Here is a 72,089-nt window from a genome sequence, read left to right on the forward strand (position 1 = left end):
ATCAGACCCATACATGTTAAGCACACGCTCATAAGATACACCATTTTGCACATGATATAAAAAAAATACACAATGTTGACCGCATGTGATGGAGAAGTCGTTCTGCACTTGTTTTCCTGAATATAAAACAGTGGAACAGTTTTTTAGAAGAAACATCTTTATTGCTGGGGGAAAACTGTCTAACGAGTGACCAAAACTATCAAAAAAATAACCGCGTCTGTCTCTCGAAATATAAACAGCAAGCCAATGTTCCCCGGGCATCGTAGAAGGGTGGGTGTTTACAATACTCATAGCAGGGAGTCTTTGAAGCCGTTCAGTGGTTAGCTGATCATAGGCTAACACGCCTAGGAAATGTGTGTTTTTATTGATAATGCTGCCGATCACGGCTGATAGTTCTATAGTGTTCATGACCGTTTTTGTCTCAATAGTAGTCCAAGAGCACCTGTCTCATGTTAGATATTTCAATGACTGAATCAAATACCGAATAACACAAGAGGTTCACTGTACGGGGTAGTGGATTTCTGAAACGGGTTTCCAATCTCACGTTCCCAGTTTTAATTAACGACACATTCCCTGAATGTCCTTCGTCAGCTTCCAGATTGAAACAGAATAAAGTGTAGCCGTTACCAAAGTCCGCACGCGTAATAGCTAAGGATCTGTCCTTTAAATGTCTTCCTGTGGTTTGTATCAGCTGGTAAAATTCTCTGGTATAGTGTTTTCTCTGGAAATTGGGCTGGAATGGTTTAGCAGGATAAGCCTGACTATCAGCATATAAAGACATAAATTCTATATCGCAGTTTTCAAAATGAAATGGATTACGCTGGTAGGAGCCAGTGTATGCTTCATTGTCTATAAATGCAATGATCACAAATTTAGGTATCCTACCCATAAATAAATTGTCATTTGTTGATATTCTAGCCCCTGCAGGTATGGAGAAGGTCTTTAAAGACACTCTGTCTACCGTGTATTTTGCGTTTGCATGGTGCAATGCCTTGCTGTGTGCAAGTCTGACGGTCGGTGATACACTAACTTTCTTGACAAAGAGACTGGCTGAGACAATTTTAACTCTGTATGCATTGGCATCCGCTGTCATGAGAGCAAATTCGTCTTTAGAGCGCACAAATTTCAGTGACAGGTCGATTCCATTAAGTAACAGTTTTTCTTGAAAAAACAGGTCTGCATGTACAGGTGCTATCAATTCAACAATACTGCTATTTGCTGTGTAGCCACCTCTGGTCACCAGGCCCTGGTTCTCTCCTTCTATAGATGTGTCATTCATGTGTGATGATGTATCCTTACAGAATAACCCGGTGCTGAACTGTGTGTCTAAAGTGTCCTTATTATAATTGATAAGACATTCTATCACACCTCTGTATGGATATGTGTTGGATGATTGACTAATGAGCCGGTCTCCCAAATTAACATCAACTTGACTAAATATGCTGCATCCAGGATAATTAATAAATCCTACATTAGCGTCCCTAGCCATGTTTGAGCCATCAGCGTTTGTGATTCTCACACGTGTGTAGATATATGAGTCATTTAGATCCAGGTAATCTTCACCGGACGATGAGATGTAAAACTCGATCGGCCCTCCATCAGTGATTGCAGATACAGGTGGGATTTCGATAAATGTACTTTTCTCAATGCTAGTCTGTGTGTAGGGAACAGTAAACAGGTCCAGCTCTGTTTTTACACATTCTCCAGAATGACTGTGTAACAGTGCCATTTAGAATATGTCAAACTCTGCAGTTTTAGAACGACTGGTTCTGGGTCTTTTCACTCTGCGTGGCGGTGTCCGTTTGCTAGCTCTCCTGCTAGGTTTTGTGGTTTTACGCTTTTTAGACAACGGTTGCCCTGGGGGTGGGGTCTTAGATGGTCTGGGCGTATACACATACAATCCGCTACCGTCCTGCTTAGTGGTTGAGGGTCTGGTTATGTTGGTTATGACATCAGACACTATGCCCGATGCGGCTGTTTTTAGGTGTGGTTTGACTATGCTAACTCCTTTTTTAAACAGTGGTACAGCAAATCTAAACAAGCTGCGGAACAACCCACCCAGCCCTGACCCATATTGCGTACTGGTCCCAACATACCCTCCGAGCTCTCCACCAGCCTGTGATAAGTAGTATTTTACATATTTTGAGTCATCAGTGTTGTAGACGGCCATCCTTTTTTTTTTTCAAAAATGCTGGGTTATCGGTCGGAAGTGTAACTTGACAAACACCTTGCCGTATAAAAAGGGTATGTGTTGATTTCGATCGTCTTTCAAATCAATTTCTATGTCGTCGATCAATGTCTTTGACACAGGTGTGTAGTGTGGGCTGTCAAATTGTAGAATAGGCAAGCGGCGGTCATCGTCCGTGATATTTATAGCTCTTAATAGCCTCGCGTGGGCGTCACCCACAAGCTGGTAATCAACGATATCTGCATAAATAAAGATGTTATATTTTCCCCCGTATATGTCTGCGGGGTGCGGGGCATATGTGTTTTTATAATGAAGTACAAACGGCTCTCCTGTTTCGAATCCTAGGATTTCCGCCAGTCTCCCTCTAAATGTGAGAATAGTGCCCCTAGGTCCCATAACACAGGCATGGTTAGTAACTGTGTTGTATTGCATTTTAAGGTCTGCAGTGGTTTGGTACTGCTGACATTTAAAATTAAATTCTTTTATTATCTGTTCCACAGATGCATAATGACCCACAGACAGTTCGATCATGGTTACGGCGATGGTTCCATCTTTGACTGGGTCATGAATTTCCACTTGCGAATCTGATTGTGGAAAAGACATCCATATGCGTGGGTACTGTATCTCTATAACAGCGACCTCATACGGCTGATCCAAAACGATAGGTTTTGCTAGCTTTGTTCTAAAATTAGATATCTTATTACCCGGGTAAACATGCGCCGAAGCATTCGAGAAGAGGCTTACATAGAAGCCTGCATTGTTGTTGTTCTTTTTATTCATGCTTTCTCCGTCTATGCTCAGTGTTGAATGAATGTGTGTAGAGCTGCGTCATCTGAGTTAATTACGCCTCAACGATGTCTTTCTCTGGAATCCACGAATTAAAGCTGTCGGGCCATCCTAGCCATTTCACTAGCACATGCTTTTTCCGACCCACTTTTTTTCTAGCCAATATGTTTTCAATTTTAAATGTTTTCATCAACAACCACACGTTGTATCTCAGGCTCATAAAATGACCCTTTCAATACCTCTCCTGCTAGATCCGCTAGTCTGTACACTGGGGGCTGTCTCCCTATACGTTCCTTGACTGTGAAAATCTCATCGGTGTAGGTCTGCTCGTATCCTTTTCGAAACTTTCCTCTCAGTTTTGATATTCGTACAGTGTCGCCAATATTAAATTTAAAGCACAGTTCCCTCTGAGGCCTCGTTTTGTACAGCGCGTTAAACACCGACTTCTCATTATCCTTATTCACCTCTGCCGGAGCCATTTGGATAGATCTGTGATAAGCATTGTTATATGCTTGTGTGAGATCTGGTATGACATCTACATATCTCCGGGAGTTGGCTGATGTTAAGTACTTCCACATTCTACCCTTGAAGCTACGATTGAATCTCTCGACAATACTGCATTTAACCTCGCTAGCTGTTGAGAAATGCTTGATATTATATCGCTTCATTAGCTGTTTAAAGGTTGTATTATAAAACTCTTTGCCGTCATCTGTTTGTAGTTTCACAGGGATCCTACCCTCACTAAGTATATCCTCAAAAGCAGCTGATACAACATTCGCTGTCTTGTTTGTTAGGCATCTAACCCATGCGTATTTTGAGAATACATCTATACATGTTAGCAGATATCTCACATTATCATTATCTGCCACATATTCACACATGTCAACCAGATCGGCTAGAAACTGTTTGTCGATCCCTGTCACCAATACTCTATTTCTGGGGAAATGGATCCTCACAGGTTTATGGAGTGTGTAAGTGTCGTCTTGTTCTAAATAATGTTTGACCTGAGATATTGGAGGTGTTACACCTGATGCCTCCCCTGCCGCTATACGTAGCTTATTTAAACTGGCCAACCCCGCAGGATGGGCTGGATCATGATATATTTTATGCAATGTGCTTTCCATGACTGTGCAAACCACAAATGACTAAGAAGTTGGTGTTAACACGTCTTTTTATTTAATTTTCACACAGACACAATCACAGACAATGGATACTTGAACAGCACACATTAAACCAGGTGTCTCCCAGCCCAGTAGTTTCCAATCATGCGGAGCATGGCTGGTTTAACACGTCGGGCGCAAGTACTTGCTTCTAGCAGGTCCACAATGTTGTCATTAATGGTGCATACTATATTTCGCTCTGATCTCAGTTCACACATGAGGTGTTCTGCAACTCTGCGGATTTGTGTTCCAGTCCCATCTGTGGTGTTTGAGCGTACAAACAGCTGGATGGCTGGGATGAATCGGTCAGTCTTGAGCCTTATCATCACATCGTCATAGTAGGTGTCGAAGAAATACTCAGACAATTCCTGCAAGCAGCTGTGTTGCACCTGACTGGGGTGGCCTGTTTGGCATCCGTAACATGTCTCTTGTAGAAACTCATTCAGCGCCAACATCAACAGGTGGAGAGTTGCGAGTTTGATGTCGATTACAGTTTCCTCCCACAGGTCTGATATGAGGGGGTCCTGCGAGCATGATGGTGAGGGTGGTGGAGTCTGGGGGGTCGGGATTAGCAGCCCTATTGATGGTGACTCTGACAGGTCCCACGACGGCGAGTCATTCTCTGTAAAATGAAAACCACAAGCTCTTAATTTGTCACATAGATACACACGCAACCCCACACACACCCCTCACATTAAACCTACCAGTTTATTGTTTAGTTGTCGGAAGGTCTTATGATTTTAGGTTTGCACAGGGTAGCAGGCAAACCAGTCTTCGGACAACTCGCCAGATCGTCAAAAACAAGGCGTTTTCTAATACTCTCGTACGCAGTGTTGAGTCTGTCCCTCTTGATCGCGTCGTCAATCTGGCTAAACAGACGCGACAAACCTCTCCAGTCGCACCACTGTATAAAAAACAAGTCCTTAAACCATCTTGTGCGCTCTTCAAGGTTTAGAGGGTAAGGATTTAACCTCCAGTTTTCAAGCCCCCTGGAAGCAATAAGACTATCCCTGTCATCACATGCACTGAGAAAAATAAAGTCTTCAGGGTTGCGATTGAAACGATCAGCCTCAACCCTGTAAAGCTCAGGGCCTGATGCACTGTTCCACTGGGAAACATACAGCACCTCTGGGAAGCCCACATTGTCCAGGTCCGCACACACTACGGTCCGGAAGAGCTTCCAGTTTTTGGTAGAGATGCTTTGGGGTTCCCCCCAAAACAATCCCTCGCCACAATCTACACCAAGCACAACTGTCCCTTCGGTATATTTAATGGTATACACATACCCTTCAGCGCCGCGATATTCTAACTTAAATACAGTCCCATCTACGGCATTTTCACAGCGTTGCTTTTTACGTTGAGGACCCCGGCTGCATACTCCTGTAGACATACCTAGAGCGGCTGTGGCATGGGCGATGTCCTGGCTGGGTGTCATGGTTGATACAGATGGTATTCTGTGCTCCTTAGGTCGATGAGTCGGTGGGGTCCTTAGCGCGATGTGTCTGTGCTCCTTAGGCCGTGGCGGTGATGGTCTTAGAATGTGAAAGGATCACTTTTATACCTATATAACCTAAGCCATCCCACTAGGAGGAGTCGATACCGCCCAGAGGGTGTGTTTTCACACCTGAACGCGCATGCGCCGAGCACATCTGAACGCGCATGCGCACACGCACGAATCCGACCAAACGGGGTGGGAGGTGGGGGGTGGGGGGTGGGGGGGGGGGGCAAAAAAAGTGCAGGTATATTACTACTAGTCACTGCCACAGTGTAACTCAGCAACGCAGTAACCTGAACGGTTCATCAAAGTCACCAATCGCATTAGGACCCCGCCCTCATTTGGGCCCCGCCTCCAAACTGTCAATAGTAAATTTGTAAATTTGCTTGTGAGAGCAGGATTTCAGAGAGCTTGCTGCGAGAGTCTAAAACTGTAGCAGATCGTGTAAAGGAGACAGTCGCGTGTGCACGAGTGCATCTTTGTGCAGTTTTGTTAGTTTCCTCAGTTTAGGTTTCTCTTAGGCTACGTTCACTCTGCAGGTCTTGATGCTCAATTCTGATTTTTTGATCAAATCCGATTTTTTTGTCTGCTCGTTCACACTACAAATAAAATGTGACAGCAAACGCGCTCTAGTGTGAACGCTCAAAGCGACCGCATGCGCAAAAGAAGACGTCACACACAACGCGCTCTGTTTAGACCCAGAGCAACAGTATTGTTTGACTGATATACTTAATATAAAGACTTCGGACTTTACGTTTCCCAGTTTTTGCTTTAAGTTATTTTGTTATTTACATAATAATGTAAATAACCTAATAATGATCCTTATTGCTGTTTTAGAGGAGCGCTGCTTCAAAGGATAGTTGCAGATTTCTGTCAGAATCTGCAGATTATACAGAACAAATAAAATGTTCACGTTTCTCCAACGTTGTCTTCCCAACAGTTTCACTGGATGTCCAGGAAGTGTTCACGATGTCTTCTCTGGCGCTGATAATTGGCATCTGTCTTGTGTCGGTGACGTAAAAGACGGATTTAATGCGACATGACCATCAAACAGCAGCTTTCTAAAACATCAGATATGTATCGGATTCAGAACCACATACGAAAGTGACCCAGATTGGATTTGAAAATATCGGATTTGTGCCGTTCACACTGTCACACCATGATCGGATAGATGGGTCGCATAGGGTCAAAAAAGTCGGATTTGATGCGCTTTCGCCTGCAGTGTGAACGTAGCCGTAGTTTCTCTATATGCCCTTCTCCATTCCTCCTGTATCCTGTTCACTTCACAAAATAAACCTCAATCTCCACATCTATGTCAGTGCCTGGTTTGGGCCCTTACCTTACCCTTACCTCACCTCCACACGGCCTGCGTCGCCAGCCGTGACAGCTTGAGATGAGATGAGATGAATTTCTACAATGGCAGATACAAAATCCTGTCACTTGAAATCTCACTATCTGCAGTTCTTACACGATTACATATACACACAGTTAATGTCCCTCCATTTGGAAAGACCGAGGATCAGCGTGAACTTCAGACCTGGCTTCTACATTCAACACAGATGCTCTCACAACCCTAATGATAGTTATATAAGAGCAGATGCTGCTGGTGCAGTAAGCTGTACGTTTTACGTCCAATGGATGATGATCTGATTAGTCGACTAATCGCAAAAATAATCGGTGACTAGTCGACTGTCAAAATAATCGTTTGTGGCAGCCCTACACCCAAGTAAGACAAACACTCTAACACCTTTCACTTGTGTTTATATAGTTTAGTTCACTTCTGGATTCCTCTGCTTGTCTAACTCCCCTTTCGTCTCTCATGGATCTTGCCTGGTTTCTCGCTTTCTGCTCCTTTCCCAGCAAGCTCAGTCTCTCACCCAAGTTGATGTATTTCTCCTGATTGAATAGCTTTCTAACTGATTCTGTGCCTCGCTGTCCTGTCTGGATCTCGCACTTGAGTCCACTTGGTCTTAGCTCAGTAAATCATAAGTCTTCCGTTCTACTTATTCAGACAATCAGGATTTTTATTCACTTTTCATGCCTAAAGATGAATAAAAAAACTTATAGGTTTATATAGGTCATAATGTGTGATACGGTTAAGTAGCATTTTCAGGTATCTGTACTTCAGTTTATTTTGCTACTGTTCTGGTAGATACAGCATTGTCTGTGCAGAAATTAATCTAGTATACCGGACCATCAATGTTCTCTCCATGGTCATCACAAAGCACCTCACACGTGGTTTTTTACTGCTTCTCTGTATACTAAAAGTTTATACACTGGGAGAAAGCACATCTGGGCCCGTATCCCTAAAGATTCTGAGAATCCTCTCAGAGAGCTCCTAACTTAACCTAAAAATTCCTTGCCAGGAGTTTTAGCTTAGAAGTGATTCCAGAACATTTTCAGTGAATGGATGGAAAATCCTATCTTAGTGAGGAGGTGTGGTTGACCCTGTTGCTAGGTATGAGTCATCATTTCAAAAGCCGTGATTGGTTGATCCTACAAGTTTGATGGAAATGAGCTTTTGGTGATAATGAGCAAAGGATGTACCCTCAAATCAATAAACATAATTATACACTCTAATCTTATGCTGACTGTAATTGTAAATAATATTTCACATTCAAGAAAATATCTGGAAAATGAATAGTAAGCTGTAGGGGTTATAGCCTAACATTAGAATCTAAAATATGTGAAAACTTAAACTCATTACACCCTGTTCAAATAATGATTCGTGTCTTATTTGCTCATATTAATATCCTAGCTGGCATATTTTGTACTTTCACTCCCATATGGACCCCATTGAAAACAAGATGGCCTATCTCAAGGGGCTGTCCTTAATGAAGTAGAAATCCCAACGTTACAAGTCCAGTGTGGTCTTAACGAGGGTAACACGGCTCAGCTTTTATCAATGTCTGTGATTGCTGGCTGGTCTATTTATAAAGGCTTGTTAACAAATATCCTACAAACACAGAAAATGGAGAAAAAAAGGACTCGCAAGCCGAACTGGACTGAGGAGCAAGGTTTGTTGCTGGCCCAGTTGGTGAACGAACATAAAGGTATGTTACGAGGAAAATTTGGCCCAACTGTCACTAGCCAAGGCAAGAGGCGCACCTGGGACACAATATCCCAAACAATCAATGCCTCTTTTCCACTGGTGGTGCGGACAGGCGACGATTGTGAGAAAAGGTGGTATGTGCTGCAGTCCAAGGCAAAAGATGAGATTGCAGCACACAAGCGGGAATCCTCACTCACAGGTGAGCAAAATATTATAGCCTACCACATAATCTGGCAACTTGCTCCTGCTGGCAAAGTTAATTTACATGCCTAAGTACTGTGTTCATTGACTGTTTCTTTCTAGGGGGTGGACCACCTGCAACGCGGCTGTCCCAGGTGGCCGACACTGTCTTTCAAGTCCTGGGACACTCTGAGGTCAGTGTCACCGGGCTGCCAACAGGCATTGACACATCAATGATGCAGGCCCTTGAAGTGCAGCAAAGGTAGGACACAGGGTTATTCATATCTACAGTGTTTATTCATTGCAGAAGCCATTTCATGTGTTATCCATGCTCATTGTGTTAAATTAATTTAATCAAAACTATAATTAAACTAGGCCTATGTATTTCTGTAGCATGGAGCCATCACAAGAACCGGGCCCATCAAGTTTGCCGATGAGATTGCCGCCTGAACCATCTGCAGCTGCTACTCAGGATAGCCCGGCGGATCAAACACCATTCCCATCCGCAGCACCTGCTCCGTCAGCATCCCTGGAGGAGAGCAGATTGCAACTCACAACTGAAGTGTTTGAACAACAAAAAAAAGTCCTTTCCCTTCAGGAGGAGTACTACCGCCTTAAAATTGAACACCTAAAAAATAAACCATTTACAGATTGTGTTCTTTGTCTTGCATTTAACAATTGCAGGTGATGTGCAGTAAAACTGTGGTAGTTCACAAGTTCTCAAAAGACATGGGGCTACAGTTTGCCTGAAATGTAAATTTGTGAAGTTTGCCCTGTAAGGCAGTCCACTCTGGGCTAGGTTCCCCTGTGGAATGTAAATATCTTCTTCACCACCATCCTCATCGTTGTCTTCATCCTCATCCTCATCGCCATCCTCCAGAGGTTCTGCAATCTGTCTAACCTTGCAAATATTGTGTAATATTGCACAGGCTATGATGACTTTGCTGACTTTTTCAGGCCTCAGCCACACCTCTCCGTGGAGAACATGAAAGCGCCTCTTAAGCTGGCCTATGCCGCGCTCCACCACCGCTCTTGTTGTCTTGTGGGCCCTACAATTGAATACAGAGACCTTTAATTATTTGATGGAAATATTGCACTACTTGGATGCTCTAACATATTGCTTGCATTTCATTTCCATGATTTTTGTATTTTTTGGCTTACCTGTTGTAGTTTAGTTGGGGCCCTTGGCGTGGCTGGAGGTAAGGTGTAAGGAGCCATGGTTTGCATGGGTAGCCACTGTCCCCTAACAAGTGGCAATTAGCTGGCACATAGCGTCTCTCAAAAAGCTGTCTGATGCCACTCTCGGAGAGCATTCTCGCATCATGTGTGGAGCCTGGCCATTTAGCCACAATGTCCAAAATCTTACAGGCTGCATTGAACACTATTTGCACATTGATGCTGTGGAAATTCCTCCTGTTAACAAAGACAGCCTCGTCCTCTGATGGCGCAATTATTCTCACATGTGTTCCATCAATTACACCCACAACGCCAGGGAATCCTGCAATGTCCATAAATGCCCTTTTATGTGTGTGTAAAGTGCGGGCATCCAGCGGGAATGAAACAAATTGTGTCACAATATTAGGTTGTGACAAAGCTGTCAGTGTTTGGGTGATGACTCTGCTGACGGAGGATTGGGACAGACCCAAGTCATCACTGCTGCATTGTTGCATTTTCCCGGTTGCCAAATACCTCAGGGTTGTGATTACTTTCGTCTCCGGTGTAATAGCGTTGTGGCGTCGAGTTGGTGAAGTAATTGCATCTCTAAGGAGATCCACCACAAACATGATTCCTGCACGATCCAATCTGTAGCGTCTCAATAATTCCCTGTCATCCAGTGTTTGCAGGACATCTCTCCTGCCTCTTCTGTTGGCCATTTTGTGCAGCTGCTTAGGGGAACTCCTAAGCCACTAAAAGTCCTCTTCCCTGCTCTTAGTAGATCTCGCCTTAGGAGCCCTTTTAAGCACTAGGAATCTTGAGGAATAGCTTTTATATTAACTGGGATTGTCGTGTCACTTTTAAGGGAAATTCTAAGAAAACGTCATGACTCTGAGAATTTTCTTAGAATTTGGCCGCTAGGAGCCACTTTTTGCACAAAGATTCTTTAGGGATACGGGCCCTGATCTTCCCAGGGACAGAAGGGGAGACAAGCTGTGTGCATGATGAGTCCAGTGTTTCTGCTGGGGTATGTAACATACTGGGTAAGTGAGGGTAAAGTGGAGCCCACACATGTGTGATCAAAGTCAGTTGCATTCAATTTATATCCAGTAAAATTTAAAATAGTCAGTTGGCGCAAGTTATGTATTTTAATTTACTGAATATATCGGTCTGAGTGTTGCTCACTCAGAAATATCACATTATTCTAAGTAGTATGCATTCACAAGTAATAAGTTATCCTGACTTAGCTATTTTAGTAAACTGTATTTATGGTTTTTGAGGCAATGAGTACATATTTATAAGTGCTGGCAAATCAATGAGATGTTTTTAGTGCACAGTAAACACTTCCAAAGTAACACATAACTGTAATCACATTACATTTAGCAGTAACATGTTGTTGTAGTAAATTCAGTATATTACAGTTACAGTGATGTTTCTTCCATTATCTGCACACCAGGTTGCCAGAAAGGGGAACAAAGAGGCACTTAATGAAAGTGGTTAGCTTTTCAGTAGGGGTGCAATGATACTTGTATCGATATTGAACCGTTCGATACAGTGCTTTCGGTTCGGTACGCATATGTATAAACAATACAAAATTTTTAATTTATTTTATCAACTTTCCTTCTGATGGTGCTGTCTGTGTTGAGCGCTCAGTGGATCTGCGCTCGACAGTGCAGCCTAGGCGGAGTAGTCGAACGCAGATCCACTGAGCACAGCGCAAGCTAGCCAGACAGAAGCTAAGCTCGTTGCAACATGGCAAACTGAACCTCCCCCACCCTCATTCAGATCTGGCGTTTGGAACTATTTTGGTCTTCATGTGACGTATGACCCTGAAGATAAGCGCGTCATGGACTAAAGTAAAACAGTATGTTGGATGTGCCAGCAATGCTCAATTACATTGGTGGGAACTAGTGTGTTAGCGTAGTTAGCTCGTTAACGTGTTGGCCGTCCAGCCCCACGCACGGGGCGATCCGCAGTAGCTCGTTAACGGAGATTTGCCGTGTTGTGGCGTTAACGTTATTACAGATTAACGCAGACAGCACTAGTGGGAACACAACGAATATGACTGCACATTTACTCCGACATCATCCTAGTGCAAAGACAAGTGGAAGCAGACAAAAACAACAAGCACGCATGCTACAAACTTTACCCGAGTCATTTAGACAGCCGTTAGCACATGATTCTCCTTATGGGGACCTGATATGTTTAATATGCTGCTGAGAATATAGCCCAGAAGAAGCGTATAGTAGAGCTTTTATTTTGGAAAGAGACATTTCTCTGTAATAAACTCTCTTTTCCAAAGATGAGTGATTTCTCCATCAGATAGATTTATTTTTTATTACTTTGTTGTTTCAGCAACATTACATTTAAAAACTGTACTTTTGAGTTAAAATATATATTTATAATTTTAATAAATGACAAATTAAAAAGGCATGAACATTTTTTTTGTATCGAAAAAATATAGAACCGTGACACCAAAGTATCAAACCGAACCGTGATTTTTGTGTATCGTTGCACCCCTACTTTTCAGGAATGGCAATAAGGACGTTACTCTTCTTTTATTGAACCAAAGAACAAGAACACAATGGTAAAGTGCAAACTGCAGTCATGACAGAAACAACTGCATTATGCACAAACTCACATCTACGTTGGCATTTTGTTGCCTGTCCTGTTGATGGATGTAAAAACAGTATATGCAGAAGACCATCCTCTCTGAATGTAAAATCTTTATAGAAATGCTGAAAATTAATTTGTTGAGTTTTGTTCTGACAGACATGATTGTGAGATGTGTGGATGTAGAAATAAATAGATTTCTTATGTGGGCAAATTAAATTTTTTTTTAAAACTGATTTGTGCCTTTTTTCATTGAGCCCCAAAATCTTTTGTAAAATTAATAAGCTTATATCAAAACTACTGCAGTAACAACAAGACATTGGTCTGGGCTAAGGATTAATGTCCTGCTAATTGGCTGTAATGAAAGAAAATCCCTTCAGCTACTAAACTGTTCTGGGAAAAAACTATTCTGTAGAATGTTTAGCAACAGCATAATGTAGTTTTTAGTGACGGGTTTTGCTCACATGTTTCTTTGCATGAAAATGTTGTAATATTGTTGCAGTATGTTGTGTATTTGAAAATACAAGCAGGTCTTCGGAAGCTCCCCAGCTTGTATATCTGCAGTGAGAGATAAAAACTGAAGGACTCATGGGAGCTCATTTAGAGAAGAGCAGTCTCTCTGTCATTCAGATTGGACAATTGACTGCACACTAACAGTGTTACACACTACAACAGCGCACACATTCTTCTCACTTCTACTTATTAGTTTGCATTTAAGTTTGTTCTTACATTAGGCTACTCGCCTGTTAGCGCAGGCAAGTCAATGAGAAGTGTCCCATTATCTGTTTATCCTCAGGCATGCCCACAGCAAATCCAACTGCTCTAGAGCCAGAGAAGCTCCGGGGAAATACATTAGCATCTATACAATGTCAAGGGTGCTGCGTAAAGAGAAATAATCTTGAGGTCTGGTGAAAGAAAGCATCAGTATTTAATAAGTGTAATAAGATGCCAGAAACTGTCATCAAAGCCAATATTAATGGAAAGCAGGCCTAAACACTTACAATGATTACTCATGGTAAGTGGTAACGGGGGAGGGTGGAGGTGGATGTGGGTGTACCCTAACGGTCAAAAGGTTTAGAACACCTCCAGTTATTTATTGCAAGTCGTTCGAGTGCAATGAACAGCTTGAAATGGTACAAAGGTAAGTGGTGAACTGCCAGAGCTTAAAAAAAAGGGTAAGGTTACCTAAAACCAAATAATATACAGGTGTTCCAACTTTTCTGGATCTATTACAACCCCTCTGTCTGCAAAAATGCAGTGCTGGAGCACACTGTGGTACCAGACCCTCATGAGCATCAGTTGAACATTATTGTACTGCAGAAAGTAGTGTGTTGGTACAGAAATGGTGAGAACAAGACAATTAACAATGGAAGAGAGACAGACCATAAACATAAATGTAGGTCTGTCCTACAGAGAAACTGCAAAGAAAGTCAAGGTGTCAGTGAGTCCAGTTTCCTTCATCATCCAAAGGCTCAGAAACAAACTGTGACAGGAAGAGGTCTGCAGACCCAAAGACACGACTGAATCACTTACAGTGTGATGGCGGCTCACAGGACAACAGCTACAAGCAGCTTAATCGTGGTCGTAGTAAGAAGTCTCAGTTTGAGCTGTGAAGAGAAGACTTCCTGCTGCAGGTTTGACAGGACGAGCTGCAGCAAGAAAGCCAGACGTCAGTATAAGACAAAGAGGCTCGTCTGGGCCATTACACCACTGGACTACTGCAGACTGGAAGAAGGTCTTATGGACTGATAGATCAAAAATTGATAAAACCATAAAAACGGTAAACCAGTTTAAAACAAAACCATGAAGCAGTTTAAGGGAGTCACTTTTGAACTAATAATGTGTAATAATAATAATAATGTGTATGTGTTAGTCCCCATAGGGAAATTGCTCCTCTGCATTTAACCCATTCACCCAGTGGGCAGCCACCAATGCAGCGCCCGGGGAGCAGTGTGTAGGGACGGTACCTTGCTCAGGGGTACCTCAGGGCAGCTGTTCGGTGGAGTCGAACCCCCGACCTTCCGATCATGGGGCCACCACTCTACCTACTGAGCTATCCCTGCCCCCAGGGATAGCTCTGACTTTGAAAATGAATTGTATGTAACACCCCCCAATAAGTGGTTATTCATTGTTGGCTAGTTGAGCTGAAATGTGAAAACCCACCTGTTAGCCATTACGTTAGGGGTTGCAGTGGATTTTGTAAATGAGGACTGTGTGAAGATGAGCTTGTTTGAGTTATGTACACGGTGGTTCCCTGAACTCACAGGCTGGAGTCCAACATTGATTTTTTTCCTTGTCTGGTCCACTGTACCAACCGGTGCAATCAGCTGATGTCCAAAAGATGTGCTCAGCACTATTTTATGCAATAATATGGTCTCTTTCTTCCAAGCACATTCAAACTGTTTACATGCACACCACATCACAAACATAACTAAACAGAAACAAAACAAAAAGATAAAACCTCAGAGTTCAGATATAGCACACTTTTTGGAGACTTTTTTCCCTTGCTTTGTTTCAGAAATTTTTATTATCTCGCTGAATTACTGCATATTAGAAGTTAGGAATAACGAAACCCAATAGAACTAGAAAAATTTGCATTTCCTGCGAAAATGCTGTGTGAATGCCTTGTTGTGGAATCTGCTGAAAAGAGCAGAAGTAAAACTATGTGCTGAAAAGAGGTGAATAAACTGAAAATTCAGCTGAAAACAAATGCAAAAGCTGAACTTTCAAATGAAAAGAGGTGAAAACTCTTTTCAGGTGAAAACACAAGAAAAAGCTGAAAATTCCGCTGAAAAGAGATGAATTAGTAGAATTTCTGATGAAAAGATTTACTTTTCTGAAAACAGCTGAAAAGGCTAGGATTTGTGCTGAAAAGATTTAAAAGGTTTTAACTGTTAACTGAAAAAATTGTTGCTATAAGCGAGATTTGAACCCGGGCCTCCCGTTCTGAAAACGGCTGCTCATCTCACTGAGCTAAAACACAGCTCAACCCGGCAAGCACAATCAGTGACCACATTGATAATGTGTTCCATTAATTTTAGTGGTTAAAAGTCATAACACACATTAGCAGAAATAGCAGAATTTTTTAAAGTTTGAACATAGTATTTATACTATAACATAGTCTTTCTTCTAAATCATAATAATTGAACCAATTGATAGTATTTCTGCCAAATCACAGTATTTCTGGTAAATCACAGTGTTTGTGCCAAACTCCACTTAGTAGTAATACTATAACATAACAGAGATATTATGATTTGACACAGAAACCATGATTTAGCAGAAATACTATGATTGAGCAGAAGTACTAACATGTAGTAGAAGTACTTTGAAATACTATGATTGAGGAGTAATACTTTAACATAGGAGAAATACTGATACACACACACATACACAGAACGTAAAGTGAACAGGGGCTGTTAAGAGTGTGGTCTTGGTATATCTAGGTTAGTTAAATTAGCTGCAGCTGCTGTAATCAGCCCTTACACACACAGACACAGAGAGAGCTACACTGTAAGACCGAATAGTAATAGTTCGATAAATGAAATGAGTTCCAACTACTTAAAAACCTGTTATAAGTTCATACACCTTTATTTTTTTGAGTAGTTTGAACAAGTTTGTTTTTTCAAGTTATCAGTACTTGAATATATTGATTAGTTTCTGACATTGCCCTTAAATAATTTGAGTTTTAACACTGACGTCACTTACGTGCCTACGTACGTACCTACGTGCGCCACCTGTTTCTTTATGAAGTGCTGGCAACCATCTTGGATTCCTCGCTTCGAGTGCGAATGCCCGCTCATTACTCCGAAAGAAACTTGTGGAACGTTAATATCCGAACAGAAATCAAAACATTTGTGAAGGGTTTTATTTGCGGCATTGCCTTTGACGCTGGATAAAGGAGGACGTGCTATGGTATGTTATGGACTTTTGAACTGGAACAGCTAACACTATGCACTTGGCTAGCTGCATTTACCGCCTTTGCGGCATCTTCAGGAGCGCTTTTGTGGTAAGTTGTATTCTTTCCCTGAAACTATAGTTCTCCGTTGTAATAAAGGGTTTTTATCGTCATAAATGTACAACAATAGCAGGCATTTAAGAATTACATGCATGCGTCGTTTTATCCATGTCGCCTTGGCCCCAAAGTGTTTCGCAAGAATTATGCTAATAAGCTCATATTTAGTATAACACATTATTAGTCCCAGCAGAGGCTGCTTCACACTTAGCGCATACATGGATATTGACTTTGGCTAATCCATTTGCTAACCGGTGGAACTTGAAATTTCAATTCAATTCAATTCAATTTTATTTATATAGCGCTAAATCACAACAAATGTCGCCTCAAGGCGCTTCATAGATACAGAGAAAAGCCCAACAATCATATGACCCCCTATGAGCAAGCACTTTGGCGACAGTGGGAAGGAAAAACTCCCTTTTAACAGGAAGAAACCTCCGGCAGAACCAGGCTCAGGGAGGGGCGGCCATCTGCTGCGACCGGTTGGGGTGAGAGAAGGAAGACAGGATAAAGACATGCTGTGGAAGAGAGACAGAGATTAATAACAGATACGATTCAATACAGAGAGGTCTGTTAATACATAGTGAGTGAGAAAGGTGACTGGAAAGGAAAAACTCAATGCATCATGGGAATCCCCCGGCAGCCTACATCTATTGCAGCATAACTAAGGGAGGATTCAGGGTCACCTGGTCCAGCCCTAACTATATGCTTTAGCAAAAAGGAAGGTTTTAAGCCTAATCTTAAAAGTAGAGATAGTGTCTGTCTCCTGAATCCAAACTGGAAGCTGGTTCCACAGAAGAGGGGCCTGAAAACTGAAGGCTCTCCCTCCCATTCTACTTTTAAATACTCTAGGAACAACAAGTAGGCCTGCAGAGCGGGAGCGAAGTGCTCTAATAGGGTGATATGGTACTACAAGGTCATTAAGATAAGATGGGGCCTGATTATTTAAGACCTTGTATGTGAGGAGCAGGATTTTGAATTCAATTCTGGATTTAACAGGAAACCAATGAAGGGAAGCCAAAACAGGAGAAATATGCTCTCTCCTTCTAGTCCCTGTCAGTACTCTTGCTGCAGCATTTTGGATTAACTGAAGGCTTTTCAGTGAGTTTTTTGGACATCCTGATAATAATGAATTGCAGTAGTCTAGCCTGGAAGTAATAAATGCATGAACTAGTTTTTCAGCGTCACTCTGAGACAGGATATTTCTAATTTTAGAGATGTTGCGCAAATGGAAGAACGCAGTCTTACATATTTGTTTAATATGTGCGTTGAAGGACATATCCTGGTCAAAAATGACTCCAAGGTTCCTCACAGTGTTACTGGAGGCCAAGGTAATGCCATCCAGAGTAAGAATCTGGTTAGATACCATATTTCTAAGCTTTTCAGCGCCGAGTACAATGACCTCAGTTTTATCTGAGTTAAGAAGCAGAAAGTTAGTGGCCATCCAAGTCTTTATGTCTTTAAGACATTCCTGCAGTTTAACTAATTGGTGTGTGTTATCTGGCTTCATGGACAGATAGAGCTGGGTGTCATCTGCATAGCAGTGAAAATGTATGCTATGTCTTCTAATGATGCTGCCTAGGGGAAGCATGTATAATGTAAACAGAATTGGTCCTAGCACCGAACCCTGTGGAACTCCATAATTAACCTCAGTGTGTGAAGAGGACTCTCCATTTACATGCACAAATTGGAGTCTATTAGATAGATATGATACAAACCACTGCAGTGCAATACCTGTAATACCTACAGCATGTTCTAATCGCTCTAATAGAATATTATGGTCAACAGTATCGAATGCTGCACTAAGGTCAAGAAGGACAAGCACAGAGATGAGTCCACTGTCAGAGGCCATAAGAAGATCATTTGTAACCTTCACTAAAGCTGTTTCTGTGCTGTGATGAACTCTGAAACCTGACTGAAACTCTTCAAATAAACCATTCCTCTGCAGATGATCTGTTAGCTGTTTGACAACTACTCTTTCAAGGATTTTTGATATGAAAGGAAGGTTGGAGATTGGCCTATAATTAGCTAAGACTGCTGGGTCTAGAGATGGCTTTTTGAGTAAAGGTTTAACTGCAGCCACCTTGAAGGCCTGTGGTACATAGCCGATTATTAGAGATAGGTTGATCATATATAAGATCGAAGAATTAATCAATGGCAGGACTTCTTTGAGCAGTTTTGTAGGAATGGGGTCTAAAAGACACGTTGATGGTTTGGAGGAAGTAATTATTGAAGTTAACTCAGAAAGATCGATTGGAAAAAAAGAGTCTAACTTAACATCAATGGAACTAAGAGTAGCTGTAGATAATATTACATCTGTGGGATGATTATTGGTAATTTTTTCTCTAATGATAAAAATTTTATTTGTGAAGAAGTTCATGAAGTCATCACTAGTTAACGTTAAAGGGATGGTTGGCTCAACAGAGCTCTGACTTTTTGTCAGCCTGGCTACAGTGCTGAAGAGAAACCTGGGGTTGTTCTTATTTTCTTCAATCAGTGATGAGTAGTAAGCTGTTCTGGCTTTGCGGAGGGCTTTCTTATAAAGCAACAAACTATTTCTCCAGGCTAAATGATGATCCTCTAAATTTGTGACACGCCATTTCCTCTCCAGATTACGAGTCATCTGCTTTAGGGTACGTGTTTGAGAATTATACCACGGGGTCAGGTACTTCTGATTAGAGACCTTAGTTTTCACTGGAGCTACAGTATCCAGAGTCGTACGTAGTGAGGAGGTGAAATTATTAACAAGATAATCGACCTCTGTTGGGGTAGCGTTCAGATAGCTGCTCTGCTCTGTGTTGGTACAACTTACGTTTAGTTCTCTGGAGTTGTACATATTAAAACTGGGGCAGCAAAATTGTAGGCACAGGACATACTTACAAAAGCAGTGATTAATCATTACATAATTAGGCGGTAGAACTTGGTTTACATTGCAAATAGTTATGTATACTAAGTTGAAATGTAGAAGCTTCTGAACTGTAAAATTGTTGTGCCTGGTCTATTTTAGGTTAGCTTAACGGCCATCAATAATATATTTACCAAACAGTTATTTTTTTCGTTTTATTTTATTCTGATGCCCAGTGTTCATTAGTGAAAGACTTCGTTTTTTTTTCTGTCAGGGGCTGGGTCTGTGACCCAGCATTTTGAGTTTATTTTGTATTTTTGCTTTCTTATGTTATATTGAAATGAGGTGAAGTTCTTGTATTGTTGGTATTATTAGTTAAGGTTTAGTTGAGTTCTGGGCTAGTTATGTTTCATCTGTGTCTCCTTGGTTATGTGTCTTTTCTGTTCTCTGTGTAGTTTGTCTTGTCTTCTGTGTTTTACTGTTATGTCCATGCCAGGGCAGAAGTAAATTTTCTGGGGTGAAGATGCTGTTTACCTTGACCAGCTAAGACTACAGATTGTAGATGAAGTCGAGTAAAGTGAAAAGAATCCTGATTACAAAGCTGATGCACACAACTTTGGCCTTGCGATGCAAAGAGATAATCAATGATGACCTACCAGTAGGTCAGATCCTGGATTGCTGGCCTACTCTGAAATCCCAGTCCCAGGTAAGAATGTATATAGATGTAACTAACAAGATGTATTTTATATCAACTCCTGTTATCTGGCCTGTCTGAACAAATTATGCCTTTGGAGTGGAAGGATTTTGATGTATTTTGCAAAGATTTATAGACTAATTGAAACTTGTAAACATAAATTTATCCTGTGTGTTCAGATCTGTGCAGAATTGCACAGGATTACAAACCTCCACCTGAAGAACCACTTTTATGCTGTGTTGGACCAACATGCTCCCCGGTTCCAGAGCTTATTCAGAAAGAAAGCTGTTTGCACAGGGAACGTGTCTGATGTCCTGTCTCAGCTCTTCAGAAGCTATAATCTCCAGGTTAGTGGGTTTTTGTCTTGTTTTTTGAGCTTCATTTAATTTGATCAATTTTTCAATTTTAACTACCATTCTTGACTAGGTTAGCCAATAATTTAAAATAAAAATTTTCTTGTGATGTAGGAACAAGCTGATATCCATGCCCAACGTGCTGGTGTGCTTCATGCCCTCCCTGCCTATTTGTACCAAGACACCTCTACCTTCATCAAAACGTGGGATGTAAGTTTTGGACAAAGTTGTGAACAATATCTTAGTAACATCCTTGTTTAGATTTCTCAAAATATTATGACACTTTGACAGTTCGAGAAGCATCTCCATGCTTGGATCTGTCTACAACAGTGTCCATGTCACATAATGGAAACACTATATGTTTTTAATGTGTGTAGACCTTCTATAATGTTCCTAGCCCAACCATATGTCACTGTACAAATGAAAAAAATATATAACTCCTATTGACTTTCTGTTGTTATTGCTACGAAGAGGTATGACTTTGCTTTACTAAAAGTACTATTTTTGTCAGTTTGTTTTCTCAAATCTTTGGTGTGTTGTGGCTTTTTTGTTGTTCAAACAATTGATTTCTGAGCTAGTAATAATCCAGAAATGTGACTTGTATAGATGAAACTAAGAGAAAAAAGAATGCACTAACATGTAGTAATTTTGTTTTTTGTAGATGATGCATTCTGATAGACCAGATATTAGTGAAGTGCCACTTGGACTCCTCCTCATCAGAGCCAATTCCAGCGATGCAACATTCTTCTGCCCTGAGAAGACTGCAGTTTTGGTCGAGGGTAACATGATCTTTGTTTTCACCACCCTGGCTGATGCATTTCTAGTAATATTTGGACTGACCTACGCCCTGCACCTAAGCTACCCAACATGTTTGGCCAACATTTTTGACTTTATTCAGAACGTTTTGATGGGTCTGGAGGGTGGGAAGTTGAAGCCCAAAGTGCTGAGTCTTAAAAATGATCTTTTGGCAGCAGAATAATGTCCAGGATTCCTACACAGCCCTCAAGTGCCTGTTAAAGCAAGTAATTCAATTTATCATGTTTCCAAGTCTGGATAAGTTTTTTTTTTTTTTTTAAAAAAGAGAATAGAATAAAGAAATCTTTGCAGACTCTGTTTCATACTTCATTATCTTAAATCCACAATCTCACTACATTTCTGGCTTCTAGGTGGGATCTTGATTGTCACTTAAGGAACGTTCCTCCTGAACTGCTCATAACTGACATAAGGCGCTAAGGAGGTTTATAACACTTTGTTTTATGTCACTAAAGAAGTATTTTTCTATTTAATGTTTTATTGCTTTGTTGTTGAGACTGTGATTGCACTCTACAAATGTGCTTTTTGCATAACCACAGTATTGGCATATTAAAAAGGTTACCAATTATATTTCAGTGTATTAGCTGCACTATACTATACTATTACTTTCATTCAGTTTTCCCACCTAATAATGCAGGATTTTCTTTTCCTTTTGTTTGTTTTTTAATAAAAAGGCCATACTCATGTGTTAATCAAATCTGAATACTCTTAAAACATGTTGTGAAATTCTTTATTTCTAATATTGTAACCTTGTGCCAAAACTGGACATTTCTGACATTATTCCCTATAAAATGTGGTGGATTTATGTCTTCGGGCTTTTTGTTAGAAATGCTATGTGTTAAAGTAACTCAATAAATTTGTAACTTGAATTTATATTTTCTGTCTTATGTTTTTACAAGTGTAATTATTTTGGGCCCTTTTTTTATATCAAATTCAAAACACAGTAGATTTGGATATTACAAGCGTTTGTATTTTAAATTTTTGAGTTGTATTAGCTTAAAATGGTTAACATTTTGAAACTAAATATTAATTCCTAATAGTTACTTGAGCTAGATTTGTACTTGAAACTCAAAATATCAAGTACAGAGTACTAAACCAAAAATGTGGATATAACATAAAACCATTTATCAATGGTACTTAAAAATATTTATCTAAAGCTAATAAATAAAGTGTGTTTATTTAACTTTTATTTTTAAGTTTTAGTTACTTAAAATATTTTATGTAATCAGTTTCACCAAAAGTTTTGAGTTAAATTAACTTATCGGGTTTTACAGTGTATGAGTTTTCTTCAGTGTATTTCTCACATTCAGGATTCCCCTCGAACAAATGGCCATAATTTCCTAACCGTAGGGACTAGAATGGTCATTCTGACACCGTTTCATTCAGAAGAGATGGGGGAATCATCAGGTCTTGATAATTAAGAGATAAAATATAAATTATTAAAGATATGACTTGTAATACACTGTAACTGAGTAGAGGCGAAGCCAAAACTGCCTTGACTTGCCCCCAAACAATGTTTTGTAACTCTAAATCTATATGGAGCATCACAATCATTCTTTCAGCATAAGAAACAGCAGGGTTTGGTGAACAGTCATGAAAATCTTCAGGGCTCTGTCGAAATCCATCAAAAAGATATGACGAGAGAAAAAAGTGCTTCATTTCCAGAGTTTGAAATCTGAAGAAATCTGAGCAAGGGACGAATTTCCTACCCTCAAACAAACGTAATTCATGGCCAAACGGTAATAGGTGAGAAAAAAATTCTTGAATTGTGAACATCAGGAGTATCTGAAGATATACTGGCACAAGTCTCATGTCTCAACTTTGTTTCGTTAAGGAAATATGATAATTTGAAAATGCCTCTCATTAGAGAATTCCAGCTGTGATTTTGAACAAACTCTCCATTGACTGTCTATGGAGAGTTTTCAGACTTTGTATTGCTCTGAGGAGATTTGCAAAAAATCTGTAACTCCCACAACAAAGATAATGACATTTTCTGAAAGCCAGCATAAATACCTACGTTTTGGTGTATAATCTGTGGGAGTTGAGTCGAAATTGAGCGAGTAGCAAGAAGTTGTTCAGACATGAAGAGAAAATTCAGAAAGGACAAGGGTCCACTCTGAGTTAATTGCATAGCAACCATAACAACGCATGTATTTTCTGAAAAATCCCAAAGCTGCAACTGAAAACTTAAAGAGGCATTAAATTAAAATGATAACACATATGAAAAAGCTGAATCACACATGAAAAGTCCAATATTTTGAGAACGTTTTAAAGTTTGAATGGAGTTTCTACGTGAAAGTATGAGGAAGTAGTTAAGTTTCAAAAACAAGCAAGTTTTAGCAGAATTGTGGAAGTTTCACATTCATTTCAATGGGACAAATTAAAGGAAAAAAGTGTAATATTTTAAAAACATATGTTACGACCCGGCCTACGGGTAACCGGGACCCAACATGCAGGTGCGACTAAATCAGCCAATCAGAGACACCCCCCCTCACCCAGCCTGGAGGGAGGAGAAAATATACACACCCACACTCACACCAGTGAGAGGAGCCACACATCAAAACAAGCAGCATGTGATCACAAACCAGAACACTGAATCATAACACCTAACTTTATAAATAACACCAATATACCCACACCATAAACATGCCTGAAAACATCTCTAAATGAACAGTATTTATGTTTTACAAGCTTCTTACATATAGCTGCAGTCTGCCAGAATATATGACTTCAGTTAAAGGAAAAGTTAAAGTTAAAGGTAAAGTAAGACTTGTAGTAAAGAAGATCAAAGCTCAACATGATCTTTTGGATCAAAGTATTGCCTCTAAAATTAGGTAAGTTAAAGGTTTTGCTTCCATGTCACTTGCAGAAATTCTAGGAATCGCTAGTAAGTCCTGACAAAAATTAAATCATAAATTTAACAGGGAGCCAGTGAAAAGAAGCTAAGATAGGAATGCAATATCATCAAGAGTAAGGTGGTTTCCAATGAGCTGTCTCAAATTTTAAACATTTTCTGTTTGTGCTCCTGTTTAAATTGGCATCTCATCTCAGATATCAAGTAATCCAGAACTAATTACATTTTAAAATCAACCTTGCCAACACTTATAATCTCCATAATGCACTAATCCATACTGCTGCTGGGTGTCAAAAACACAAACAAAATGTATCAATGGATTGCTGAAATTTCTAAGTTACCATCTAAGAATAGCACAAGCACACTCCCACACCTCCTAAAGGAAAGAACAGAACTCACCTGCCTGCCCTCCAGTCCTCTGCCTACTGATCCCCAAAGAGCTTTTGCCTTCCCTCCATTGCTGCACTCACCCACAAACCAAGTAAGACATATCTCTGTTATTTTCTCACACACACTATCAAAAAGCTCAGTTCTCCCACTAACTTTGCTCTCCTCTGTTGCTGAAGAACTTCCTGTGAAACCATCCCAGTATCTAGTTTTTCCCATTCTTTCAATAAATCACTTAGTAACTTTGAAACCCTTACATGTTGTGACTCCTTTTGGGTCCATCCCTGCATCATTTTTGAAATACATAAGGTATGGTCATGTACAACGATTGAACTGAAAAAGAATAAAAACACAGCCAATGTCCACAGAAAAAAGAAAGCATAGAGAAGCTACAGGAGTCTTGGGACTCTTGGGACATCCACCTCTTTGATGGAGAAGGTGCCTGAGTGCATGAGGTTGAAAGATACTTGCTAGATCAGGGGTAGGCAACTCCAGGCCTCGGGGGCCGGTGTCCTGCAGGTTTTAGATGTGTCCTTGATCCAGCACAGCTGATTCAATCGGCTAAATTACCTCCCCAACATGTCTTGAAGTTCTCCAGAGGCCTGGTAATGAACTAATCATGTGATTCAGGTGTGTTGACCCAGGGTGAGATCTAAAACCTGCAGGACACCGGCACTCGAGGCCTGGAGTTGCCTAGCCCTGCACTAGATGTACCAGATCAACCAATCTGATTCTTGGAAAGGGAAAGAGGCTAGATCATCTTCTGGATTCTAGAGTTGCCCTTGGTGAGAAAAAGCAGCCAGGCCTTCCTTTCCTTTTATCTCTTATTTGCATCCTGCAACGTTGGAGTAGATGATAAGGTATTTCCTTGTGCCCTTGGCACATCAGGTCAGAACAGGTTTTGAAAGTCATTTGCAATTGCACGCCAAGTGACAGCTCAGAGTACTCAGTGTTCTTTGGAATCACTGACTGCTGGTGGGTGCCCATCTAACTCCACTGTCCTTTTGGGGGACTTCAATAAATACAAGAACATTGACAAGGAGACATGAACTGGTGTGGTTGGGAGAAATGGCGTGCCTGATCTGAACCCAAGTGGTGTTGTCTTATTGGACTTCTGGGCCAATCACAGTTTATCCATAATGAATGCTACATTTGGGCATCAGGGTGTTCACAGATGCACATGGCATCATATGGTGATGGTGAAGAAAGGAGCTGGTCTGTCAACTAATGAACACCAGATTGTGAGTAGATCGGGTGGCCAGTGAAGATGTTGGACAGGCCTGGTATGCCCAAAATTATACTGATGGTACATTGGGAACATTTGGCAGAGGCTTCTGAGATCTCTATTGCTGAGGCTGCTGGTAGTTTGTGCCTGTTGTGGCAGTAATTCTTGAACCACAGACATGAAGGGAGCAATCAAGCTGAAGAAGGACTTCTATCAGTGTTGGTTAGCTTGTGTCATGGTCCCCGTGTATCTCTGGCTGGCTCACGCTGGTTACAGGTTTTGTTTTTCTCTTCCTCTCTGCCTCTCCCTCGCTCCTCTCTGTCTGGGCAGAGCTCGTTACGGGCTCTCACTCTTGGCCCATGCACCTGTGTGATTGTCACCACCTGCTGCTGATCTGGCTGATTCCCTCAGCTGCTATTTAAGGCAGTGGCACAGAGTAGTTTGCCGCTGGAACGTTGAATCTCCTGAGTTTGTGCTCTTGGCTTCATCAGAGATTTCCTTCTGTATATTCAACTGTGGTACTAACTATTGTATTCTGTGTGTTGATATCCCCCTCCTGGACCAGATTGGCTTCCTCAAGTAATGACCTCCAGTGCACACTGAGAATGTTTGCAGCCAAGTGTGAACCAGTTTCTGCCACTCTGGTGGTGGGTCTTCTGGGCTTGCTTCTGGTCCCTGTTGTCCCTTGTGGTGCAGTCCTGGGGTCTTCCCTCCAATCCTGCTGCCTTGTCCCTTTGCCTGGCTCTCTGGGATGGGGTGGGTGCTCCTTGCCCTTTCAGTGTTGGTGGGGTTGCTAGGGTTGGGGGTTTGGGTGGATGTCATGTGGAAATGTTCATCGTGTGCCATTGGAGGTGTGATGCGGCACCCAGGTTGTACTGTCTGCTGTCCCTATTGGGTTTGTTTTCTGTCCCTCAGCTCCTGTAGCGAGGTGGGCCCCTCTTTCTGGATATCATCGGGATGTGTTGGCTTTTGTTTGTGACCAGGACAAAGGTGGACCACCTTCGTGCATGTTTCTGGCACAACACACAGGTGTTCACGGCTTCTTGGTCATTGATTTTGGTTCCAGCCACTTAGGGTTTCTAGGCTAATGTGAGTCCTCGTCGTCACTTTGAGTTATGATATTTGACTGTGGCGGAGGTGTGGTTGGTGGCTGCAGCAGGTTCAGGATGTGGTGTCAGGGAAAGCTGGTCAGGCAGGAGAGGAGGAGAGAGCCAGCTGCAGACCGTGGAGCATTGTGCACTGCAAAGACAGGAAGCACATGAACAACAGTGAAAACAAAACATTGTGAATGAAATAAAAAAGAACATGAGCATCTGAGTTGTGTGGGGTCCTTTGGGTTTACATTGACCTTGGATCATTTTGATGGGAGTAGAGGGGTCCTGACAACATAACTTACCACACTACTTTGTTTTGTCTGTGCTCATTTCTTCATCTTTGTTTGACTATTTCATTACTGGGTGTCATTAATTCAATTCAATTCAATTCAATTTTATTTATATATCACAACAAAAGTCTCCTCAAGGCACTTCACAGATACAGAGAAAAACCCAACAATCATATGACCCCCTATGAGCAAGCACTTTGGCGACAGTGGGAAGGAAAAACTCCCTTTTAACAGGAAGAAACCTCCGGCAGAACCAGGCTCAGGGAGGGGCAGGGCCATCTGCTGCGACCGGTTGGGGTGAGAGAAGGATGACAGGATAAAGACATGCTGTGGAAGAGAGACAGAGGTTAATAACAGATATGATTCAATGCAGAGAGGTCTGTTAACACATAGTGAGTGAGAAAGGTGACTGGAAAGGAAAAACTCAATGCATCATGGGAATCCCCCGGCAGCCTACATCTATTGCAGCATAACTAAGGGAGGATTCAGGGTCACCTGGTCCAGCCCTAACTATATGCTTTAGTAAAAAGGAAAGTTTGAAGCCTAATCTTAAAAGTAGAGATAGTGTCTCTCTCCCGAATCCAAACTGGAACCTGGTTCCACAGAAGAGGGGCCTGAAAACTGAAGGCTCTGCCTCCCATTCTACTTTTAAATACTCTAGGAACAACAAGTAGGCCTGCAGAGCGGGAGCGAAGTGCTCTAATAGGGTGATATGGTACTACAAGGTCATTAAGATAAGATGGGGTCTGATTATTTAAGACCTTGTATGTGAGGAGCAGGATTTTGAATTCAATTCTGGATTTAACAGGAAACCAATGAAGGGAAGCCAAAACAGGAGAAATATGCTCTCTCTTTCTAGTCCCTGTCAGTACTCTTGCTGCAGCATTTTGGATTAGCTGAAGGCTTTTCAGTGAGTTGGACATCAGTGAATTGGACATCCTGATAATAATGAATTGCAGTAGTCCAGCCTGGAAGTAATAAATGCATGAACTAGTTTTTCAGCGTCACTCTGAGACAGGATATTTCTAACTTTAGAGATGTTGCGCAAATGGAAGAAAGCAGTCTTACATATTTGTTTAATATGTGCATTGAAGGACATATCCTGGTCAAAAATGACTCCAAGGTTCCTCACAGTGTTACTGGAGGCCAAGGTAATGCCATCCAGAGTAAGAATCTGCTTAGATACCATATTTCTAAGCTTTTCAGCGCCGAGTACAATAACCTCAGTTTGATCTGAATTAAGAAGCAGAAAGTTAGCGGCCATCCAAGTCTTTATGTCTTTAAGACATTCCTGCAGTTTAACTCATTGGTGTGTGTTATCTGGCTTCATGGACAGATGGAGCTGGGTGTCATCTGCATAGCAGTGAAAATGCATGCTTTGTCTTCTAATGATGCTGCCTAAGGGAAGCATGTATAATGTAAACAGAATTGGTCCTAGCACTGAACCCTGTGGAACTCCATAATTAACCTCAGTGTGTGAAGAGGACCCTCCATTTACATGCACAAATTGGAGTCTATTAGATAGATATGATACAAACCACTGCAGTGCAGTACCTGTAATACCTACAGCATGTTCTAATCGCTCTAATAGAATATTATGGTCAACAGTATCGAATGCTGCACTAAGGTCAAGAAGGACAAGCACAGAGATGAGTCCACTGTCAGAGGCCATAAGAAGATCATTTGTAACCTTCACTAAAGCTGTTTCTGTGCTGTGATGAACTCTGAAACCTGACTGAAACTCTTCAAATAAACCATTCCTCTGCAGATGATCTGTTAGCTGTTTGACAACTACTCTTTCAAGGATTTTTGATATGAAAGGAAGGTTGGAGATTGGCCTATAATTAGCTAAGACTGCTGGGTCTAGAGATGGCTTTTTGAGTAAAGGTTTAACTGCAGCCACCTTGAAGGCCTGTGGTACATAGCCGATTATTAGAGATAGGTTGATCATATATAAGATCGAAGAATTAATTAATGGCAGGACTTCTTTGAGCAGTTTTGTAGGAATGGGGTCTAAAAGACACGTTGATGGTTTGGAGGAAGTAATTATTGAAGTTAACTCAGAAAGATCAATTGGAGAAAAAGAGTCTAACTTAACATCAATGGTACTAAGAGTAGCTGTAGATAATATTACATCTGTGGGATGATTATTGGTAATTTTTTCTCTAATGATAAAAATTTTATTTGTGAAGAAGTTCATGAAGTCATTACTAGTTAACGTTAAAGGGATGGTTGGCTCAACAGAGCTCTGACTTTTTGTCAGCCTGGCTACAGTGCTGAAGAGAAATCTGGGGTTGTTCTTATTTTCTTCCATCAGTGACGAGTAGTAAGCTGTTCTGGCTTTGCGGAGGGCTTTCTTATAAAGCAACAAACTATTTCTCCAGGCTAAATGATGATCCTCTAAATTTGTGACACGCCATTTCCTCTCCAGATTACGAGTCATCTGCTTTAGGGCACATGTTTGAGAATTATACCACGGGGTCAGGTACTTCTGATTAGAGACCTTAGTTTTCACTGGAGCTACAGTATCCAGAGTCGTACGTAGTGAGGAGGTGAAATTATTAACAAGATAATCGACCTCTGTTGGGGTAGCGTTCAGATAGCTGCTCTGCTCTGTGTTGGTACAGGGCATTGAAGATGATAACAGTGGCTGGATTATATTCTTAAACTTAGTTACAGCGCTTTCAAAAAAAAAGACATCTACTGTGATAAAGTCTACTCTCCACTGCTGTGTAATCAATTATTGTAAATGTAAATGTTATCAGGAAATGATCAGACAGGAGAGGGTTTTCAGAAAACACTGTTAAATGTTCAGTTTCTATGCCATATGTTAAAACAAGATCTAGAGTGTGATTAAAGTGGTGGGTGGGTTCTTTTACATTTTGAGAGAAACCAATTGAGTCTAATAACAGATTAAATGCCATGTTGAGGCTGTCATTTTTAGCATCTACATGGATGTTAAAATCACCCACAATAATTATTTTTATCTGAGCTCAGACCTAAATTAGATATAAAGTCTGAGAAATCAGACAGAAACTCTGTGTAAGGCCCAGGTGGACGATAGATGATAACAAGTAAGACTGGTTTCTGAGTTTCACAGCTGGGGTGGACAATGTTAAGCATCAGGCTTTCAAATGAATTAAAAGTCTGTCTTGGTCTTGGTTGATTGGTCTTGGTTGATTTACTCTGCCTTACAGAAGTAAGGCAGAGTAAATCAATTTGTTGATCAATTATTAAGTCATGTACTAACAGAGACTTGGAGGAGAGAGACCTAATATTTAATAATCCACATTTCACTGTTTTACTCTTTGGTTCAGATGTGGATACTGTATTGTTCTTTCTTTGTAATTGTTTATGTTTAAGTTGTTTGTTGCTGGTTTTTAGTTTGTTTTTTGTCTTTTTGGGAGCTGACACAGTCTCTATGGAGATGGGTTGTTGGGGGGGGGGGGGGGGGGTAGCAGGAGGAGAGAAGCTGCAGAGAGGCGTGTAAGACTGCAACTCTGCTTCCTGGTCCCAACTCTGGATAGTCATATTTTGACATAGTCATAATTTGATAGTCATAATATCACATTAACAATGTGATATTATGGAAAATCACAGACATAACTTCACAAATGTGGACAAAAGGGGGGAAGGGCCAATGATGTTTTAGATGTTGAATGATGTCTCAACCAGTAGATAATGCTTGATATGACGTGTGTTACAGGCATGGCCTGGCTAGCTTACCCTAGCAATAGCCACTTACAGTTATTTATTTACTTATTCAGTCATTTTAATTTAAAAACTGTGTATATATTGTATATTTTAAGTATTTTTTTTTATCTCATTCTTATTCCCTGTTGATGCCCTTTCCTTATTTTTAATGTCATGCTGCTCTGTTGTATCTTAATTGCCCCTTGGGGATAAATAAAGTCTCTCTGATTCTGATTTTGAATAGCAGCTGGGGTGCACCAATTGTGAGGGTCAAAAGAAAGATCAGAGTCTCAGACTGTGTGTGGACTATAGGTCACTAAATGAGCAAATTCTTAAAGATGCTTATCCCCTGCCACGCATCCAAGATACCCTGGACACTATGTCCACTGCCAAGTACTTCAGTACACTAGACCTGACATCAGGATACTGGCAAGTGGAGATGACCCCCATCTCCCCAGAGCCCATAAAGCCCATGCTTTATGGGCTCTGTTTGTTAGTGTGGAATGTGATGCCTTTTGGACTGTGCAATGTACCGGCCACATTCCAAAGGCTTATGGACCAGCTGGACTACAGACGTGCTTAATGTACCTTGGTGACATCATTGACCTGGGTCAGGATAGCACACAAATGCTGGAGCGGCTCGAGCAAGTGTTCATTAGATTGCGTTGAGCTAACTAACTAAAGCCATCAAAATGCTGCCTGTTCTGAGAGCAGGTTGCCTGTCTGGGTCATATCATCTCTGTTGGAGATATTTCCACAGATCCCCAGAAGGTTCAACAAGTGATGCAATAGCCTACACCGCGGACCGTCATAGAAGTGCGTCAGTTTGTTGGCTTAGCCTCGTACTACTGCTGCTTTGTGGAGAACCTCGCCACAATAGCCAAACCCTTCCTCACTAAGAGGTATGCCCATTTTAGCTGGATTGGTGAGTGCCAAGAAGCATTACAGGAAATAAAACTGCTTACAGCAGCCGCTGTCCTGGGTTACTACCTGGACGAGGGCGACTTGTTCTTTGACACTGATGCAGGGACAATAGTTAGTACCACTGGGATCGGAGCAATCTTCTCCCAAGTACAAGGGGGTGAAGAGTGGGCCCTGGCCAATGGGAACAGGCAGCTGTTAATTACCTAACAAAACTACTGCACAACCAAGTGAGAGCTTCTGGAAGTTGTGGCATTAACCTCCCACTTCAGACAGTATCTGCTGGGTAGGCTATTCACTGTCCGGACTGACCATCGGGGTGGCTGTGGCTGTAGCTCAGGAGGTAGAGCAGGTCACCTACTGATCGGATGGTTGGAGGTTTGATCCCAGGCTCCTCCAGTCTGCATGCAAAGTATCCTTGGGCAAGATACTAACCCCAAGTTGCTCTCCAATGCATCCATCGGAGTATGAATGTGTGTGAGTGTAGTTAGAAAGCACTACGTATAGAGGTAGTGCTTGTGAGAATGGGTGTGACTGGGTGAATGTGGCGTGTTGTATAGAGCGATTTGAGTACTCCGGGAGAGTAGAAAATATATATATAAAATCAGTCCATTTACCATTTGCCATAGTAGCCTTGCTGGCTGACCAGGCCAAGGGTGCCTGAGGGCCAGCTGGCCTGCTGATTGGAGAAGCTGGCAGAGTATAACTTCCAGGTCCTACATTGACCTGGAAAAAAACACACCACAATGGTGATGCACTTTCCAGGAGACCCTGCCGTACTTCATACCCGTGTACAGTTCCAGAGCTCACCATCAACAGCAGCCAGCTCTAGCATAAAGGTGTGCCGTGTAATTTAGAGGACTATTGTACCAGCATAACCCCCCAGGTCACCCTCTAGTGGGGGGGAAGTGCGGTCTGATAGTACCAGTGGGGAAAGCTTGGTATCCGGACTAGAGTGTTCACCTGTAGCGACGGTGTACTCGGTAGTAGCCATGATACTCACCCAAATATCCACCGGGTGGGTGAGTCACACCACAGTAGCCTGTTCGTGGCTGGACCCCAAAACAGCTTGTGGCTGGCCAAAAGACTGACGTAGATATAGGCCCAGTTTGGGGATGGATGTAAAAGGGGGGAGGTTGGCCAGCCTGTGCTGATATGGCAGCATGCAGCCCCGCCACCAACGTCTACTGGGAGCAGTGGAAAAGATGTATCTAAAAGATGGAGTACTGTTGAGGAACTTTTTTAATTTATTTAATTTATTTTTTTGCCTGTCCCGTTTGGCTCTTTTGCCATCAGAATTATTGTCTAAAGGCGAAGAAAGATGCCCAACGGATTTACTTTACCAAATGGACCATCCCAGCTTTGCTGTAATGGTCTATTTGATTCACCTTTCATTGTTTATATTATTTTATTTTCACTTGCTGAATACGGGACAGACTTAACTGGGGGAAAGAAAGGGGAGATAGAAAGAGGGAAAGAAAAACAGCTGAGAAGAGGGACGGGGGAGAAGGGCAAAAAACCAACAGAATAAGCAAAAAAAATAAAAAATAAAAAAATAAATATATTGATCACCTGGATCACCTGTTCAGAAAGAGAAAAGAAAACAAGCAGAAGAAAACGAGAGTAATAGAATAAACAACATCACAATGATATATGGGAATATGACAGTAAATACTAAATATTAAACATTATTGTGCAGCACGTAACATTGACAGCGCACAGTGTGCTTTGAGGTTGGAGCCAAAAAGGGTGTAGTTTGTGTGTGTGATCACCTGTGTGTACACCTGTGAGCATGGACGCGCTTGTTCCTTCATGTAATGATCTCCTAGAGGGTGTGGGGGGGCCACAGCCCCGTCCTCCAGGGCATGAAGCAGGTATGGAGGAGATCGAGACTCCAGACATCCAGAGGCCCCCAGAACACAAGAGACCAAGGAAGACCAACAGAGGGGCAGCTGCGCCACTGTCCCAGAAAGAGCTGAGGAGAGTTCCAGATGAGGGGTCACTCAGCAGCCGCGGAGCAGAAGCCAGGGGGGGTTGCAGTGACGTGCCCGTGAGCTCCGCCGGCAGCCAGCTGTGCCTGAGTGACCGAGCCCCAGGCAGAGATGCCGGGGGCACCCCACCTCCGAAGTGGCCCGAGCGAGCCCCAGGCTCCAGGCCTCAGTCGGACGGCCAACTCCTCCTCCTAGCCCCCCCACTCCAGCAGGTCGCAGAGACCGGGGGTGTGAGAAGACTCCAAACCTCCCTCCACCCGCTCATATGTAGTGTTGATGCATGTGTGTTCTAAGATGCATTTTAAACCCAGGAGGGCATGGAGCTACCTGCCAGAGAGCACCAGGTAAGCACATAGCCCCTCCTGATAGCCCTCAGTGTCTACATGTATTTAAAATTGAGAGGTGGGCAACGACGCCAGGGGTGAGGTTGTACACCCTGATGGTAATTTGGATTCCGTGTAGCGTGCCCACCCCCAAGATCCTATATGTATGTGTAATGAGAGTGTGAGTAATGTGAATGTCTAAGTTGTGGGATAAAATTGAGGCACAGGCAACCAGAAGGGGACAGAGGGAATGTATTTTAGCAATGTATTTTACCCCCAGATCCTTCTGCCTTACGCCTATTGTTACTCAGTAATGCAGCAGATACATGACGGCCCAGTGTGCGGCTACTGGTATAACATGAAAGATGATATGAACCTGTGGCGCCCCACTTGCACCAGTTGTGCTGAAAGGGTGCGGCCCCTGAAAATCCCCCAGGCAGCAATGGGTACAGTACGTGTTGGTGCCCCCATGGAAAGAATTGCAGTCGATCTGATGGGGCCATTGAACAAAACAGAGAGGCGTAACCACTTCATACTGGTGGTACAAGACTATTTCAGCAAGTAGGTGGAGGCTTATCCAGTCCCCAATGAACAAGCACAGTGGCAGAAAAGGTTGTCTTAGAGTGGGCGTGGAGGTATGGAGCTCCACAGTTTCTGCATAGTCACCAGGGCACCAACAAGGGATGAGTGAACTGTTGAGAATCAAAAAGACACGCACCACACCGTTTTGCCCACAGTCTGATGGCTAGGTCGAACATTTTAATGATACTCTTCATAAGGCCTGAGCTGCCACTGCAGAGCGCTGCCACTGGGACTGGGATATAATGATCCCATATGCTGTCATGGCTTATTGGGCAACCAAACACAGCTCCACATGACTCGCTCTAAACATGATGCTTCTGGGGCAAGAGATAACTGAGCCTATTGACTTGGGGGTGTCGTCGGCTGGCAGACCTGTGACCATCAGCACTGCACCACAGTATGTGGTCAAGCGTGCTAAGAGACGGTACGACAAGAACATCTGCCAAGTTCAGCATCAAGTTGTCGCTGTAGTGTGGCATCTGATAGAAGGGACCAAGCGAGTGAGGCACAAGGTTCGCAAGTCTGTGTCTTCACTTGGCCCAGACAGTAAGCTAGTTACCATCAAATTTTAAATGGATTTTTACAGTATTTTGTATTAAAAACTCAGTTTAAAAAATCATGGTAATTCATAACAGTTTCCATATTATTTCATGGTAAACATGTGAACTCAGTCTATATTTTTTTTTCACTTTTTTTGCAGCTACTGATGACACAGCAGGATGAAAGAGCAAAAGTGTGCTCAAATTCTCTCTTCCTGTGTAGTTAATGCAATACTTTTGTTAAATCCCTAAATGAAGCTAGAAATATGCAATTTTTACTCTGTACAACTTTTTTCACACTGAGCTTACTGTTCTTTAAAGATTTGTTCTGAGCACCAGATAAGCATTTAAAGATATTATATCCAAAGAGGAAACTCAGTTTCATACTAGAGTGTGGACACAAAACAGGTCAGATTACTAATTTAGTTGCTGTTAGAGTGATATTGAAAAAATGGCAAAATGCAATGAGGTAAAAAAGAACCAGTGAAGATTAATGCCCTGTCAGAACAAGTGGAAACTAATAACATGGATCAGTGAAATCAGAAATTAGTGGCTTGTGTTTCAGTATGGGATAAATATGTTTTCTAAAGTAGATCCAAGTATCTGGAAATGGTGTGATGTAGGTTTAAAGGTCCAAATTAAAAATAGATAAAATCAGTAATCCACCAGTGGCTGGTGTATTGCACAATAGAAAGTAAAGCAAGCAGAAGTAAAGATGAAGATATTTACTGACTTAGACTTAGAATATATGTAGTACATCTCTTGCTTTAAAATGACCTCATGGCTTGTTTTGCAAGTGAATTGTGAAATCCCGAATTAAGTTTTATTGTTAAGACCTTAAGAAGTTGTGTAAAAGTCATTACAGGAAATGCTCTAATACACTTATTTAAAATCTGATGAATATGAAGGGAGACTATATCCTCACTAATTGCATGTCTTTGGAACATTCTAAATCTGTGAATGTGAGTGCAAATGGATGTCTGTCTCTGTTTTACTCCTGTGTTAGACTGGGGAGCTGTCCAGACGGTACCCTCCTTTTGCCAAAGGGCGCCCAAGGGCAGCACAGCTGATGCAAATGCTGGGCAGCAGCTTGGGATGCTGTAGGCCCAGGTCAAAAGGTGCAAGCAGGTGCCGGATGGCTCAGGCTTGGTCCTTGCCATCTATCTATACACTACATATATATTGAAAACTGGCAATCGGATGGCATTGCATGGTGGACAAAAATATGATACTTTTCTAGTTTTCATCAATACATCAGTTTTACAAGATTTCCAACACTGACGACTGAATTGCAGCCCCAAAGCATGACAAAGCCGTTGCGGATTATGTGTGGTGACATAGCAGAGGGTAGATTATAGCTTGGCTTATATTCAGAGGTGCACATAAGTGGTCCGCAGGTGCGCATGCGCTTTCAAAATAAAAGACGCGCACCAAATAAGAAGTTGCAACGTGCGTTTGCGTACATAAGATTGTCCGCTAAATCCCACTCTAGACACTCTGCCTTTTAAATAATATAAAAGGCACTGTGGGATTTTCACGGCATATTCTGCACCACATCTCTGTGCATTCATCATTTGTTTGAAGCCAACTCACTTCCTGCAACCACTTTTCCGAGAATACGCGCTTCTTTTGCGGTTCGGACTCCTTCTGACATTTCTTTGGAGGTGGAGGAAAACCAGAGTAATTGCTTAAAGGAGCTTCTTCGACATCTTTAAGAGTTCTAAACAAATGTCTGTCCTCCTCCAGAACATCTTCTGTATGCAAACATGCGTTGCAACTTCTTATGTGGTGCGCGTCTTTTATTTTGAAAGCGCATGCACACCTGCAGACCACTTATGTGCAGCCCTGCTTATATTGTCTTGGTGCAGAAGGTCCTCCAGACATCCAGACATCCAAGATTCACCTGTCATTGTGGGATGACAGGTGAATCTTGTGATATGAAGCCAGCTGATGATCACTGAGTGGGCAGCTCAGGGGATGTAGCGACAGTTGGGGTGCCCATGTGAGAATCCAACTTGTTCAGAAGAGCCTGGCGGATGGTTTCCTCAGTGTCCTAGGAGATGAAGCTGATCTTACAGTTGTTAGGAAGAATGGTTGTGGCCTTTCGGGGCGTCATGGTTTCACTCTGTTTTTCGCTCATAGTTTTTGCTCTGTGGGAGTTGGCGATGCGGGAAAAGGCACAAGGTTGAAGCTTGGGGCACCTAATGTTTGGAGAGCACTGCTCCCACCCTAGAGTCATAGGTGTTGTCTGCTTCTGCAATGAGTGATTTCTTGGTGTGGGGAAGAATCAGGACTGGCACAGAGGTAAACAGATGTTTAAATTAGTGAATGTGGTGAATACTCAGCTTCTGATGTCCAGATGAAGGTGAGGTGAGTGAGTGGTGCAGCTACCTGAATCGAGTTTCTGATGAAGGGGCAGTAAATGACAAGGAATGAAACTCACATTTTTCTGTTTTGACATACAGGTTTTACAGAAGTCCTTGCAGTGTGACATAGTGATTTGAAAAATATCATGACATCACCTAGATACACACTACCAGTCAAAAGTTTTAGAACACCCCAGATTTTCCAATTCAAGTCATTGAAGTGCAATGAATAGCTTGAAATCGAACAAACAAGTGGTGAAGTGCCAGTTTTTTAAAGGTAAGATTATCCAAAACTGAAAAATAATGTACATTTCAGAATTATACAAAAAGGCCATTTTCAGGAAACACAGCATGGGTTAACAATTTAAAGCTTTTCTGCAGCAATGGAGGTTGATCAAGACTTGAAAGTTGGTGCTACTAATTCCTGCAGGTCCAACCCCCTACAAGCAGTGCTGGAGCACACTGTGGTACCAGACCTTCATGAGCATCAGTTGAACATTATTGTACTGCAGAAAGTAGTGTGTTGGTACAGAAATGGTGAGAACAAGGCGATTAACAATGGAAGAGAGACAGACCATAAACATAAATGTAGGTCTGTCCTACAGAGAAACTGCAAAGAAAGTCAAGGTGTCAGTGAGTCCAGTTTCCTTCATCATCCAAAGGCTCAGAAACAACTGTGACAGGAAGAGGTCTGCAGACCCAAAGACACGACTGAATCACTTACAGTGTGATGGCGGCTCACAGGACAACAGCTTCAAGCAGCTTAATCGTGGTTGTAGTAAGAAGTCTCAGTTTTAGCTGTGAAGAGAAGACTTCCTGCTGCAGGTTTGACAGGACGAGCTGCAGCAACATCACAATAAGACAAAGAGGCTTGTCTGGGCCATTACACCGTTGGACTACTGAAGACTGGAAGAAGGTCTTATGGACTGATGGATCAGAATTTGGAATCTTTGGTTCATCACACAGGATCTTTGTATGCAATCAAGTAGGTGAAAGGACGGTTCCACAGTGTGTGGCATCAAGTGTACAACATGGAGGAGGAAGCGTGATGGTCTGGGGCTGTCTGCTGGATCCAGGGTCGGTGACTTGTACAGAGTGAGAGACACCCTGAACCAAAGCAGCTTCCACAGCATTCTAGAGTGCAATGCATCACTCTCTGATATGCATCTAGCTGTCAGGGGTTCATTCTACAGCAAGATGATGACCCAAAACATGAGTCCAAGCTGTGCCAGAACTACCTCAGGAACAAAGAACAAGATGGTGAGTTTGAAAACATGGAGTGTCCAGCACCGTCTCCAGACTCAAACCCCATCGATCTGGTTTGGGACAGGAGAGTGACAGCAAGGCAACCTTCATTACGGCCCTTGTACGGGAAAAACTGAATGAAGAATATTTGATTTCTATTGTAGAAAGAAGCCACGGGTGTGTTCAGCTGATATATCTGCCAAAGGTGCTACTTTGATGAGTCAAAAGTTTAGAACACATTTTGGTCTATAAATTGATTCCATGATTTCTTTTTAAAAGTCAAATTGCTTATGTGTACCATTCTTTCATTTCAGAGTGTAATAAAAGCATTAAGCTGCATAATTTTCAGTAAAAAACTGGACAAATTGAGGTGTTCTAAAACTTTTGCCCGGTAGTGTACAAACACAAAAATCTTCAGCAAATCTCTAAGAACATCATTGACTAATGCTTGGAAAACAGCAGGGGTGTTAGTGAGACGAAAAGGCAAAAGCAAATATTCGAAGTGATGTCTTGAAGTTCTCCAGAGGCCTGGTAATGAACTCATCATGTGATTCAGGTGTGCTGACCCAGGGTGAGATCTAAAACCTGCAGGACACCGGCCCTCGTGGACTGGGATTGGGGACTCCTGATGTAGGGTGGTACTGACCGGAAACCCGATCGGTACCCCGCATGTGCGAAAGGCCACTACTTCTGCTCGAAGCATTTCAGGACTCCCCGATCCTTACTGCGCATGTGCAAAGTTTGACCGTACAGATCAGGACTCCCCGATCCGTACCACACATGTGTGCAGATGTTCTCTTCTTCTTCCATTCCATTAATGGCAGTTTACTCCCCAGTGTACCAGGATACCGTCACTTGCTGACCGAGCGAATAAACCCTATAGTAAACTGAACGTGTGTCATTACAAATCATGTTTGTGTGTGCGTTCAATTTGATTCAGTGATAGTCGAGTGTGTTTATGCTTGTCTGTGTGGAGAGGATTGATTGAAATAGTGATGATGGGTGCTATCACTGGTCAGTAAACACTTAATCTGGCTGATGAATCTTCATGTGACATATTACAAGCTTTTATTTTTATACAGAGTAGGTGACATTTAGATTTAAAAGCTGAAAATGTATCATCGGAATACAGCAAATATCCTCAATTTCCACTACATATCCTTGGAATGTTTTTCTAAAATAAAATATAATATATCCTTGCTCAAAAGCCAATGTGGCTCATCACCTAAAATCGGTTTACTTTCTATATTTGTGTTAGATTTCTTGGTTTGCCACTTTGTCTTGAATTACCTTTGAATTCTTTGTAACCCCCTAGTGTTCATTTTCACAATGTTGCAAAATTAATTTTTGAAAATATTTTGAAAAAGGTATTCTTAGGTTAACTATTTGTTAAATCTAGATTTAACCACACTCATATGTATATGTCCATATAAAATTACACAGGACCACTTTATAATTTTCACAGGTTTACTGTAACAATACTGAACACAAACAACAGATTTCAAGAGCATGAACAAGTGATACAGGTAGAGAGGATGTGTTACAACCCAGATTGTGAGAAAAAGGAGACACAACACAAGATATTAATGGAAATAAAAAGCTTTTTGTTTTTTATAGAAATGAAATTTATGGAACTTTGATTTAGGCAACTTTGAGCTAATCAAACTAATGTCAGCTCCTTGATGATTAAACAAAACAAAGCTCGTCACGACTCCTTGGCTGGTCCACAGGAGCCAGGCCACACAGGGCAAAAGAAATAAAACTAACAATAAAATGAAAAAGGTCACAGCGGTCAACGACCAAACCGAAAACACCAATTACCAAAGACTCTCACAAAGAAAAACAAAAAACACAAACTAAGATGTGGGGGAACCACTGATGGGGAACCTGGTCACTAAAACCAGTGTGTGTGTGTGTGTGTGTGTGTGTGTGTGTGTGTGTGTGTGTTTGAACAGTGCAGACACATCAATTGTTCTTTTGGCTGCAAAAGTGGATGCAGTAGCCTGGGCTTTTCCTCCAAGAAAAATGTTAGTTCTCCTCTTTTACCTGCGCCAACATATCCTGTAATAGAAAAAAAATCAGAGGGAAGAAAGGGCTCCAAGCAGTTTTCATCATGTCATGCATCATTTTCATTGTCTGTAATGACAACAATGTAAGATTATACAGTGTTGCATACCTCAGGGACAATGTTTGTATTGATCTCCACATTGACGACAGATCTCAATAGTGTAAATGTTGAAGTACTGTTCTCTGTGAACCTGCTCCATGTGCAAACACCTGTGGAATGCAGAAGAAAAACAACAAAAAAAAAAACATTTACATGCTGCCAGTGAAAAACGTAACAACAGCAACAACAACCGTATCTATAATTTCATAATTTACTGAAGCCCTTACTGAAATATTCAGTAGACACAAGGTCTCTGAACATGGAGCACACCAGAGTTTGAAGATGTCTTCCAATATGTCGACGAGGACACATGCTGGTAACTGTAAAACATGGTGACAATTATGAAAATGCAAAATTTGTCCACCAAGTTTCAGAAATATGAGGACTGAACATATGATTGAGTGGTGTCTTCACAATTATTACTTTATTCCACTACTGAATAATGCCTCTTTCTGCCCTGATGCCTGTGACTATAATTACTAATTCAGTTACATCAACAATTTAAATAAAAGGGAAAATAAAGAGATTACCTCCAGTATAGGGCACCTGTCAGCCTCAGCCTTTATTGGAAAACATGATTATCACATTACATGGAAATGAAGATTACCACCACTGTGATGAATAGTCTCAACATAAAATTCTATGGTTATATTCTACAAATGGTTTTCTCATTGTTGTCCTCTCTCACTTGTCTGATTACACTTGGTGAAGGCTAGGAGGAGGTCGCCTTTGGTACCCTAAAGACAGGCTGGAGAGTTCCCCGGAGAAGGGATGCTTCTCCTGTCCAGAAGGTGAATCTCTGTCCAAGCCTTTAGAAAGCAAGGCCAGTCGGAGTTGTGTACTACTCTCTTCAATATGTTCAGTCACAGGGTTTATACGTGACTACATTAAGCCACTTTCACAAACATTTGCTTGAGCTGATGTTTTGCCTGAGCCAAATAATACCAACTGCGATTATGACGGTACCAGTTTGTCTATAGTATCAGCCATAGCCCTCAATGGGGGGAGTTAGACATGACTGAAAAACATGCTGTGAAGTTGAAGATCTATTAGGCTGTGTTTTGAATTTTGTTAAAAAAAATAACTTCATATTAGAAAACATATATATCACTATGCAGCTTAAACTAGTTTAATTAAACAGCAAAGCAGAACGAAATCAGGGCTGTTTCAAGACAGGGACTAAACCCCAATTCAACCACACCCAGGACTGATCCGGAATTAAAACAGTACAATAGTGATGGGATTTCCAGCTCTTTTTAGAGAGCCGGCTCTTTCGGCTCCGAACCGGCTCTTCGGGTTGTTTTGTTGCTTTAATTAATTTATTATTAACAATAATATAAAATTATGCACAAAAGGAATTACTACTGTAAAAAAAGTGGTTTTATTTATATATGTTATATATAAATATGCGGTGGCCCCTAGAGACAAAACACGTACAAACTCCAAAACACATTTCTAGCATGAACTGAGCTTCCAAAATAGAGCTACCTAGATCACTTAAATTACACAATTGAAAGCATGAAAGCATATGTGTATTGTTTGTGTATTTATACACAAGCACTCATATATAGTCAAATAATTTTTAAAAAAAAAGTTCATTTACCTGTTATTACCACACACCAAATCCGGTCATTGGTACTTGCTGGCTTGTGTAGCCACTAGGTAACAAAAGCTCAACACTGCCCCCTAGAATCCTGGAGCACTTCTGTTGTCTTTTGTATGTGTTTTGAGTTTTTATGTGCTTCTGAGTTTGTACGTGTTTTGGAGTTTGTACGTGTTTTTGAGTTTTTATGTGTTTTGGAGTTTGTACGTGTTTTTACGTGTTTTTGAGTTTTTACGTGTTTTTACGTGTTTTTACGTGATTTGAAGTTTGTACGTGCTTTGTCTGTAGGGGCCACCGTAAATATAATTTTATTTATTCACTCCACATAAAACGTAATAAATAAATCATATAATACAAAAATCAACTATTCACATTTCAAACTATTTAAATTTTCAACTTTTTCCTTTTACAAATTTAAAGTGAAACAACACAAAACACTGCAAACCACAACACAATTAAATATAAATTATAATATGAAAACAAAAAGAAGATGCATATTCTCTGTCATATGGACCTGCATGAATAAACTTTCTGAATCCTTTATCATCTGCAACTGAAAATAGTTGTGGATGATTACTATACCTTTCTAATGTGACGTTGTTGTCCCTGGTTCTTTTTCTCTCTCCCTCCCGCTCTGTTCCTGTGCTACTGAGTGTAACTACCGCCCCTCCCCCCTCTGCCAAGCGCAAAGCACAAGGCTCGCGTGCTGAGTGAAGCGGAAAAAAAGTGCGAGAGAGAGTGTGAGAGAAAGAATTTTTTTTTTTTTAAAAACGGTTCGCGTCGTTCACGTCAACAAAGTTTTTTGCCACAACAAATATCTTCAGGCATTATCGTCACATGGTGGTGTGCCGCAAAGGGTTTTACGGCATCTTCGAAAAGGAATTTTGGGGAAGATGGATTGCATGCCTGAATGCCCTCCATTATTTTCTGTCCTGCCCCTGAAAATCTGTCTGCTAGCTCCTGCAGCATTCGGTCCAAACAAGGAAAGAATATCTCGCACCTAAGCTGAGCTTGTGAGATTTGGTGTTGCACCACAGCTGGACTCAAGCACAAATCCTTCGAGTCTTTTCTGTTTGTGCCGTGCTCCCTGAGGAATCTGGATGTTGCAGCTTCCACAAATCTCCATGGCCTTCTCAAATATTTCCTCAGCAGCAGCAGCAGCAGCCTCTGTGCGCAGATTACTTAGGGCATAGGTGTCAAACTCTGGCCATACCAAATTACTATTAGAGCTGGTCTACTGGTATTATACAGCTAATATATATATTGTTTAGTATTAAGCTTTGCTGTTCCATATTCAGTTTTTCAGCAAAACGTGTTTGAGTCCATAAGAAAAGATTCATTCTTATATCTGGAGGAATAAATATCTTTCAATAAATATTAACGTTAGCCTGCAACTTTGTTCCAGTTTTGAATTTTGGCCCACTGTGTATTTGAGTTTGACACCCCTGACTTAGGGTATCAACTACCGACATCTTGTACTGCACAGCTTTGCCCATGTCTAGCCTTTCTCCCTGCAGGTAGCGGTGCAGGCCTTCAGTGATGCCAGGCAGCTGTGAGAACATGATTAACATGTACACAGTCTTGGGCTTTGACAGCTTGGATCGCAATAGCAATAGGAGTGTTTGTGGCCTGGGAGTTGCTAAAACTGCAGAAATGTTGTTGAGAAGGGCTTTAACAGAATTTACTTGGCAGGCCCATCTTGTGTTAGAGAGCTGAACAAGCGGAGAAGACTCCAAACAAGAGGTTTTGAAAGGTGTTGAAAAATGTGTAGACATTTTCCAAAACTCCAAAGAAGTCGAAAGCAGCTGGGATAGCCCTGCATGTATGGCAAAGGACAAGGTTGAGCTCATGTGCATAGCAGTGCACATATACTGCTTCAGGGTGTCTCTGTCTGAAATGGGCCTGCACACCACCCACAGCACCACTCATGACAGATGCCCCATCATTGGATTGAGCAACACAAAGTCACTGAGCGTGTGATACTGCAACAGCTCCTCAATAGCGTCTGTAATGCACTGCATCAAACCTTTCGTAGACCAAGAAAATACTCTTTGATATGACACAAAACGTACACAAGCTGCAAGCTGCTCCGTGTGCCCATCTCCAGCCTCATCAGCCATAACAGAGTACATCTCAGCTTCCTTCATCTCTTTAACTGTATTTCCAGTTACTTCATGTGAAGTACTGGTTATCATCTCATTTTGTGAAAAATGAGATAGTTAGTATGTGAGACAGGACTGTAACTGTAATTTTTCAAAAATGGATCAAATTTTTTCAGCACCTTCATGCACTCAAGGAAGTCCCTTGATTATGACTGGTGGATTCCTGCTGGTCACGGAATGGCATTCCTTGTTTTCCAAGGAAACTTGTTAAAGCTAAGATCCTGTGGAGATACTGTCGTCTCTCTGAAATCTCTGCTGCGTTTGCTGATATAAGTTGCTTAACAACATCACCTTGGTTTTTTGTGGTTTTAAAGCTGTGCCAGCAGATAGAAGACGAATGGCTGGAAGTCTTTTCGTGCTCCCTAAAGGCTTCTAAAGCCCTCTTCCAATTGCAGAACCCTGAATGACTGAGGCCATCTTTATTTTAAGTATTCTGCTTCCTAAAAATGCAATTTTTAAAAACAGAAAGCCAAGTTCCTCACAACAGAATACTCGACCCAGTGTAAACTGTTCAAACCAACTCTGATTGAACGTCTGATGAACCTCTGCTGGCCCCCAAACGGGCTCAGTGGATACTGTGGGAGGACATTTTTTCTTGGATCACTTTCTAGAGTTCCTACATCATTTCCTGCTAAACCTCCTTCAACTGTCCTTAATGATCCACCTGCTGCTTCCTGCTGTGATGCTGTTGACCAATCTGAATGATCAGAAAGAGAATAATCACAATCATTGGTCTCTATGAGTTACAAGTTTTTACCATATTATTTTTTAATTCTACCAAAGCACCCTATTTAGATTCAGAAAAGTGTATATAACTATTTAGTGCTTGTTGTGCAAACAAGTCCGCATAACATAATAAATATAGAAAATATAATAAATAAATAAATATAATAAATATTATAAATTCTAAATATAGAATTTGAAAAATAACAAACCTAAAAAGATACACTAGGTAATAGATACATGTTCTGATGAGTTTTGACAAACAACCATTTGACTAACATGTGTCTCACCTGCTCTTGTTCTCGCTCTGTTCCTCTCTCTCTCTGTGCTGACAATCAAGCCAAACACCAAAATCCTCAAATATACAGTTGAAACCAGATATTTACATACTCTTCAGATAAAAACACTTTTTTAATTGTAAAATATCAGATTGGACTGAATGTTTACTTTTTAGATTGATAAATATAAAAAACATATTTGTTAACTTTAAGAGTAAAGAGAGAAATTGTCTGTATTTCTTAATTGTAAATGGCACCAAATTGTATTCAAACTGAGCCACACTTATGGAGCTCCACAATTCTTTTCCTGGTGTTTTGGTTGACATCTCTTGATGTTCCCATTTCAAAGAAACAGGCTCTGTGTTTTGGGGGTGTCTTATATGCATCCACAGCTGTGCCACCAACAGTGTTGGGAAGGTTACTTTTAAAATGTATTCCATTACAGATTACAGATTACATGCCCCAAAATGTATTCTGTAACGTATTCCGTTACGTTACTCAATGAGAGTAACGTATTCTGAATACTTTGGATTACTTAATATATTATCATGCTGTTTACAACTACATGAATGTACTATTGCTGTGATTTATTACTGTTACTGAAGGTTCGCGGCTCCGAACCGTAGTAAAGGGACCTCTGGCTAATACGGTGGGTTCTGTGTCGGGCTCGTAGCCGAAAACGAGCTTTACTTTGTTGTCTGGGTCAACTTTGCTAGCAGAGACAGAGAGAGGCGTTGAAAGGCTGCTCCAACAGAACTTATTGTTTCAGAGGAAAACACGAACACAGTCGAGTCTTAATAGCTTACTTACAACTGGGCTCGTCAGGCTCTCTTCTTGGCTGCAGTGGTTATTATTATATTTACATGCTTCCAGCTCCCGTTTCTGCTCGATGACAGCTCGTACTTTTCCTTTTTCTCCCTCCCTCGCTCACAGACACATAACATGTATGGCAGTCCATTCTCCCTGCAGCACGGACTACACTGCCCATGATGCTACATTCTTTAGAGCTATACCTGTAGCATTCTGCCTATTAGCTTAGCACAACAACAACAAAAAGGCCTCTCTCACCCAGGAAACACGCAGAGAGAGAGCGTCGCCCTGTAACCATGGCAACCGTAACGCTGCCGCCTGGAACAACAGAACGTAGCTGTCAAACAAAACCCAAACAGTCCTGACCCGCCACAATATGAAACAGGGAAGTACCGCTGTGTAATCCATTTATTTCAACAAAGTAACTGTATTCTAAATACCACCTTTTTAAACGGTAACTGTAACCGAATACTGTTACTCATACTCAACTACAAAATAAGGCTGGGATGATTTCATGCCTCAGCATCAACGACTTTGACTTATTAAGGTTTAACGTGACTGCACAGAAATGCGCCTCGCCAGACTGAAGAGGGTCCAAGTCTTTCTGCCACTTTGCTCCTGGACTGACATACTGATGATCAATCTGCCATTCAGGAGTCCCATATGAGTGGTCCAGGAGAAACTTCCTCTCAGTTGGTGGATCTGATGATATGCAAATATGTGGCATGACATACAAACTTTAATCCATTTTTAACATTAATTCAAAATGTAATTGCGACTACTTATTGCATGTCATACTCGTACTTTTTGATCTGTGGTAGTTCCTCAGTCTGGACACGTTTACCTTCTGGCAAGTTGCTCCCTTCACAATAGTGGCCACCCCCTTTGGCGTGATGCTGGCCACAGTGTACGGTCCTTGGTGCTGGCTCAATAATGCATCTCCTGTGCGTCTCCTTTTTTGGATCTCCTGACAAAAGAACATCATCGCCTGTGTAACAGTTGCTATTGTAATGCAGTGTATCACCACATGGCGGCGCCTCCTGTCTCATGACAGGTGCGTCACCCCCTTTTTGTTCTTCTTCGCACTCCTCCTATAATGGATGCTCCCGTGTGTACGCAGACTAGTGTGCTCTCATGTAATGTGTGGTAGACGTAGCACTTTTATTTTTGATATTGTAAATAAATGAGTACTTTCGGAAAGTCAGAAGCTGTTGCTCATTTGCTATCCACCTGCACACCTCCATGGCTGGCTTCATCTCCACCGCACGTTACACCTGCTTGAACACTGTCTTACCTGCTTCCTTTTCCGTGGTCCAAAGGTCTTCTTCTGGGTGTCCTGTGCCCTCTCAATGTTGCGAAGAACCTACAAAACAATTACATGAAAAGCAGAGAGAGAAATAGAAATATTTATTATTCATCAAGTTGCCGTGGCAATGCTCATACTGGAAATATAGAAAAGCTATCTACTACAGCAGAAAAAGTGTTGGATACAGAATAAAAAATGAGAATTGTATCAACCACATTTTCCCTTTTCTCTGTCAGTCAGCCTTCAAATGTACAGACCATTTCATTCAGAACCGCCATCTCCTCAACTGATTTTTTAAAAACTTGAGTTTAAAAACACATTCTTAAGAGGATGCTACACTGTAAATCATCTTAAAAGTAATACAAAATGTCAAAACAGGAATGCAGTGTTGATGGCATACACCACAGCAGCAAGGTGAACATCCCAGTCATTGTGGTTCTGATTGACGTACTTTCCAAGAGCACGCTAAATGTTAATATTCAGCATGCTGAAAATGCTGTTGTTGAGCTGCAGTGACATGAGCAGACTTGGCCTAAATGCATCATATCATATGTCAAGGCATGAATAACACTTTCACAAGTTTTACCTGGTTCACAAACTCCTTTCCTTGGTCAGTGATGATTTTCTTGACCATGCCAAACGTGTATAACTTCGAGGTCATGATTGCAGAGACCTCAGCTGCAGTCTTGGACTTAAGAGGTTCTGCAATCACCCACTTAGTAAACAGATCGGTCATTGTCAGGACATATCGGTTCCCTAGACGTGTTTCCGGGAGTGGTCCAATTAAATCCATGCCCAGCACTTCCCAAGGTTCTTTTTCCTGCATGTCTCAGAACTTCATCCATCCATCCATTTTAAAATTTAAAGCTACCCTGCAACACACAAGCTTATTAGCATGAAAATTAAATGGGTGAACAGGCTTTGAGATGTACCTTGATGGGATGTAATGCTGGTGCCGTGGTCTTGATTGGGTCATTCATCTGGCAGCGATGACAGCGTCTGACCTGAAAGATGTATCCCAAAAAATATTTCTAGGATACCGAAAAAACATTTGTTAACAATAAAATAAAAAGACAGAAACTAATGTTGAAATGTAAGTGTGCAAGGTAACACATTCATGCAGAATTAGCCTATAAATGATTTATAAAAAATTATGAACAGGTTCTGATTTATCTTGTTAACTGAAATAAGGCCATACCCATTCACTGATGTCCTGGTTCAATGTTGGCCAGTAATAGCCAGCAACAACCCTTTTCGGGTACCTCTGACACCATTGTGGTTCCCGGTACCAGGGTTATTGTGGCTTTCCATCAAAACGGACTTCTTCTCCTCCTCTGACATGACTACCAGGCGTATGCTCTGCATACTGGGGCCAGTGTAGAAGAGTCAGTTGACTGTTACAAGATGAAAATGTAAAAAGCTGAAAGAGTTGCTGACTGAAGTAAACTGAAATGTCTGACAGATATTAATAAAGCTTGGGATAATAGATCTGCACCAATATGCTACATTTACCTTCAATCTTTAAAAATATATATAGGCTATATATGATAAAAGTTGTATTTACGATTTTTTTTCTAAAATAAAAAGAAGCCCACACACCAAGAACCATGAATTTCAGTGGTAGAGAGAGAGAGTTTCAATATTAAAATAAAAGATCAACATTAATTTTAATTTCCTTTATGTCTGTAATTAGGCGCCATTCCATGTGGCTGTCTGTCCTGCGCACTGGTTTCTCCCGTTTATGTTGGCATAGATTTTGGCCGCGGACCAGTGTGCCAACCTGGGCATCCTTGCCCCTCGGTCTGCACAAAGAGGCCTTGTACTGGAGGTCAGACACATATGGCAACACGTTCTCACTCCCAAAGCGTAACATTTTACGCTAGGTGACAAATCGTCAACATATTACGTTTTCGGCTACCCACCACGTTCCTAAATGACGACCTCAGAAAAATGAGGAAATATGAGAACCATATGGACTCAATCTACACATGTTCGCTCTTTTTCTTCAAATCGCTTAGAAACACGCTATTTAACATCATTAAAGTCCTGGTTAACCTCAGGAAAAAGGTTATGGTTAGGGCTAGGGATAAGGTTAGGTTTAGGGCTGGAATACAGGGCTGGAACGTCTATTACCGCGGGAGCGTCATTGCACTGGATTTCGGCCATAACCCGCCGCCTACCATAAGAATGCCGAAGGTCTCCTTTTGCGTTGCTCAGGAACGCCGCGGGATGTGACAAAACGTCGGCATGTTACGCCTCGGGAGTGAGAACGGGCTCCATATGGAATGGAGGGCCTAGCCTGCTTTGCGATGTTTCGACCGGCCATCCATGTCCGGTAGTTCCCCTTTTGTGGCGTCGTTGCATTTTCGACTACATGCCCTCTCTCATTCAGGTGTCCGGGCCTCGGTCAAGCTGGTCAGCTCCAGGTTAGTTTGCCTGGGCCTTCGCAAATAGGTGAAAGACTGGGCAGCAACATGCATCCCATGCCAACACGCTAAGATCCATGGGCACACACAGGTGCCTCTCGAATCCTTCCACATTCCAGGGAGGCGTTTCGATCATGTACATGTGGATCTGGTTGGTCCTCTGCTGCAGTTGCAAAGTTTCATGCAGCTTTTGACTGTAGTGGACCGCACAACCCGGTGGCTCGAGGCAGTGCCTCTGGCGTCCACTACAGCAGCAGTGGTAGCCACTGTTCATGTTTCGGTCCCTCCGTCGACATCATCTCAGACAGGGGCCCCCAGTTCGTTTCGGAGCTTTGGTCTGCCATAGCTGACGACCTGGGGGTCAAGGTCCACCGAACCACTGCGTACCACCCGCAAGCTAACGGGATGTGTGAGCGGTTCCACCGGTCGCTTAAGGCCGCGCTCCAGGCTTCTCTTACAGATGGCAACTGGGTTGACCGCCTTCCGTGGGTTTTACTGGGGGCGCGGTTAAAGAAGGCCTCTGGGTTTCCCTGGCTGAACTTGGCATGCGCTCCACTCCAGCCAACTGCTCCTAGTGCAACCAACCAGAGGCACGGTCAGCTCTGGCCTTTAAGTCAGAGGTGCCTCTGCTATTCCTAGACTCTGAAATAATCTCCCATTTGTAACTTGCACATTGGAATCTATTCAATCATTCAAATCGCGCTTAAAAATCCACCTGTTCAACTTAGCTTTTGAAGCAAATTAGTTTGGCTTTCACTCGGCCTGCACTACACCATGTAACTAAATTTTTACTTGCAATTATACTATTTGTTTCTTGTTCTGCCTGCATTGCAGCATTATTGTGAAGCACTTTGATGTACACTAGACTTTTAAAATGTGCTATAGAAACTTTGATTTGTCCTCAGCTAGCCCCTCCAGGGGGGAATTCTTGCCTGAGAGCCCACCCCCGCGCCCCTCTGTGCTGTCTTTCCGTCCCCCAAGAGACTCGTTTTGTGTTCCTGGCCAAGTGCACCATTGTTACTTTTGTTCCGAGGTCATTGGACTCTCCTCAGTTTGTTTTTGTCAGGCATGACTCTCATAGGCCTCTTGTTGCATCCACCGTATGACGGCCCATTTAGGGTTATTCAACCAGGCTGGAAGGATTTCCTTTTGGACTTTGGGGGTTGGTAGGAGGTTGTTTCCATAGATAGATGTGTGGTGGACCACTGGAGGGCTCCACTCACACCCAGTTTACAGGAAGTGTTGTTGTTGTGTTTTGGAGCGAAAAGTATTCAGTTGTGCGGTGATGAGCAATAAACCAGGAGTGTTGAGATTTGAAATATATATTTTGAAGCTTATCTGCTGATTATATTGTTTTATGTATAAGAGAGGGCCAGCTTTGAGTTTGAGTTAAAGGTACTGACAGGAAACTACATGCTTTTACAAAACTAGGACCTGCAGCCAGAAAGTGAAACTAAGCAGAGTCTTTGATCGAAACTTAGTGGTCGTGTCCAAATTCATGGGCTGCTTCCTCCTGAGGCCGCATTTGTAGACTGATTACGTCACAGCGACGCGCCGAAGGCTGTCCAAATTCGTAGACTCCTCCGAATGCAGCCGACAAATGCGTCCTCCTTTTCCCCGAATTTGAAGGATGGGTCGGGTGTGTCCTTTGTGGCCCACCATATCCCAGAATTCATAGCGCGGCCCAGCCAAACTCCAGTTTCCAACAATGGCGGCTGCTACTAAGTTTTAAAATTACTCTTATTAAACTTTCTGGGTCACAAAATAAACTTTTAACATATTTTCAGGCAAGAAAGTAGCTGTGTAAACATCAAATATCTGCTCGGTTTATCAAGATATCGCATATTTGCAAAAGTGCTTCGACGTTTTCGGAGACGTCTGATACCCACCAGCTCGATAGCAAGCCGGGAGGTCGAGGGTCACTGAAGCCGCAGAGAACGGCACAACTCCCGGCACATCATTTTCAGATCACCGCGGAGTTTCGCTTCTCAGGTTAAACGTAATATATAAGTCACTTAGACAACCTAAAAATGTTATTGTTGGGCTTTTTTCAGTGTTTTATTTGTTCATGAGTAAATCGGTTTGGCTGAGATTAAAGTTATTAGATTAGATAAAATAAAACTTTATTAATCCCCCGGTTGGGTTCCTCCAGGATTTTCACACAGCTGACTAAACGTCAAACAGAAAACTGATTAAACAGAAGTGTGAGACGGTCGAGAGTTTACTCCAGTGTCCTGTTATATTTTAGATAGCAAGGAGCAGACGGCCGAGTTTATTAAACTCCACTGAGACAGCGGTGACGCAAATCAGAAGGCTAGACCGTCCAATTTCACGGCCGTTAACTTCCGGCCTACCCGACCTTCTGAGGACCCGGCCCACGTAGACCGCCGGGTCCTCAGGAGGATGCAGCCCATGAATTTGGACACGACCAAACTGTGTGTGATGTCTAGAGGAAGTATATAAATGACTAAGCTTCCTGTTTCAGACTTTGGCGGACGTGTCTGTGTGTCTGCTGAGTCTCCTTATTCCGAATATGTAAAATTAAAGATCATTTTTTAAGTAAAAGACCATTTTGAGCCGTGTCTTTCTTGGCCGTAAAGAATACAAGAGAACTGGATTTAATAGTTAATCGAGAGCTCTCGTGTCGTCTGTGTTTACCTCCTGTCGTGGAAAATCTAACAATAACCTGCAACACACCCAGTGAGCTTGATTTGAAGTGGGTTTAATAAACACATTGCAATGTGGAGAGAGCATCCCAGTGAAACACCAGGACCATCTCTGAACTGTGGCCACCGCCCTTACATCTTATATACAGACACACAGACAAAGAACATCCACAAACTCTCACATGTTGGCCCCTCTCAGGGGGGGCTATACCTCCTCCCTCACAGAGAGAATTATGACCTTGTTTTCTGCTTGGCCGTCACCTAAAGATTTACATCCCCGATAAGCAGAAGGAGTCTCACTATCTGTTTAACGTCTCAACGGCCTCACTGTGTTAACGTTCCACATGCATGTAAACTAGTGACAGGAGAGCTTTTACTATGGCAAAGTGAGAAAGTGATATTACTGTAAGTAATGTCCATCCATCTTCATCCGCTTTATCCGGGGCCGGGTCGCGGGGGCAGCAGCCTAAGCAAAGAGGCCCAGACCTCCCTCTCCCCAGCCACCTCCTCCAGCTCGTCCGGGGGAACACCAAGGCGTTCCCAGGCCAGCCGAGAGATATAATCTCTCCAGCGTGTCCTGGGTCTGCCCCGGGGCCTCCTCCCGGTGGGACATGCCTGGAACACCTCACCCAGGAGGCGCCCAGGGGGCATCCTTGTCAGATGCCCAAACCACCTCAACTGGCTCCTTTCGATGTGGAGCAGCAGCGGCTCTACTCTGAGCCCCTCCCGGATGGCCGAACTTCTCACCCTATCTCTAAGGGAGAGGCCAGCCCCCCTTCGGAGGAAGCTCATTTCCGCCACTTGTATCCGCGATCTTGTCCTTTCGGTCACTACCCACAGCTCGTGGCCATAGGTGAGGGTAGGGACGTAGATCGACCGGTAAATTGAGAGCTTCGCTTTTACACTCAGCTCCCTCTTCACCACGACGGACCGGAGCAGCGTCTGCATTACTGCAGCTGCAGCCCCAATCCGTCTGTCGATCTCCGGCTCCCTTCTCCCATCACTCACAAGACCCCGAGATACTTGAACTCCTCCACTTGGGGCAGGAACTCATCCCCTACCCGGAGTGGGCACTCCACCCTTTTCCGGCTGAGAACCATGGCCTCAGATTTGGAGGTGCTGATCCTCATTCCCGCTGCTTCACACTCGGCTGCGAACCGCTCCAGTGCGATCTGGAGGCCCTCACCCGATGAAGCCAACAGAACCACATCATCCGCAAAGATCAGAGATGAAATTCTGAGGCCACCAAAGCGAAAGCCCTCCGCCACTTGGCTGCGCCTAGAAATCCTGTCCATAAAAATTATGAACAGAACCGGTGACAAAGGGCAGCCCTGGCGGAGCCCATCACCCACCGGGAACGAGTGACTCTTGCAACGGTTGTATAGGGATCGAATGGCCCGTAGCAATGGGCCAGACACCCCATACTCCCGCAACACCTCCCACAGGACACCCCGAGGGACATGGTCGAATGCCTTCTCCAAGTCCACAAAACACATGTAGACTGGTTGGGCAAACTCCCATGCACCCTCAAGTATCCTCGAGAGGATGAAGAGCTGGTCCAGTGTTCCGCGACCAGGACGAAAACCGCATTGTTCCTCCTGCATCCGAGGTTCGACTAGCGGACGAACTCTCCTTTCCAGCACCCTGGCATAGACTTTCCCGGGGAGGCTAAGGAGTGTGATTCCCCTGTAGTTGGAACACACCCTCCGGTCCCCCTTCTTAAAGATGGGGACCACCAACCCCGGTCTGCCAATCCACAGGTACTGCCCCTGATCTCCACGCAACATTGCAGAGGCGTGTCAACCAGGACAGCCCTACAACGTCCAGAGCCTTCAGGAACTCGGGGCGGACCTCATCAACACCAGGGGCTCTGCCACCAAGGAGTTGTTTAACTGCCTCAGTGACCTCGCCCCCGGAAATTGGCGGGTCATTCCCCTCATCCCCAGACTCTGCCTCCTCCTCGGAAGACGCGTCAGTGGGATTAAGGAGGTCCTCGTAGTATTCCTTCCACCGCCTGACAATTTTCTCAGTCGACGTCAGCAGCGCTCCGCCAGCACTATACACAGTGCAGGTAGAGCACCGCTTTCCCCTCCTGAGACGCCTGACGGTTTGCCAGAACCTCTTCGAGGCAGTCCGAAAGTCTTTTTCCATGGCCTCTCCGAACTCCTCCCACACCCGAGTTTTTGCTTCAGCCACTGCCCGAGCCGCATTCCGCTTGGCCTGTCGATACCTGTCGGCTGCCTCCGGAGTCCCACAGGCTAACCAAGCCCGATAGGACTCCTTCTTCAGCCTGGTGGCTCCCTTCACCTCTGGTGTCCACCATTTGGTTCGGGGATTGCCACCACGGCAGGCACCAACCACCTTGCGGCCGCAGCTCAATGCAGCAGCTTCGGCAATGGAGGCGCTGAACATGGTCCATTCGGACTCAATGTCCCCCGCCTCCCTCGGAATGCTGTTGAAGCTCTGCCGGAGGTGTGCGTTGAAGATCTCGCGGACTGGGGCCTCTGCTAGTCGTTCCCAGCACACCCTCACTGCGCGTTTAGGTGCACCAGGTCTGTCCAGCGTCCTCCCCCGCCACCTGATCCAACTCACCACCAGGTGGTGATCAGTTGACAGCTCAGCCCCTCTCTTTACCCGAGTGTCCAGAACATATGGTCGCAGGTCTGGTGATACGATTACAAAATCGATCATCGACCTACGGCCTAGAGTGTCCTGGTGCCACGTGCACTTATGGACACTCTTATGTTCGAACAAGGTGTTCGTTATGGCCAAACTGTGATTAGCACAGAAGTCCAATAACAAAGCACCGCTCGGGTTCAGATCAGGGAGGCCGTTCCTCCCAATCAGCCCCTCCAGGTCTCCTGGAGGGCTCCTGGCCGCCACCCGGCACACAATGCACCTGACCCCTATGGCGCCTCCTGCGGGTGGTGGGCCTGCGTGAGGATGGGCCCATGTCTCCTCTTCGGGCTGTGCCCGGCCAGGCCCCATGGACTAAGGCCCGGCCACCAGACGCTCGCCCACGGGCACCCTCCCCGGGCCTGGCTCCAAGGCGGGGCCCCGGTAACCCTAGCCCCGGCAGGGTAAACTGTTCCCTCTGTGTTTTTTTCATAAGGGTCTTCTGAATCGCTCTTTGTCTGGTCCCTCACCCAGGACCAATTTGCCATGGGAGGCCCTACCAGGGGGCAAAAGCCCCCAGACAACATAGCCCCTGGGATCCCTGGGACACACAAACCCCTCCACCACGATAAGGTTGCGATTCATGGAGGAGGTGAATATGAACTAATGAACTAATGTGATATGATTAAATATGTGATTAATATTATATTATATATTAATATTAATATATGAGAAAAGAAATCTGCCACTCCACAATACCACACAGGCTGCACGTCACCTACCTCTCCGGCATTATATGAATCGGACATGTGCAATGACCCTGGTGGTGCTGGTTCTTCTTCTGCAAGTATGGCAGAAATGTTAGTTGCCATTGTACTCTCTTATTTATGTCTCACTCTGGTTGTTTAAATTCTCGGAGCACTGTTAATTTATTTTGTCTTATTGTTAAATTTATCCTATCAAATTACACCTAGTTTATTTGTGGCTTATGTATTCATGCCATTGTTAGTATCAGGCTACGTCCACACGTACACGGGTACTTTTGAAAACTCAGTAAAGAGTTCATCTGTATTTCATTACAACGTCTTGAGGGTTCCTGCAGATTTCTCTCTGTGTGAAACAGCAGTGGATGGAGGAGCTTTGTGGTTTTCTTCATGTCACAGTTTGCTGATCAGGTGCTTTGATGAACGACTCCCACTAGTTTTTTCTCAACCTGAGCTCACCGTATCAGTAACAGCTTTTTACTCTTCATAAACAGACTCCATGTTAACTGTGCCAGCATCATCATCACTGCTGCTGTTGTGTTATCAGTCTTTCTGTTTCAAACTTGAGGCTGTGGACTTAATGTTGTTAACTTTTTATTCACGCATTTGTGTTGCTGGTCTGTTTTCACTTGCAAATGTGTTTGGACACAACACAGTCCACAGGACGCACTCAGAAGCTGCAGCTTCACAAGTACTCTGTTTAATCTGCACTGGTCACTTCACTTTATTGTTATTGATATTTAAAAAGTGCAACACTGTAATTTTCTGCTGCTCATTCCTGTGCAATATCCCATCTGCCCTCCCGTCTTATTTCTTTTCAAGATTTTCTTATTTAATCACTAGTGTACATATATTTATATTTACAGATACATATATATTTAGTCATCTTTTCTCTTTTACCATGTCTCTCTAATATTTTGCTCTTTACTATTTTTCTATTTTTTTAATTATTTTATTTTATTATATTTTCTCCTACTGTATCATGCTGCTGAGTGACTGCTGCTCGTCAAACACATTTCATTGCAATGTTGACCCTGTGCTTGCATATGACAAATAAAACTGAAACTGAACGTCTATCGTTCGCATTTTCATGGCAACAATGGCACGTTACAGTGCCGTGCCTTAAACAAAGCACTGAAGCAAAGAGAACTTTTTATAATCGAATCATTCAAAATACTTGATGAATTGTTGCAGCGCTAACATAAATTTTCAGAAATGTTTGTTTGATGTTTGCAAGCAGTGAAAACAATCTGAAAAAAACACATTGGGTGAATATATGTTAACAAATGTAACACAGACACACAGAGAGAATCACTTAAATCACCTCGAGGCTGCAGCAGCCACAGCCGATGCTGCAGTCATTGGGAGTAGCCAGACATGCCTTGTGACATGGAGTTGATATTGCATGTGTTTTCCAACATGTTGCTCGTGAACACAAGCTTTGGGAGGGAGCTTTGTTCTATATATAAGTTAAGGGCTTAATTGATTTATCATTTGTTTCAGCAGCATGCTGGCTTAAATGAGGGAGAACGCCTCCCAAGGGAAACTACTTCTCATTGAGTCAACTGCTGAGAGGAACTCACCAAGATATGCGTAATTATCTGCTAACTTCATCAGCGGATAATTACCATTTTTTCTTTTTATTCTTTATTAGCTTGGTGATCTTGTGCTTCCATTGAAGTGACAGATCAAAGAATAACGCTGAAGTCCGTTCCTCCTTCTGCTTGTTCGACTTTGGCCACAATAGGATGAGGTCTTCTAGCCTCAGTCCTCCTCCACTCCCTAGTTGTCCTTTAAAAGCTTCAGGTCGGGCTTGATGAAGATTTTATGTCTTTCTAAGCAGATTACCTCTCATATTATGGGCCTGGAGACTGATGGCAGTCTCTTTTATTTTTTATAAATTTTCCCCATTAAGCAGGGTCACATTCTCAGTTAGTGACTTGACAGAGTCAGAGTTGAGGAGTTGTGCACACAAGTCTACTAATACCTAATCAAGAGCAGGTCACCTACGAATGACGAATCTACAATTACTAATGAAAAGGTTGGTAGTTCGATACCTGGTTGCTCCAGTTTGCATGGCAAATGTGCTTGGGCAAGATCCTAACCCTGAGTTCCTCTCTGATGCATCTGTAGGAGTGTGTTAGATTGAAGGAAAAACCACAGAAAACCCCTCAAAAAATGTAGAAAAAAGTGCTGATATGAATGGATGTGAATAGGTAAATGATGCAGTTTGTATGAAGTGCTTTGAGCTACATCAAGTGTAGCACACATAAATTTGAATTAAGGCTGATGATGCTTAGATTTATTCACTGAATTTCACCTTCATTCTGTCACACTGTCTAGTATAAAGACAGTGTTCGAGTGAATTGTTAAACGTTGCCATTGTTGTACTTAAATTTGTAAACCGTGTCATAAACTGCATGTTTAGATATTTTTCTGTTCCTCCCCTACATATGTGGATGTGGGGGAGGCAACTAGTTATAGTGTTTAACTGCAGACATTGCATGTAAAGTTTTGTGTCCTTATTTAGTGAGGATATTATCAGCAGGAAGTCACACAAACACACACACACACATGCTTGCACATGCATATGCACACACACACTCAGTGCCTTAGTTTTAGTTCTTTGGAGATGTCTGAGGTCGAGGGCAGAGGTGCTGCTCTGAGATCCAACCAGGCTTCCCTTCCTAGCAAGTTAAAACCGGTGAAGCTGTTTGTCTTGCTTTCTCGTCTCTGAACCAGCGGGCCTGCTAGCACAGACCCAACATTTATTTGGTGCTTCTGAGCTGGAACCCAACAAATGGCTTTCCACCGAGGAAGGAGGAGGACACACCGAGGTCTGTCGACAACCACAGCGCCTGGGGCGCGTGAAGAAAGCCCTAGAACGTGAATTCGTGGCCAGGCTGGTGAGATAGCGTCTGAACTCCCCTCGGTTGGATGGCGATTGACGGGATCCTGAGACTCTCCCCATGAACGAGAAGCAACACAACAGTAATTAAAGAGAGAGGGACTATATAGTCGTTCTTTTATTAATATTTTTCTCCGCCGCTAAGGGCGTTGAGTGTCTGTTTTCTCCACCATTTAAGGAGGATAGAGCTCGTTGGTGTCCCCGCTGTAAGGGAGATCACGTAGTCTGTGGCACTGATTATTGTCTTGTAATGGGGAATAAAATGAGTAAGACTGCCTCGGAAGAGGATGGAATACATGGAAAAGTATTCACCGGGCAGCACGTAGTGTGCAAATTAATTGAAGGAAGGAAAGAAAATAAGTGGAATTGTGAGAAAGCAGATGAAAAAGTGAATGTGCCTGCCATCACTGTGTGTGCTCCAGAGGAGTGTGGAAGTGTGTGTGAAGGTCTCCAGCTGGGGCAGAGGGTGGTGCTGCAGGTCACCAGCTACCCTAGGGTGGACACAAAAAGAGAAACAAAATGTATGTTTGTAACGTTTGACCCAAGAAACATACGCTGGAGCGAATATGATGACAGCAGAACTTTTATTTAATACTGTGGTTTGTTTACTGGGACACAGACACTCCCGCTCTCTCTCTGCTGTCACGTCCACTCTCCTCCTCCGACTGTCACTGCCAACATATAAAGAGACACAATCACTGTCAGAACCCAAGCACACCTGTTCACCCCACCCCTGCGCCACCCCGGGAGCTCACTGCGTCACCCCTCCTCTGCAGCTGGCCAGAGACCACACCCACGCCACAATGTTGTTAATCAAAGAAAAGCAATAATAATTTGAAGAGAGTTTGGTGTCTCTCAGCTTAAAACAACTACCATCTCACTTTCTGGGTTTTTAAGAAAAAAACAGAGAGAGGAGATGTGTTGTTTAAGCAGTTAAGACTTTTGGCTGTCAAACTTATGGTTTGGTTCACTAAAGGTTCTTTCTAGTTGCGCTCCTTTCTGTGACTCATTTAAATACATCCCATTGCTCCTATAGTCAAACCTTTCGGCCCATTAATATAATCTTTTTGCAAATTCCCCCAGCAGCCTACGTCTATTGCAGCATAACTAAGGGAGGATTCAGGGTCACCTGGTCCAGCCCTAACTATATGCTTTAGCAAAAAGGAAAGTTTGAAGCCTAATCTTGAAAGTAGAGATAGTGTCTGTCTCCTGAATCCAAACTGGAAGCTGGTTCCACAGAAGAGGGGCCTGAAAACTGAAGGCTCTGCCTCCCATTCTACTTTTAAATACTCTAGGAACAACAAGTAGGCCTGCAGAGCGGGAGTGAAGTGCTCTAATAGGGTGATATGGTACTACAAGGTCATTAAGATAAGATGGGGCCTGATTATTTAAGACCTTGTATGTGAGGAGCAGGATTTTGAATTCTGGATTTAACAGGAAGCCAAAACAGGAGAAATATGCTCTCTCTTTCTAGTCCCTGTCAGGACTCTTGCTGCAGCATTTTGGATTAACTGAAGGCTTTTCAGGGAGTTTTTTGGACTTCCTGATAATAATGAATTACAGTAGTCCAGCCTGGAAGTAATAAATGCATGAACTAGTTTTTCAGCGTCACTCTGAGACAGGATATTTCTAACTTTAGAGATGTTGCACAAATGGAAGAACGCAGTCTTACATATTTATTTAATATGTGCATTGAAGGACATGTCCTGGTCCAAAATGACTCCAAGGTTCCTCACAGTGTTACTGGAGGCCAAGGTAATGCCATCCAGAGTAAGAATCTGCTTAGATACCATATTTCTAAGCTTTTCGGCGCCGAGTACAATAACCTCAGTTTGATCTGAATTAAGAAGCAGAAAGTTAGCGGCCATCCAGCTCTTTATGTCTTTAAGACATTCCTGCAGTTTAACTAATTGGTGTGTGTTATCTGGCTTCATGGACAGATAGAGCTGGGTGTCATCTGCATAGCAGTGTAAATGTATGCTATGTCTTCTAATGATGCTGCCTAAGGGAAGCATGTATAATGTAAACAGAATTGGTCCTAGCACCGAACCCTGTGGAACTCCATAATTAACCTCAGTGTGTGAAGAGGACTCTCCATTTACATGCACAAATTGGAGTCTATTAGATAGATATGATACAAACCACTGCAGCACAGTACCTGTAATACCTACAGCATGTTCTAATCGCTCTAATAGGATATTATGGTCGACAGTATCAAACGCTGCACTGAGGTCTAGCAGGACAAGCACAGAGATGAGTCCACTGTCAGAGGCCATAAGAAGATCATTTGTAACCTTCACTAAAGCTGTTTCTGTGCTGTGATGAACTCTGAAACCTGACTGAAACTCTTCAAATAAACCATTCCTCTGCAGATGATCTGTTAGCTGTTTGACAACTACTCTTTCAAGGATTTTTGATATGAAAGGAAGGTTGGAGATTGGCCTATAATTAGCTAAGACTGCTGGGGATGCTTTTTGAGTAAAGGTTTAACATTAGCAATACACACTCAACTTTGGGGACACTAAATTCTCTCACATGGAATGTAAATAGAGCTGGCTCCAGGTTAAAGATATTTAACCAGCTTAAAAAACTACAGATGTTGTTTTATTACAAGAGACACACAGCTATAGATAAATGAGTTTCCTAATGTCTTCTCAGCCTCCCATAACTCTAGACAAAGGGGGGTAACAATTTTAATACATAAAATATTAATTTCACACAGTTATAGATCCAGAGGGTAGATTCTTTATCATTAAATTATCTATACTTAACAAAAAGCTATGTTATGTAAGTATATACGGTCCAAATGTTGATGACCCCTCATTCTTCTTTTTGTAGTGCCCCCTCTGAACAGCTAGATTGCTCACTTGTTCTTGGGGGTGACCTCATCTTTAGACTAAATGAAGAAATGGACAGACTCAGTGGAGCAGGAACTCAGCACAATTGGCAGTCAACATATAATTGTGCTAATAACTGTGTGATCAATTGAAAAGGCAACAAAAGGGCACTTGATAGCCTGGCTCTGTAGCCTGTTAGGTGAAACTACATTAAAAACAGGAATAATTCTGTCATGGAAATCACTTCCGTACTTCTGAAAAAGTCTTTTGGGAAACATCTTCCAGACTAGTAGTAGTAGTAGAAGAGTCTAGGTGCTGAACGGACCTTCCTACAATGTAGTTGAAAACCTTTGAGACATCATGAAACAAAAAATCCAGCAAGGAAAATCCAGGACTGTTGAGCACCTGGGATCTTATAACAATGAGAGTGGCCCAACATTCCTCTCCCCAAAGTCCAGCAAATGTTCCTCATTTTAGACATTGACAGACTGTTGGTAAAAGATGAGGATGTCACACAGTGGGAACAGTCGCCCTGTCCCAATTATTTGTAGATGTGTTACTGCCATCAATTTTAAAACAAGATATTTTGGACAACTTCTCGATTTAAATATTTGATGTTTTCTACATTCTATTGTGAATAAATTCGAGATAAAGTTTGAGATTTGCAAATCACTGTGTTCTGTTTTTAGTTCGACTTTACACAGCATCTCAGCTTTTCTGTAATCATGTAGCCAAACAAAAAAAACTATGTTACTGATTCTGAGACTGGACTCAGCCAACCACACAAGGACATGTGCTGACTTACCAGGATAATAATTGCCAGATGTATATGTTTTCCTTTCCATATTGAGGTAGAAATGTTGAGGATTGCTATATAAAAATTCCCTGGAATGCAGAAACCGACAACAGGATATGAAAAAAACACAGCTAAGAACCATCTCTCCATCAAAACTGCTCTGTTGCCTGTGTAACACTGCTTTTCAGTGCTGACACCAAAACGGAACAATTGATTTCCTCTTTTATCCGATACATTTAAACTAAAAGAGCGATATTTTACAGCCATTTGCATTCACAAAGCAATTACTCAGGATACCTCATTTTTTTATTTCAAGTTTAACACACTTTTAAAAGGTTTAATTCAGAATTGTTATTGAGACTGAAAATGCTACACATGGTTTTGTGTCTCATTCAGGGGAATGAAATGTGACAAATAATCACCATTTCATGGTTCAGATGGGGTGAAGTGTAACGGAGTGCATCATAAACTTCCATTCCAGCAATTCCTTACTGACAATGCGTTACTCAGTCAGTGCCAACCTCCTGCAGAGGGAGTGCACGGGTAATGATCACCCAGGGGTAACTGTTAATTCATAGCAGATTGCAGCCATGTCGAGGGAAGCTGAGAGATCTGAGTTTAATTATCCTTCATGTTCACTTCTGTCACATTTACCAACTTACATTTATCACTTCTCAGATTTTCAGTTAAAATTGGTTTTAACTTTGAAATTAAACAGTTATGCCAAACAGCAACAAGAAGAAAATGAAAACTGTTATGCTCTCATCTATTTTTCCAACGCATTCTTCGTAGTCCAAAGTATGCACTACTTACTGTGCACAAAAACCGAGCATTATCTTAGATGAGAATTTATATTTGAGTTGATTTACCAAACACTGGGGTTAGGGTTAGCATGTTTACTTTACATGCTTACATTTAAACTTTTTGCATATTTGTGTTTAAATTCATTAATCACACACATTTAAATCAGGTGAATTCACATTTACCTCAATTTCAAACCTTCTATCTTGTGCTCGGTTAATCACACTCTGAACAAGGACGTTTGGGATTGCGTCTCTGGTTGAGTTGAATTGTAGGTTAGTGTAAAGCTGTCTCCAGCCTGCATAATTATTTTGCTGGTTCTCCACATTTTGTGAGTTTTAGTTGTACAGAACTGCGCATGTATCACTTGATGGTCAATTAAAGTGTGTTTAAGGGTATTTTTTCGTCCACCACATTTTAAAAATGCCTGTTGAAACTGCTGTACCTCTCTCCTGACCTCATCCAAACATATTTTAATTTGATATTTATTTAGATCCAAGATGGTGCCGAGCAATGTTCCCTCTAATGTTTCACGTGTCTGAGCGAACACACAAACTCCCTGAGAGTCCCTTGGACCACTGTGAGCAACAGCAGACGTGTGCACTGTGGTCACGCCAGCATCCAATCCATCCAAGTTACATGTTTATTAAAATAATCAAATTCCAGCATTTACATTTATGTTAGACTACTTTTAATTAACTGCTTTAGCCCACTTACAATAAAAATTTAAAAAAAAAAAAATCTTGTTCACGACCTGTGTAGTATGTTAACACTATTGGAAGTAAAAATAACTTGAACTCCAATTTTGAAAACACAACTTTATTTTTATAAAGCTCTGACTTAAGTCTGTGGTCTGGGAGAGAGTCTGTAACTCTCTGTCTGCAAAATACAGTAAATAATGACCAATGTTGGGCAATTAATTATATAGTTACTTTTTCAAAAAAGTAACTGAGTTATGCAAACAAAGTTTTTGCATAACCTGGCCTATCAACACAATTTAAAAACTGGTATAAAGTCCACACTTCAATTGTTCCGTCTGTCCTGCTCACGTCTCCAATGGTTGTACACGTTGTCATTAACGTGGCTTCACTCCAAATCAGCCACACCGCTTTGCTCTCTAAAACACTGGTGTCGGCACATAAGGACGCTGTCATAGCCTGTCAACGACGCTGATTCCTGAATATTCCTGAATGTGAATCGCGTGATTGGCTGGACTATGGGATAAGGTGGCATCGTTCTAATCCCATACTGGAGCAGCCAGTCACTTACTGACTAACACTGCAAAACAGAATTGTTAACGTATATATCAATCAATCAATCAATCAATCAAAGCTTTATTCGCCACATGCAGGTTGCCCTGCAGTGAAATGGGACCCCCCCGACCTTACACACACAACACAGACATTACATTACAAGTCGGAGATCGGTAGCGTTACAGAAAAACACTGAAATGTACACTACAATGGGAAAGTACAAGAGGAAAAAAAGAGACCTCTACTCATGCTGTGCTTCCATGGTAGGACAGCATGAGAACAGGAAATAAAAAAAACTCATTTTTTAAACTCAAAAGCACATAAATGTCCACAGCACAACTTTGTGAAAGACATGACAAGCCACAGGATTGGGTGGGGGGTGAGGAGTAATCCGAAGTGATCACAGCAGCCGCCCTGCACAGCGCTACCATTCCAGCGCGGCACACAGACCCGCCGTGTTCCCCCGCAGGAAACAAGCATCGAAGGTGTTTCGAGGGGGGGGGGGGGGGGGGGGGATGAGTGTGTGCTTATCCGTGTAAGTGTATGTGTGTGCGTGTCCATAGTTCAGCTGAGACAGTGTCCTTCGCCCTGCCAGGCTAAGTAAACAGTCTTCCAGCCAACCCAGGTGGCCTTGCATGGAATGGGAAGAACAGACTCAACACAGTCATTATCAGGGAGTTTTTGTTCAGCTCCAGCCTTGAGACCACAGCTGGCGCCGAAGGGGTAGCCGCATTATAATGGTGATTTTACTTTTACAAACAACTCATGAGAATTTCAAGCTGTTTTTAACGCTCTGACACTGGTCTCTCAATCTCCCGTTGGATAGCTGCGAGTTTCTCCATGATGTTATTTACCTTCAATTCCATGGTCTTATCAGTCTTTTGCTCAAATAGCAGATTCTGAGACCTTACAACTGTAGCCAACTGATCCGCAATGTAATCCAGCTTCCGCGCAGAGGTGTTATTCTGAGTTGATTCTTTCCTGATGTAATCCAATATACACTCAGCTCCGATCAGCAAGAACCCTGTTATCATGGTTCCGAATAGGTCGATATCTTCAGCGTCCTCAATCGCCAGTCCCGCCAGGCACACGATCCTCCATGTCTGCCACCCGTCCATCGTGTATCCGGCAGGGAAAGTCCCTCCAGGGCACTCGGGCTCTCCCGAGCCCAGACTTCTCGTTGAGAAAAGGGTATGTATGTATACATATACATACATATGTACATATATATATATATAAACACCCAGCACGCCCCTGCGGGCGGTTTATCCTTCAAGCTCGGGTCCTCTACCAGAGGCCTGGGAGCTTGAGGGTCCTGCGCAGTATCTTAGCTGTTCCCAGGACTGCGCTCTTCTGGACAGAGATCTCCGATGTTATTCCCGGGATCTGCTGGAGCCACTCGCTTAGCTTGGGAGTCACCGCACCTAGTGTTCCGATTACCACTGGGACCACCGTCACCTTCACCCTCCACATCTTCTCGAGCTCTTCTCTGAGCCCTTGGTATTTCTCGAGCTTCTCGTGTTCCTTCTTCCTGATGTTGCTGTCATTCGGAACCGTTACATCGATCACTACGGCCGTCTTCTTCTGTTTGTCTACCACCACTATGTCCGGTTGGTTAGCACCACCATTTTGTCCGTCTCTATCTAGAAGTCCCACAAGATCTTAGCTCGGTCGTCCTCCACCACCCTTGGGGGCGTCTCCCATTTTGACCTCGGGACTTCCAGGTTATACTCGGCACAGATGTTTCTGTATACTATGCCGGCCACTTGGTTATGGCGTTCCATGTATGCCCTTGCCTGCTAGCATCTTGCACCCTGCTGTTATGTGCCTGATTGTCTCAGGGGCATCTTTACACAGCCTGCACCTGGGGTCTTGCCTGGTGTGATAGACCCCAGCCTCTAAGGATCTTGTACTCAGAGCTTGTTCTTGTGCTGCCATGATTAGTGCCTCTGTGCTGTCTTTCAGTCCAGCTTTGTCCAGCCACTGGTAGGATTTCTGGATATCAGCCACCTCCTCTATCTGCCGGTGGTACATACCGTGCAGGGGCCTGTCCTTCCATGATGGTTCCTTGCCTTCCTCCACTTTCTTGGGTTTTTGCTGCCTGAGGTATTCATGGAGCACGCTGTCAGTTGGGGCCATCATCGTGATGTATTTGTGGATGTTCGTTGTCTCATCCTGGACTGTGGTGCTGACACTCACCAGTCCCCGGCCCCCTTCCTTTCGCTTAGCATACAGTCTCAGGGTGCTGGACTTGGGATGAAACCCTCCATGCATGGTAAGGAGCTTTCTTGTCTTGATGTCAGTAGCTTATATCTCCTCCTTTGGCCAGCCTATTACCCCAGCAGGGTACCTGATCACGAGCGGGGCGTAGGTGTTGATAGCCCGGATCTTGTTCTTACCGTTCAGCTGACTCCTCAGGACTTGCCTGACCCTCTGCAGGTACTTGGTGGTTGCAGCTTTCCTAGCGGCCTCTTCATGGTTCCCATTCGCCTGTGGGATCCTCAGGTACTTGTAACTGTCCTCTATGTCTGCAATGTTGCCTTCTGGTAGTTTGTTCCCCTCTGTTCTGACTACCTTCCCTCTCTTTGTTACCATCCGACTACACTTCTCCAGCCCGAACGACATTCCGATGTCATTGCTGTATATCCTGGTGGTGTGGATCAGTGAATCGATGTCTCGTTCACTCTTGGCATACAGCTTGATGTCATCCATGTACAGGAGGTGGCTGACAACTGCTCCATTACGTAGTCGGTATCTGTAGCCAGTCTTGTCAATTATCTCACTGAGGGGGTTCAGGCCTATGCAGAACAGCAGTGGGGACAGAGCATCTCCTTGGTAGATCCCACACTTGATGGTGACTTGTGCTATAGGCTTGAGGTTGGCCTCCAGTGTTGTACGCCACATACCCATTGAGTTCCTGATGAAGGCTCTCAGGGTCCTGTTGATCTTATATAGTTCGAGGCATTCTAGGATAAAGGTGTGGGGCATTGAGTCATAGGCCTTCTTGTAATCAATCCAGGCAGTGCACAGGTTGGTCAGTCTGGTCCTGCAGTCTCGGCTGACTGCTTGGTCTGCCAGTAGCTGGTGTTTTGCGCCTCTGGTATTCTTGCCTATCCCTTTCTGTGACCCGCTCATGTATTGACCCATGTGCCTGTTCATCTTAGCTGCTATGATGACTGACAGGAGCTTCCACGTGGTGCTGAGGCAGGTTATTGGTCGGTAGTTGGAGGGGACCGGTCCCTTCTGGGGGTCCTTAGGGATCAGGACTGTCCGGCCTTCGGTTAGCCATTCCGGGTGTCTCTCGTCAACTAGCAGCTGGTTCATTTGTGCTGCCAGGCGCTCGTGGAGTGCAGTCAGCTTCTTCAGCCAGCAGGCGTGAACCATGTCAGGGCCTGGTGCTGTCCAACTCTTCATACTGGAGACCCTTTCTTGGATGTCTGCCACTGTGATGGTTACTGGACCCTGTTCGGGGAGGTCGCTGTGGTCTGCCTTCAGATCCACTAGCCACTGAGCATTGCCGTTATGGGTTGCGTCCTTCTTCCATATGCTCTTCCAGTATTGCTCCGTCTCCAGCCTTGGTGGTGCTGTTCTCATATTGTTCCCCTGCCACTGAGAGTACACCTTGGCTGGTTCTGTGGAGAACAGCTGGTTTATTCTCCTGCGTTCTATCTCTCAGGTGTATCTCTTCAAGCGGCTGGCCAAGGCTGTGAGTCGTTGCTTGGCAGTTTCCAAGGCCTCAGGTATGGACAGCTTCCTGTACTTCTTAGGCACCTTCCTCATCGCGCCTTTCTGCAACTCCAATAGTTGGCTAACCTCCCTCCGTGCTATCTTGATCTTAGCCTCTAGCCTCCTTCTCCATGGAGGGTACTGCCCCTTGTGGCTGTTCAACTTGTAGCCAAGCATCTCACTGATCACTGCTGCCGTACTGTAGATCAGCTTGTTAGTGTCGGTAATTGTGGCTGTAGGTATCGTCTGTAGTGCTGCATTAACATCATCTAGCAGACCTTCTGAGGGTACTTCACGTAATCTTGGTAACCAGCTACGGTTACCAAGATTACGTATATATATATATATATATATATATATATATATATACACACACACGCACACACACACATACACACAGAAGTTGTCTCATTATCATTTTGTATTTGGTTCAGTTTGGCTCTCTTCCCTGAGACATGTGCCCTTGTTTGATTGCTTCTTGATAATCTTCTGATAAAGTGTTTGTTGATCAAGAGCTGTTAACTCTGTAATCTTTAAATCCACAACTAATTAGAGTACAATCTAAGCAGATAATCTAATCTGTTCTCCACAGACATCTAGTGACATACAGCAGGGACAAGAAAAAAGACCAACTAAGGAATGTCTGTGAATTTGTGAATGCATTTTGTGGTTAAATATTTAGAGAGAAGCTACTTTTTCTTGGCGTTTTGTGAATGAATAAATCTAAAAATCGTTGTTCACATCCCCCCTCATGTGATGTACTTGATGTGTTTCTCCACTGAGTTTGTGCGATCACTTAATTGTGAAACATCTGATTTTCACCCAGGTGTCATCTACATACCTGAATCAGTGTTCCAGGTAAAATCACAGACTTCTCTGATCCTCTTCCTCTGATGGCCACCCCTCCCCACGTTGTTAGCATTCAACTGGGTCTATGAACAAAACAGTTTTTCCACAGTGTTCGTAACACCAGTGATGATCAAGATCATGTTTAACAGTGCGCTGGAAAAAAACAAACCTTTATTGCTTTTCATCAACAGTGTTGCACATGTCAATGATTTAATGATGTGTTCTCCCTCTAAGCAGGCCTGTGAGTTTGAAAGAAAAACGCTGTTGAAATACCAGAGGACAGTCACAAGGTGAGCCTCTCCAAATTACTATAGGTTTCAGACAAAGTCCCCTACCTGGGACATGTGATCAGATTAGATAGTAACGCACTCCCTCCAAAAAAGAATTGCAGCAATCCAATCCATTCCAAAGTCACAAAGAAATTTTCTTGGTATAATGTAATTTTGCTGCCAGTGGACACCCGGGTATGCTGTGCACTATCAGCAGTGATACATGGGAGGGGAGTGACTGCACACTGACAAACGATAGTGGACTGATGACACAAACAAAGCATTGACTGACTACAGAGGTTGCCAACTGTAGGATTACCATTCAAGCAGACAGTGGATGAAAAGGGTGGATGCATGCTTTGTTGCAGCATTGAGGAATGACAAAGACCAGCAGGCCTTCCTCTAACTGCAAGCAGTTGCAACAGCTGAAAAGGCAGTTATAGCATCACATGACCTTGTTGGCCATTCAGCGTACATAACAGGAGAGGCACGAGTGATAAACCATATCATCCTGAACATTTGTTTTCCTCATTATGCTAAATTGAAACCTGGAAAATACCATTTGTCAAAGGAGGGATGGTTTACAAATGGATTCCAAATTTGCTCTCAAAAATTATTTGCAACTAACAAACTAGATTTTTGATCGTCTACAAATGGATCTTAGCTTTGAAACAGTAGGTTAAAGTCACCCTTCCACCACCGGCCCTTTGAGAAACCTTACACCCTTACAAACCAGGAAACTAGTCAGAGATGTCCAAAGAAAAAGCTGGCAGCAGAAACAGTGGCAGGCTTTATTGACAATCCAGACAGAGGTTAAAGTCAAAGGTCGTACTTCATGGCAGCCATTGCAAGAGCATTCGAGGACCACAGCCATATTCCAAAGGATTCAATTTCAAATCACAAGCAGCAATGGTGGTGGTGCTCTGAAATGTGAGTAAAGTTTTAAAATAACCTATTTGTGTGTCACTAACTACACTTTTGATATGTTTTTATAACAAAGAATGTAGTGGTGGAATCTTCAAAACTCAAAGCAAATTTGCAAAAGTAAAGTGAATAAACATTAAACAACAGATTATTTAGCAGGCTAGGAAATCAGCCCTAAGAATCTAAGAACGGTATCAACATGATGCTCCTTTTACAAATATTTTTGTCATTTCTACCCCAAAATTGATGGTTAAAACAAGTACAACACCTATGAACATCAAGAAATAAAGACCCTGCCTGGTGCCTTGTCGTGCGCTTTGCCTTTGTCCCGGTTTGCTACGAGTTCAGGAGGGGATCTGCTAACGGACACCACAGGAGTCTGCAAGCGTATGTATGTATGTGTGTGTGTGTGTGTGTGCGCATGCGCAAAACCCCCCCAATAATTGCTAAAAGAAATTAAATTTGTAGTTTAAATAAACTCTAAATGCATTTAGGATGTTTTTTTTACTCACTTTATGTCTCTTCCATGATGTTATTTCTCTCTCCAACAATGTAGGTTACAATTATATTAGCATGACAAATTATGCAGATTAGGCAATGACATCGTTTAGTGACTTCTAGCAACTTTTAGGACAGCCAATAGCGATTTCTTCTCAGTGATTACTGAGGAGTTGGCAACACTGGATGCGGGTGCTTGTTGGCCCAGGGTGTGTGGCCTCATGGTCCTGTGTGGTCCTGGGTGTCTGGGCCTTGGGGCCCTGCTCTCAACTCGTACCAAGGTGGCCGACCTATAGCAGGGTCGACTGCCCATTGCCTACAGTCCTCTTTGGCCGTGGGCTTCCCATCTGGGGCCTCCCTCCTTCTCCTGCTGGGAGGGGCGTGCAGATGCCAGTTTCCTGAGCAACATGATCCCCCTCCCCTATCCATAAAAGGTGACTATGTGGAGAGGGTGTCCTCCTTCAAGTTCCTCGGCACCCACATATCCGAGGACCTATCCTGGTCCACAAACACATCAGCCCTAGTAAAGAAAGCGCAGCAGCGCCTCCATTTCTTGAGGGTCCTGAGATGGAACAGGCTGCAGACTGAACTCCTAGTGTCCTTCTACCGTGCCACTATCGAGAGCGTGCTGGTGCACGCCATCCCTGTGCGGTATGCTGGTTGCACAACAGCTGACAAGAAGAGACTACAGAGGGTCATCAGAACTGCAGAGAAGGTGATCGGCTGTCCACTCCCCTCCCGGGACTTAATTGCCAGCTCAAGATGTCTCTCCAGAGCCAGGGCAATTATAAAGGACCACCTCCATCCTAACACCACCTCTTCAACTTCCTGCCCTCTGGAAAAAGGCTCAG

At 42.9% G+C, this 72,089-nt stretch overlaps 2 protein-coding genes and 1 long non-coding RNA gene across 6 annotated transcripts; 2 read left to right on the plus strand and 1 right to left on the minus strand.

Annotated features, from left to right (window-relative positions):
* Positions 1–8,049: 8,049 nt before the first annotated feature.
* Positions 8,050–10,980, plus strand: LOC146507615 (myb-related transcription factor, partner of profilin-like). Of its 3 annotated transcripts, XM_085176759.1 has the most exons (4): positions 8,050–8,682; positions 8,794–8,880; positions 8,985–9,123; positions 9,255–10,980. In XM_085176759.1, exons 1-4 carry the CDS (start codon positions 8,535–8,537, stop codon positions 9,547–9,549), a joined length of 669 nt encoding a protein of 222 aa, XP_085032885.1. In that variant the 5' UTR covers positions 8,050–8,534; the 3' UTR covers positions 9,550–10,980. The 3 variants fall into 3 exon arrangements, with proteins under 3 accessions (XP_085032885.1, XP_085032883.1, XP_085032886.1); XM_085176757.1 differs by having other exon boundaries at positions 8,050–8,880; XM_085176760.1 differs by having other exon boundaries at positions 8,050–8,880; positions 8,985–9,055.
* A 5,141-nt stretch (positions 10,981–16,121) lies between these two features.
* LOC146507616 (uncharacterized) lies at positions 16,122–21,603 on the plus strand. 2 transcript variants are annotated; one of them, XM_085176763.1, is made up of 5 exons: positions 16,122–16,635; positions 19,942–20,192; positions 20,360–20,527; positions 20,648–20,743; positions 21,195–21,603. In XM_085176763.1, exons 2-5 carry the CDS (start codon positions 20,049–20,051, stop codon positions 21,510–21,512), a joined length of 726 nt encoding a protein of 241 aa, XP_085032889.1. In that variant the 5' UTR covers positions 16,122–16,635; positions 19,942–20,048; the 3' UTR covers positions 21,513–21,603. The 2 variants fall into 2 exon arrangements, with proteins under 2 accessions (XP_085032889.1, XP_085032888.1); XM_085176762.1 differs by lacking the exon at positions 16,122–16,635 and having other exon boundaries at positions 19,453–20,192.
* Positions 21,604–39,639: 18,036 nt separating this feature from the next.
* LOC146507617 (uncharacterized) lies at positions 39,640–42,392 on the minus strand. The gene is made up of 3 exons (XR_014877033.1): positions 41,712–42,392; positions 41,554–41,583; positions 39,640–41,343 (listed from the first exon to the last, which is right to left on the minus strand). It is a non-coding gene; the product is annotated as an uncharacterized LOC146507617 (long non-coding RNA).
* Positions 42,393–72,089: the final 29,697 nt, after the last annotated feature.

The sequence above is a fragment of the Neolamprologus multifasciatus genome, chromosome 11, assembly GCF_963576455.1.
Source record: "Neolamprologus multifasciatus chromosome 11, fNeoMul1.2, whole genome shotgun sequence".
In the NCBI taxonomy this organism is placed as follows: domain Eukaryota; kingdom Metazoa; phylum Chordata; class Actinopteri; order Cichliformes; family Cichlidae; genus Neolamprologus; species Neolamprologus multifasciatus.

Bases quoted from the DNA above. Each gene is read 5' to 3' on its own strand.
- LOC146507615 (XM_085176757.1), top strand. From the start codon at position 8,535: ATGTCTGTGATTGCTGGCTGGTCTATTTATAAAGGCTTGTTAACAAAT. The intron at 8,881-8,984 runs GTGAGCAAAATA...GTTTCTTTCTAG, and splicing joins GCGGGAATCCTCACTCACAG to GGGGTGGACCACCTGCAACG. The intron at 9,124-9,254 runs GTAGGACACAGG...GTATTTCTGTAG, and splicing joins GCCCTTGAAGTGCAGCAAAG to CATGGAGCCATCACAAGAAC.
- LOC146507616 (XM_085176763.1), top strand. From the start codon at position 20,049: ATGAAGTCGAGTAAAGTGAAAAGAATCCTGATTACAAAGCTGATGCAC. The intron at 20,193-20,359 runs GTAAGAATGTAT...CTGTGTGTTCAG, and splicing joins CTCTGAAATCCCAGTCCCAG to ATCTGTGCAGAATTGCACAG. The intron at 20,528-20,647 runs GTTAGTGGGTTT...CTTGTGATGTAG, and splicing joins TCAGAAGCTATAATCTCCAG to GAACAAGCTGATATCCATGC.